Below are 72089 nucleotides of genomic sequence, written 5' to 3'. Positions count from 1 at the left end.
TGTGCTATATAATTTGTTATTTGTTTAAAAGTGATATATATACCTCACTTCTGGGATTAATTAATAAACTGTTTAGATTTAAAATAGTGACATCTTAAGTCAATTTGATAATATGCAATCATTGGGGTTGATCAGGTTATCAACTGTAAAGTAGATCCTGTAGATGGAGCCACAACCTGAGAGTTGAACAAGACATACCAAGATTTATGAACCATATGTCATTCGAACAGTTGGCTCAGTTTGAAGAGCACTTGGACGGAGCCGCACAGGTCGCGAGTTCGAATCCCGTATCATTCATTAATTTCAATTCCAAATTTAATTAGTGTTAAATAAGTTAGTATCTGTTGAATCTAGGCATATTAAATTCAACAATCGGATAAAGACTTCGTTCATAAGGTGCCCGCTTAAGAATGGGTACTGGAGATCCATAGGTACCATCAGTGCCAATGCCTACTCTAGGAGATAGGCGGTATGTAATAGATCAACTGTTAAATTGCATGAGATTTGAACAGTTTAAACAATCTTAAAGAAATCGAGATGATAAAAATTAATTCAACAAAAGTTTGAAACCTTTCAACTTTGCTTCAACTGGCTTGATAAATAAATTTTAACTTTCAGAACTTGTTGACACTTAACTTCAATTTAGTTATTGCTTTTCTATTTAGTTATGTGTGTTTCATGTGTTTTTTTAATGGATGATCTTATAATAATATAATCACTATTTTTCGTCATAAATAACCCATAACCTGATTCCTGCCGCCGAATTCCACCTTCGCACGACACGCCACCAGTTAGGATATCATGCCCACGATTTGGATGTGTGGCGGTCCTCCATTGTGCGGTTTTCAAGGAGCTTTCTTCCACGTACTACAAAGCTTTGGAATGAGCTTCCTAGTGCGGTGTTTCCGGGACGATACGACATGGGTACCTTCAAAAAAAGCACCTTCCGTAAAGGCCGGCAACGCTCCTGTGATTCCTCTGGTGTTGCAAGAGATTGTTGGCGGCAGTGATCACTTAACAACAGGTGACCCGTACGCTCGTATGTCCTCCTATTCCATAAAAAAAAATATCTTCCCAATTATCTATTTTATGTCCCATTAGTTCTTAGTTTTCTACAATGATAGCCACTAATATCGAACCAATTTTAAGTGCACTTATATAAAAGTTTATATAAAATTCCAATTAAAATTATTATCTAAAATTACAACTTAAAATTAATTTCATATTACTGAAGATGTTGGAATGATGTGTATGGGTATCCATCCAGTGTGTTAAAAATTTTTTTCTTAAGAAAAGTGACAAAACGAGCCAGATATTTACCTGATGGTGCTGCTCAGTATTCTTGATTGTATTCAGTGAGACATGAGATGTTGATGGTTGTCTCATTTGCAATGCTTACTGCTAAAAAGGCATTGCTGTTGTATCCACCTAGGCAAAATGTGCAAACCTCTCAATGGTAGAAGTAAAGGGGAATGTTGTATCAAATCTAATATTTTAAAGAAACACACTGTATTTACAGGTCCATTGGTCTGGAATATGAACTCCGATTGGAAAGAGAGCTTAAATTATTGAATATAACATTTTCTGATGAAAACATCTTGCGAAGCAGAGGATATGACAAGACTCCAGATTTCAAACTGGATGTTCCAATAGCAGTGGATGGCTTTGTTGTAAACTGGATTGAGAGCAAAGCCCTCTTTGGTGATATGGAGACCCATTTAGGCTATCTTAAAGATCAATTAATTTGTTATTGGAATAGATTTGGACCAGGCCTGGTAATTTACTGGTTTGGATACTTGGAGACACTTAATAATACACCGGAAGTGAATAACATGTTCATACTTAGAACTAAATTTCCGGAAAAGGCTAACATCACTCAATACAAGATAGAATTATAAATAAAACATATTGTAGTTGTTCTAATGGAAATTTTTATTTTATATTAAGGCATAAAAGGCATTTATTTTCTCAAAATTGATTCCTTTAGAATTCTTTTTGATTTCATTTCATATACTACTACCGCTTCGGATACAAATGGCGCTCTGAGAGAGAAGAAGCGGCGCAAGAAACTCTCCCAGCATTCTTTTTTTGCGCTCTTTTCAATAAAAACATACAATATTGTACAGTAATTTCTATCACTATAAAATAATCACAATCTAGTCCCAGGCTGTCCGATCATTTAGATATTCATTAGTGGAGTAATAGGATTTACAACAGAGCCATTTTTTTATAAAACATTTTAATTTATTCATAGATAATGCCTGAACAGTGGCTGGGACTTTATTATAGAAGTGTATACATTTACCCTTAAAGCTATTATGTATCTTATGAAGCCTGGAATAAGTTACAAGCAATCCCTTATTTCTAGTGTTATAATAATATACTTGTTGAAACCAGTCACATATTGAGTTCAATAAGAAATATATGTAATGGATAGCCCCCATTCTACAGTATTTTCTTAGGTACACAGATGTTGTAGCGCAAAGTTTAGTGTCATACTCCATAGTAGTGCTCTATTGCTGAATTTATTGGATATTCTAAAAGTGAAGGAAATCACCGCGAGGACTGTCGTCGTATAATATTTATTTATTTGGGCAACTAACTAATTACACTCTCTACTTGCTTATACTTAAAATATAATAATATGGATATGAGTTAATTCCATACCACAGCATTCATAATTTTTAATTTGTTTATAAGACAGTAATTTTAACAATTTAAAACTAAAATCTATAAATATTGTAATAGGTATATAATTGAAATATGAAAACAAGGTTTCTAAGTCACGTGTGTAAATTAAGTACAATTATCTTATTATATTAAGCAAACAGAATGAATAAACCAATGTTCTGCAATTTGGCCAGTGAGTTATATGACCTACAGAGCCTAGAAATATTCTCGAAATACCTATTATGGCCATAAATTCTGATACAATTACTAAAAATAATTTTAAGTCTCATAAATAAATAAAATATAATTCTATTCGAAATGATCACATTTAGCTTAACGTAGGCCTTTGATTTAGGCACAGGGAAAATTTGTCACAGCTAATAGTAATCTAGAGTTCCTTCAGCGAGTCGATGTTAGTGTGTCGTTGAGAGCATATCCATTTTCCATCCAGTTTAGTCCATGTCCATATTATATCCATATAAAAAAGCGTATTGCTAAGAAGTTTCACAACACGATATAAGACTGTCTTGATACACTTTGCCTGAAGTCTTCACTTCTTTTCACAAAACTATGTTTTGCGACACAACACCCCTCACCAAACCATGACTGACGCAAGATGACTACCAAGTCGCATTTTTCCGACCACTTGTGATGCTTGGAGCTGTGAGCGTATCAGCGTACACATTTGGTAGGTACATATCAAGTACACATTGTCACTCGTAATTAGAGGTGGTCTAAACTGTTAAAATTTTTCAATGAATTATACTGTTGTGTTATATTTTTCTAACTGTTGCTGTAAACTGTTATAATATATATTAGATGTTATAAATTTTAATCGAAATTATTTACGCTGATAGTTGTTGTTGTGGTTTGAAGTAATTTAGTGTTATAATATAACATATTTGAAGAGAAATAATTACTTTAACACTAAGTACTAGGTAGATGGTATTTTTTTTGTTGTGCTTTTTAGAAAGCTTTTTGTTCTGTGTAGGTACACAGACCTACACAGAACAATCTAATCGACTAATGAGTTAAAGAAATTATTAACTAAACGTATATTTACACTATTCACAAAACTTTTATTTTTACACTAACACTTGTCTATTTACATAAAAAAATAAAAATAACTCAAGACGTATTATATATTACACATATCCACTTAATTTACTATTCATACCATAGTTTTCACAAACATTTTACTTCAAAATGATAATAATACTTTTCAAAACACAACTAGCAGTTTGTCAATTTAAAAACTCGCAAATGATGATTCTCATTGAAAATATAATGAATGAAAGTGTTGTTTTATCCAAAATATTCTTTATCTTCGTCTCATCGCAAGTAGAAATAGCTCTTATGTTTATAGCAAGAGTGTTTACAATACTTTTCAATCTAAAACAACAGTGTTATAATTTTATATTTGTTTGTCGCAAGTAAAAATAGCTTTTATTGTGATATGGCAAGTGTTCATATTACTTTAAATACTAAGCAATTACTAAAGCGAATTAGAAAAAGGGCCATCTGTTGAAAAACATTAAATTTACAAAACTTTTTATAAAACAAACGCACTACTTTCCGCTCGTGTATATAGATGGCGCTGTAATTAAATTTCAAACGAATTTTAATAGTATGGAAATAATTTATATAATTTTAATATTGTAACAGTCTAGTGACAAATTTTATAATGTGTTATACTGTTGTAAAAATATATTGTAATATATAATGTGTTGTGTGTTATAACGCCCACCTCTACTCGTAATGCTCTTAAATTGTAAAAAAAAATATCAGTGTAAAGGATACTTTATATTTCGCTATGTACTTTTTTTTTTAATTTCACTCCTTTTTGGAGACTGGTTCGCACATTCCATGCATCCGCCAGCTTCAAGTTTTCTTTCATCGATTCACATTGCAAATTTTCTTGTATGTTCTACTTCAAAGTGTTTTTAATTATTTTAAGGTAGGGAAACGAATCACGTTACAAAAATGTACAACACGAGAAATTTGATATTTGATATGGTTAAGGTAAATAAATATATACAAAAAAATAGATGAATACATTATTTACAATTTACTATTATTGCTATAAATATATCTAGAAAGTATACTATACTATATAGGATCAACAGAACTTAGAAGGGTTTTTATAGAAGTGGGGAAAGGGACACGGATGGATATCAAACTATCTAAAAAGGAAGTTCGGTCATATTTAGGACAGGAAAAGAATAAGTGATCCAGATCCCCAAAGACATGTCCGCATTCACATTGTGGACTATCTATAATAAGAAAACCTTGCAAGGTGGGCCGGACAAGTGGTGTGTCCAAGGCGCATTCTTGTCAATATGGTGGTAATGATTTTATCAAGTTAAATGACAGAGAACCATGACTTGTTAGGAATTATTTGTTGAATTTCGCAATAATTTTTGCCTTTAAATTGGCCACTTTCTGCCTAGACTTTACCCCAGGAGGCCCTGAGATAAAGACCAGAAAGAACAGCTAAATCCTGAGTATATATTTTAAAGGGGAATATGTCACCACACACCACAGCTTCATTTGCAAGTATGTCGGCTGTTTCGTTGCCTATTATGCCACAGTGGCTAGGTATCCAGACAAAATAGACTGAAAGACCTTTTGTTGAACACTCGTAAAGATTACTTCTAATATCTGCTATAATAGGAAAAAATTATTTTGATTTGAAGGGAAATCGCAAAAGAGCCTGTAAAGCACTCCTTGAATCACATAAAATTAAACTATTATTAAGTTTACAAAGTAAAACATATTCTAATGCTTTGGCGATGCCAAGACATTCAGCAGTAGAAACTGACGTGTTAGATGGGCATTTTATTCTTTGGACAATATTATATTGGGCTTGATAAACTCCTACTCCTACAAAATCTTCTGACTTGTGTTTTGACGCATCGGTATAAATATGATGCCATTCTGGCCAGTTTTCTTTAACAACAGAATTAAAATAATTATTGGCATTATATTTTTCAATATTTGCAAGATAATGAACAGTCGGAATAGTAGTTAAGGCTTCATATTTACATTTAAATAAACCAAGCTTTGGAGATCGATGTATCGGGTAGTGAATCGATTTATACCTCAAATAACTTTTTATCAAACAAGGTAGTGGCTTGTTATTCCAATAGCTTGATGATTCAATGAGATCCGTGAGAGTATTTAATTTGGTTATCAAGGGGCTATTTGAAAAGTGCAAAACACGAAAAAATAGACGATCATACAAAAACTGGCGCATTAAATAAAGCGGTGGTTCGTTACACTCTACTTGTAATGCTTTCAAAGGACTCGATTTCATGGCTCCAGTTAATATTCTCATAGCTTTTGATTGGATAGAATCTAGTTTTCTTAGACTTGCTAAATTACAGGGCTCTAACAAGAAGTTTCCGTAATCAAGGATACTCCGTACTGTAGCATTGTAGAGTAGCTTCAGGGAAAACGGATGTGCACCCCACCAAACACCAGAGAGGCATCTCATTAAATTAAGAAGCTTTTCACATTTAGTAACAACGTATTCACAATGAGCCATTCCTGTCAGTTTTGCATCTAAAACGACTCCCAAAAACTTGACATGGTTATTAGTTGGTATTCGACGATTATCGTAAATTATGGAAATTGGAGGATGTAAACGTTGACGCGTGAAGATTACTACCGAACTTTTAAGAGGTGAAATGCTGAGACCATTTTCATCCATCCAAAGTTTTAAACAATCTAAGGAATTTGATATTCGGCTACATAATGAACTAAATGTGTTACCCATGGCATTTATTACTAAATCATCAGCATATTGAAGCATGTTAATAGAGTTCGGAAGTGAAGATTCCAAGTCATGAGTATATAGGTTAAAAAGTATCGGACTGAGTACAGATCCTTGTGGAAGTCCTTTCCACACAAGTCTACTTTGATCCCGTTGTTGGTCAAGTTTTATTGTTCTACCTGACAGAAGGTTTATGATAAAGTTTGTTAGAATATCCGGAATAGCAAGTTTATTCATTTTATATTGAAGAATATGCAGATTGACATTATCATAAGCTGATTGCAAGTCTAAAAAGACTGCAATAGCTGATTCATTACGTATAAAGCCAATCGTATATCTGTCGTAAAAGTACCCACACTATCCAAAGTGCTCCTACCTTTCCTGAATCCAAACTATGTTTCGGGTAGTATTCCACGATTTTCAATGAACCATTCAAGACGATTTTTTACCAAATTCTCAGCAATTTTTGCGATTACAGGTGATAATGGGCGATATGATGATGCTAGACTCGGTGACTTGTCTGGTTTAAGAATGGGAATAATAATTTGCGATTTCCAAAAAGCAGAACATTGCCCGATAGAATTATTTTATTAATTAAATCCAAGTAATATTGAAGCGAAGCTTGACTAAGGTTTGCTAAAAAAGAACATGGAATACCATCTTCACCTGGGGCAGAGTCTTTAATCGAAGTTAAAGCACTTTGTAGTTCTTGCATAGTGAAGGAAGAATTAATGATACATTGGTTTTGGAAGACGTACGAAGTAATATTACTACAAAAAAGGTTGTGTTCCGGAAGTGAAAGGGGAGCTAGACGATCCAGAAATGTTTCGCTTATATTTGAAGCTAATGATATAATACGATTATCACTGATACCATTTCTAAATCGTATTATATTTTGCCAAACAATAGATGGATTAACATGAGGAGAAATGGATAGGCAAAATTTTTTCCATCCCTGCATTTTTTTTTAGTAGTTTGCGTGCACTTGATATAGCATCAGACACGGCGCTAAAGTTTTCGTCTGACATGTCTCTATTGTACCGTTTCTCAGCCTTTTTTCTTAATTTAACTTGTGGCGATATGTATATTATCAAACTTATAATAATAGTATATGAAAATATTTAGCCTATCTATCTTATTATATTTATGAACATAAAATATATATCAAGAACATTATTATATATTAAACATGTACATATTTACTATAATAATGTATAAGTACAGATTATAATAACACTATATACTATACATACATTATCCACCACATATAATAATTACTTTGCCACATTTGTCGTACCGATTAATTTTAAGGTGACTTGATGCATCGTGTCGTCTGCTGTGAAGGCCTGCGGTAGCATCGAGAACAATGGGACAAAGGAATGCAGTACAGCAACTAGCGACGCGCCGGCAGCCGGCACCCGAAGACAGTGCGCCCCGAACCTTCAACGCACGCGCACGTTACCTTTGCTTTCGCTAACGCTTCTCGTTTACTTACGTTACCCCTAGTTTAACTACTTCTCATTTCTTGTTTAGTGTACCTTCTATTCTATATAGTGTTAACTACATACCTATATCATATTGTGGTGTTAAGTGTTAATTATATATACATAAACTTATCTGAAGCTAATTCGGGCTAATTATTTATATCATCTACTGTGTACCAGGACTAATTCACACACTTCAACTCCACATTGGTGACCCCGATAAGGACTTAATTCAAGTAAGTGAAAAGATAAAGTAGTGAACAAAATGGCGCAACCAGGCAAAGAAACATTTGCGGACGCAACCAGTGGGAACTTTACACCATCCGACATTAATCGGGTCGGAGTTCGGTTACCACCATTTTGGGCGGACGAACCAGCTGTATGGTTTGCTCAAATCGAAGGGAGCTTTGCCCTCTCCGGAATAAAAGACGACGATACAAAGTATTACTATGTGAGTGCCCAACTGGAACATCGATACGCCTCCGAAGTGAAAGATATTCTTGTTAATCCGCCATCGAAAGGGAAATACGAGACACTCAAAACTGAACTCATCAAGAGGCTCTCGGCATCACGAGAAAAAGAGATGACCCAGCTATTAATGCACGAAGAACTTGGAGACAGACGCCCTTCTCAGTTCTTACGACACCTAAAGCATCTAGCAGGACCGAACATACCAGACGATTTTATTAAAACTGTATGGACAAGCCGGCTCCCAACCAACTTGCAAACCGTCGTAGCATGCCAACCAGAGTCATCACTCCAAGCTCTTGCTGAATTAGCTGACAAAGTTCACGAGCTAGTTCCTCCTACACCACAAGTAGCCCCTGTAGACGTCGCTTCTTCCTCAAGACTGGACCAACTTTCAAGAGAAGTTGCCGAGCTGAGTCGACAAGTAAAAGCGCTCTCCACAAGAGACGCACCTCGATCTCGCTCAAGACACCGAGTAAACCAACGCAGCAGAAGCGGCAAGCGATCGCAATCAAACTACAGAAAGTTTCCTGTCTGCATTTATCACCACAAATATGGTGAAAAGGCAAGAAACTGCCAGAAGCCTTGCGATTACCAGCAGGGAAACGCGAGAGGCGGTCATTAATAGCGACGAATGATTGCCCTGGTTCAACTGGTCGCTTATTTATCACGGACAGACGAACAAAAGTGCAGTTTTTGGTCGATACAGGCAGTGACCTCTGCGTTTTTCCTCGATCTGCCATCAAAACAAGCCGACCAAGAACAACATATGAACTGTACGCAGCGAACGGAAGCACAATCGCTACCTATGGATCCACGAATTTGGAGCTAAATCTAGGTCTTCGTCGTGCATTCAAATGGCAGTTCGTAGTAGCAGACGTCAACAAGGCAATAATAGGCGTAGATTTCCTGTCTTTCTACAACTTAATGGTAGATTGCCGAAATCGCCGCCTCGTTGATAACACCACGACACTCACGACAAAAGCAGCACCTGCTCCAATAGCTGATGCTATTTCTTCTGTGAAGACACTCGTCGGTGACACGCAATACCTAAACCTTCTTCGAGAATTCCCGGAGATAACTCGACCGTCAGGCATTAAACAAAAAATCCATCATAAAACGGTACACCACATAAGGATTACACCCGGTCCACCGGTCTACTGCACTCCAAGAAGACTTGCACCTGACAAACTCAAAATCGCAAAACAAGAATTCGCCGAGATGATCGCTAGAGGAATCGCACGACCATCAGAAAGTCCATGGTGCTCACCATTACACCTAACTCCGAAAAAAGATAATGGCTGGAGACCATGTGGAGACTACCGGATGCTAAATGCGAGGACAATTCCAGATCGATACCCCATCCGGCACATCCAAGATTTCACGCACAGCATTTCCGGCAGCAAAATATTCTCAACGATCGACTTAGTCAAAGCATACCACTATATCCCCGTTAATACAGAGGATATACCAAAAACGGCAATCACGACACCCTTCGGAATGTTCGAATTCCCATATATGACTTTTGGTCTACGAAATGCGGGCCAAACATTCCAAAGATTCGTGGATGAAATGACCAGAGATTTCGATTTCACCTTCTCATTCATCGACGATTTCCTGATATTCTCGGAAAATGAGGAGCGGCACCTGGAACATCTGCGTCTGATATTTCAAAGACTATAGGATTACGGTCTAGTAATCAACGTATCAAAATGCGTATTTGGCGCAGCACAAGTAACTTTTCTCGGTTGCACAGTATCAGCAGATGGCGTCAAACCACTAGAGAGTAAAGTCCAAGCAATCAAGGATTTCCCTATACCACAGACTGTAAAAGAACTTAGACGTTTCCTTGGCATGATGAACTATTACCGACGTTTCATCAGAAAAGCAGCGGAAACTCAGGCGCCATTGAACAGCCTACTAACCGATTCAGTCAAGGGTAACCATCCAGTGAACATCTCAGGAGAAACCCTACGTGCCTTCAAAAACTGCAAAGAAAGTCTTTGTCATGCAGCACTACTTGCTCACCCGGATTCAGATGCCAAGTTGGCACTAGTAACGGACGCATCCGACACTGCAATCGGTGGAGTTCTGCAACAGCTGAAACAAGATGAATGGCAGCCAATTGCGTTCTTTAGTCGTAAGTTGAACCCAAAACAGAAAAAATATTCTCCTTACGACAGGGAACTCCTGGCCATATACGAAGCAATCAAACATTTCCGACACTTCGTAGAGGCAAGACATTTCACGGTATTTACCGACCATAAACCGCTTTGTTTTGCCTTCCATGTGCGTAAAGATAAATGTTCTCCACGACAGTTCCGCCATCTAGACTTCGTGTCACAATTTACCACGGATATAAAGCACATCTCAGGAAAAAATAACATTGTGGCCGATACCCTTTCAAGGATCGAGGAGATAGTTCAGCCTGTAGACCTTGTCAAACTCGCGAGGTTGCAAATGACTGATCCTGAATTACAAAGTTTACTTAACAGCGAAACATCCCTCAAACTCCAGAAAGTTACCATACCTGGAACACGAACCGAACTCTATTGTGACCACAGTACGCAGCTACCACGACCATATGTGCCAAAGGAAGTTAGACACCAGGTGTTCAGTAGTATCCATTCACTAAGCCATCCAGGCGCAAACTCGACCGCCAAATTAGTGACAGAACGCTATGTGTGGCCAAGCGTCAATAAGGATTGCCGTGAATGGGCCAAATGTTGTCACTTATGTCAACGTACAAAAGTCACACGACACATATCTCCAGCACTCGGTACATTCAAATTACCTCGAGCTAGATTCCAGCATGTGCATATCGATTTGATTGGACCTATGCCTATCTCTGGAGGATATCGCTACTGTCTCACCGCCGTAGACAGGTTCTCACGGTGGCCAGAGGCAACACCTCTTCAGGACATTTCAGCGGAAACTGTGGCAAAGGCACTTATATCAAACTGGATAGCTCGCTATGGTTGCCCGTTAGAAGTAATCACAGACAGAGGAAAACAATTTGAATCGGCACTTCTAAAACAACTCGGGGAACTTGCAGGATTTCGACGTATCAGAACTACGGCATACCATCCAGCCAGCAACGGGATGGTAGAAAGGCTACACCGACAGCTAAAAACAGCTATTATGTGCCACGAAAGTCAGAACTGGACCGAAAGTCTTCCATTTGTACTCCTCGGCATCAGAAACACGTATAAAGAAGACATCCATGCCACACCATCTGAAATGTTATACGGAGAAACACTTAGACTACCCGGAGACTTTCTTGAATCTGCTAGCTGGAACACAACAACGGACATTACAGACTATGCAGCACGTTTACGCATGATGATGGGTAAAATCCGTCCTCAACCAGCGTCAAGGCACTGCAAAAGAAATATATTCGTCTTCAAAGACTTACCTCACGCAAGCCGTGTTTACGTCAGAGACGACACCGTGAGAGGATCACTACAGCCAGCATATACGGGACCGTATGAAGTTCTAGAAAGAAGTGATAAAGTCTACAAATTAAGAATAAATGATAAAACACAGACAGTTTCCATAGAAAGGTTAAAACCCGCTTACATACTTACCCCTGACGGCGACACGAAACGAATAGGATCTGAAGCCGAAATGAAAGAAAACAGCGTTATCAAAACACGCTCGGGAAGACAAGTTAAATTTCCAAACTATTATCGCCCGTCCTAGGACGGTCTCTGGGGGGGAGTATTGTGGCGATATGTATATTATCAAACTTATAATAATAGTATATGAAAATATTTAGCCTATCTATCTTATTATATTTATGAACATAAAATATATATCAAGAACATTATTATATATTAAACATGTACATATTTACTATAATAATGTATAAGTACAGATTATAATAACACTATATACTATACATACATTATCCACCACATATAATAATTACTTTGCCACATTTGTCGTACCGATTAATTTTAAGGTGACTTGATGCATCGTGTCGTCTGCTGTGAAGGCCTGCGGTAGCATCGAGAACAATGGGACAAAGGAATGCAGTACAGCAACTAGCGACGCGCCGGCAGCCGGCACCCGAAGACAGTGCGCCCCGAACCTTCAACGCACGCGCACGTTACCTTTGCTTTCGCTAACGCTTCTCGTTTACTTACGTTACCCCTAGTTTAACTACTTCTCATTTCTTGTTTAGTGTACCTTCTATTCTATATAGTGTTAACTACATACCTATATCATATTGTGGTGTTAAGTGTTAATTATATATACATAAACTTATCTGAAGCTAATTCGGGCTAATTATTTATATCATCTACTGTGTACCAGGACTAATTCACACACTTCAACTCCACAAACTATTTCAGTACATTTCTTATCCCACCAAGGTGGAGAAGGGATATGGCGACTAGGTGACTTTTTCAAAGGGAATGTTTCATCTGCAGCTTGTGCACTTGTAAATGCATTGGTACAATTATTAACTCCATGCGATAAATTGGGTAAATTCGAAATATTAAGGCCTACGGCTCTTTTAAATTTATACCATAATTTTTCATTTTGAATTTAAATTTCAAACGTGGCTTTCTGTAAGAATTCTGTAAGTAACGCGAATCATTAGTCGGAAATGAAACAACAATTGGGAAATGATCACTTCCATGTGAGCTTGATAACGTATGCCATGTCATACATGAAGCTTAACTTGGCGAAGAAAGAGAAAGATCTATTGCACTAATATTTTCGTTTGGTCCTGTGCGTCTGGTAGGAGCACCAGAATTAAGTATACAAATATTATGAGAATCAAGTATGTCTAACAACATTTCACCACAATATGTAGAGATAGAACATCCCCAAGAAATATGATGGGAGTTGAAATCTCCTAAATTATAAAAGGACGAGGAAGACGTGTGATAAGACTGTTAAAGTAGTGAAGAGCTGAAGAAGAAGCAGAAGGAATAAAACTACACAAATATTATTAATCTGTGCTGCTACCACGGAAAAATTACTATAGGTAGGAAGTGAGAGAGGATAGAAAGAGATAGTGTTCTGATAAGTAAAGCGGCACCACCATACCCATCAGACCTATCATCTCTTAAGGAACAAAATCCGTGGATTTTAAAAGGGGAGCCTAGCTTAAGCCAAGTCTCAGAGAGTGCAAATAAACAAGCCTTATACTTGTTTATTAAGTATATTATTTCAGATTTTTGAGAAACTGCACTTCTACAGTTCCATTGTAGAATTTTTTGAAGTACTGCAATTTTTAAGGGTTTCTGGATTATTGAACATATCGATTATAGATGCAACGTTGTACGGTATTTTAATATTAGACTGGGTTAATGTCTGAATGAGAATTTGAATGATATCTGATGTAGTCAATTTGGAAGTATTTTCCAATGCACAGCCATCTTGGACTGCAGGAGTCTGAAATTCTTTGATTATATTTTGATAAGCCTCTTGATCATAACCATTATTTGATTTAGGGGGTGTACGACGATTTCTAAAGATTGTTTTCCTATATGAACTATTTGGTTGTGACTGATGAGATGAATGAGGGCGAGTAGACAGATGGACAGGAGTATTATAAGAAACTGATGTTCTTCCTGCTATATAAGCATAGGATTTATTAATAGGAGGAATCAATTTTGCTGCTTCCCCATATGAGATGCATTTTTGTGCCATAGAAATTTTAATTTGTTTTTGACGGTCATACTCTGGACAAGATCTACTAATAGCAAAATGATTACCTGAGCAATAGCAACAAGTAACATTCTCCGCATTTACATTACAAGAGTCACCAGTGTGTTCAGAGCCGCATTTGTAACATTTACATTTTGATCGGCATTGCAATTTCGTATGTCCAAATCGACAACAATTGAAACATTGTATAGTTGGGTATGTGTATAGCTCTACTGTTAAGGAATTAAAACAAACGAATATACGTTCCGGCAGGACCTGGCCATCGAATGTCAGAACAACATTTTGAGTAGGTTTCCAGACAGGAGAACCCTCTACTATGGTCTTATAATTTATTCGTCTAACCTTGAGAGCCTTACCACAACCACTAGGCACTGACACATTTTCAATAACATCCTCAATTGACCAGTCCGACGGCACTCCTCGTACAAAGTCCATGCGCATTATTTGGAATGATGGAATAAATGCTTTCAAGTTCATCTTTTCTAAGTTGGAATTATCAATGAATTTGTTAGCGTCAGTAAAACTTGAAAAAGATAAAGACATTCTGTTCCTACCTATTTTATTCAATGAACCATTAATAATATTTTGAATATTATTTTTTTTAAGGAACCTGCCAAATGAAACAGGGTGTAGAGTGGTACTGCCATTCGGTGAATTTATTTGTATGTGCACAATAAATGGAGCTATGTCATTTTCGTTGTACTTTATCCTTCCAATAGAAGTGTAAACTTTGGGATCTGAACCAATAGAGGGTATTGTTGGAACTATTGAATTATTTTTACTAGTGATATTAGATGTTTCTATACTATATATAGATTTTTTGTTAGGTTCAACAAGCAGCTTAATGAGTCAGACAAGATTAAACCCTTGTTGATCTTATGTGATTCAACATATGACACCGCCTCTGACAGGGCAATTGATTCGCCAGTAAAGATAGAATTCTTCGGGGGACTTTTGTAATTTAAAATTATACGGAACTTGGGGATCCAAACTGCAGACCCGACCCAGCTATTGTTGGATAAAGGATAATTCTGTACCCGCGTAACGTAAGAGCAAGTGTTTGAGGGGGAACTCAATTTTTGATTTGTTGTTTGTGACTCCTTTGGGTGCGATTAAGACCCACGTTATAAGGTCAGATTTCAAACTTTGTAGATTTATCGAGGACCGTTGACAAACAAGTGACTGAGCGACTTTGCTGGTTAAACAACTGCTTACGATTCTTGATTAATATGAGGAATATAATTTCAATTCAGGTAGTTACACTATATTTATATAAAATCCCTTAAACTGGTTAGCCAATTATAATTCTTATTATCTTAAAAGTTATTTACAAACAAAGAAACTATACACCAATACCAAAGCTTAGGTACATTTTGAATTTATTTTTATTATATTTAGAATCAATAACATGTCTCGTTACCAGGCCATAAAATCCAAAAAAAAATGTCAATAACATTCTGTGTTACGTATCATTCACTGTCTGAAAGCGGAACGGCAAGTGTGTGATAAAAAAAAAGTGCTCAAATTATTCGTTAACAACGCAAATAAAAGATTATTTGAATAAGATGGGCTGGAAAAAAGCGTAAATAATTTAATAAAACGAATATTTTTTTCTTTAAATATGGTATAATTATTCACATCCTTTTCTCTCCCGCTTGTCAGAATGAGAAAGATGAAAGGACGCCACCAGCACACAAAGAAATGAAAACTATAGACACGCTCGTTTAATAATCATGGTATTTAGAGTAACGATGAGGTGTGCCAGCTAATCCTAAAAATGTTGAGGAAAAAATGTTAAATTTACTCCAATAAGTATGGTAATAAATAGAATTTTATGTAAAAAGGGATTTAAAATTAAACAAGGCCCAGTGAAGAAAGATTCGCAATATTGTATTTTGTGTACGGAAAGACAAGACGGGTAACAAGAATGTGAACAATTAAAAAGTAGTGCCATTTACACGGTATCACAAACGTATCGTTACCTAGTAATAATTGATACCTACTTATTTATACCGCATATCAAGCGCTTATCTTTTTGGTACACGAGTGATGAAAAATAATTGGCGCCAGTTAGTAACAAGAAAGATTAGTGAAGAATTTTACAAACCAAATAAGTCGAGTGTTATTTGCTCGAATCATTCCTTGAGGCTTGAGGCACCACTAAAGGACTTAAGCGTTTAAAAATTCATGCTCAAAAGTTATGATAAGACTTTTTTAACATTAAAATTATTGAAATCTATTTCGAAAGTTAATATATTTAGTCAAATTGACGTACACACAAAATTCCAATTTAGCCACATTTATAGATTGACAAAAGCTATTATACAGAGATATGTTTATGTCCGCGTACATTACATATGCCAAAAAGATACCCTGGAAAAGATGTCTAAGTCTACACGACTTTTATCGAATTAAATGAATTTCAGAGAACTTAACGTTTTAATAACCAGTTTACCGAAATATTGTAAATAAAAATATTATATTTGAGTTTGTGTTTCTCTCATTGTATGTTACCTTAACTTATTAGATCCAAATCTATTTAGTAATTAGTTAGAGCTTTAAGAAGTAACAAATATACACACAAACTGATAAATAATTATACAAACTTTCGCCTTTATAATATGAGTGTGATTTTTGATATAAAAATCGTAAAAACCCTCCGACTGAACAGATTTTGATCAGTAAATAGGCACAGACTGACAAACGTAAAACTTTTAGCAACACTCTTTTTCGTAGGGGTTTAAAAAAATACTCAACTTCTACTCCACTGATGTTCAAATCGGGTTCTAAATTCAAAATAAAAACTTCAAGCTTAAACTGAAAAAATGTTTACATTGCTGCTATAAACCATTGATTATTTTTAACAACTGGAGTAAAAGCAGAAATGTATAGATATGGCAATTGGCAGTCGAAGCTTATTATGGTGGCATGTGCCATATTTCGCCTTTGTTTTTGTATGACTTGACTTGTATTTATGCACCTACAAAATTTTTAACCGTGTTATGTACACAGAGTACCAGTACCTTTGTTTTTACTATTATGAACTTACTTCGGAAATGTAATTCGAGATCAAAAATGTAAACAATGGTGCTGCCATCTAAAAATAATAACCATTTCCATTGTGCATGTTTAAATATACTAAAATATCATTTTAAAATTATAAGTGTATAAATACATAAAGATAAATATTGCACAACGTTTTCTCTTTGTAATATAGCATAAAATACATGCAAAAATAAAAATGTAAATTTATTGTGCAAACTTTGCTTTGACACTGGTAATTTGATAGAAGCTCTGAACATTTGGCTCGCCTACACAAGAAAAACGTAAATTGTTACACAAAACTTGGCCGTAGTGACAGGTATAACTGGTCGCCATATTGTTTTGTTCAATTGGTTTCTGACGTCCATCGTGATTGAAGGTGCTCTTCTTGCTTTCCCGTTGTAGTTGCTAGGTTTTTGGTTGTTATTAAGTTTTGTTTATCAATTTTGTTTAACTTCGTTGTTGTCTTATCAAAACGGATCATGGATCCAGGATCGTCGACCAAACATGACATGCTGTCACTGCCGAAAAAGAGACAATGCACTCCCATTTTTCTGTGTCTGAACAGGTTATGACAATGAATGCCTGTAAGCATATCTCCGAAATCTGGCCTAAGCATCAGAATTGGTCTTAAGGTGCTTGAAGACCGCAGAGATTTTGGATATTTATGCGCTGACAGAGAGCAAAATATTAATTGAAAATAAAACCACTGAAGTATTTAAACCTCCTCGTAAAACTCGCCCTAAAAAGTATATTCCCGACAAAGCTTAAGAATTTACTGTTTCAGCAATAAGACGAAAAGTGCATGCTTTCTTTTACAGAAGTACAACCTACAGCATTTTTAAGGTTAGTATGTTAACAATACAGATTTTATGTAAAACTTAATAGCTCAAGAAAGTAAGCCCCTCAGTTTTTTTTTAATTACATCGTTAGTTCGCCATTTGTTCTTGATTGTTCTCTATAAACATTTGTTTGTTCTCGTTTTTTTTTTAAATTTGCAATTCATTAAAATTGGTTAGGTTAGGTTATGTTAGAACAGTTAAAACAACGAGCTGAGCGTAGCGAGCCGCGGCAGCGGCCGGCGAGTGCCAGAACCAAATAGTAGGCGTTTCCCCCCATTTTTTATTAATTGTTTTTAAATAAACAATAAAAGGACAAACAATTATTTATAGCGAACAATTAAGAACAAACTACGAACTAATGATATGCGATATAGAAAATTCAAAAATAGAAAAAAAAAAATTTTTTGGGGGGCTAAGTTTGATGAGCCAAACTTAATCTGTTTAGATTTAAAAGAGTGATATATGAAGTCTACTCTTTGTTTTATTAAATATAATAAACAAATTGCTTAGATTTGAAAAAGCGACATCTCAAGCCAATTTCCTAATATGGAAATATTGGGGTTGAGCGGGTTTTCAACTGTAAAGTAGATCCTGTAGATGAAGACACAACCTGTGAGTTGAACAAAACCATAAAAATTTATGAACTTTATGCCACTCGAACGGTTGGCTCAATGGAAGAGCGCTCGCACGGAACTCGAGTCTTATAATATCTCATATAGGCAGCGAGGATGGTTTTGTAGATGGAGCATTATTAATAAAAAAAAATTAAATATGTACTATGAATTAATCAAAAATTTTTTTTTTGCGCCATTTATTGGCCTGCACGGTTTGTGCGTCAGCCATACAAAAAGGTGAGGAAGTGTGTCATTGGATTGAGAATTGGAACGGAATTTGGAAAAGGATCAGGTAAATTTAGTATATAAGTACATAAATGGTTATAATTTTATATCGTTAAGAAAAATAAAACTAGCTAAAATTCTATATACATCAATATTTATATTAGATAAAAGGACAGAAATTGAAGTAGGAAAAGATCGTCAGATTTGAAAACCACGGTTTAGGAGGTATATCCACCTGGATCGTGCTGTAATATCGACCTTTAGTATGACTTGAAGAACGCCACATATGTGTCCAAGAGTTCAATAACTGGGATTTAGGAAGGAGGGTCAAATCACAACAAAAGTTTTGGTAAGGAACCAGATCTCCGTCATTGACCACAGCTTTGGCAAGGCTATCAGCCTTGGTATTGCCAAAGATTCCTGAGTGCCCCGGAATCCAAGCAAAGGAAACTGTAATTTTTGATACAACATTGATACAATAAATCACGACATGCAATAATGACTGGATGATTGTTACTGCTATAAGGAAATCTGTCCAAGGCTTGTAGGGCACTTTTAGCGTCGGTAAAAATTATTGTGTTTTTTAATTTTATGATTAAAATGTATTCCAGAGACTTCAGCAGACCAAAACATTCTCCAGTAAATACTGAAGTCTCTGGAGGCAATTTTATTTTCTGTACAATGCCAAACTGTTGATGAAAAATGCCAACTCTCACACACTTCTCAGGACCGGGTTTGGAAGAATCACTAAAAACTAAATGGCAATGTTTCTATCGGCTGTCACTGTCAATAATATCCATAAATTTGGCATTGGCAGAAGGATCTTGTTTACAAACACCAAAGTCAAACAAAATAGATGGATTTAAAGTTAATGCATCATAGTTAACACAAAATATAGGAAGAAATTGTGATCTATGTGTTGGAGCTTGAAGACCTAAGTATTTTTGGAGACTAACAATAAGGCATGGGCGATTTATGAGCCCAGTACGAATAATCCATACATTCCAACAGAGACCGTAACTTATAGTAAAGAGGATGAGTATAAACTTGAAATGCTCTAAACAGGAACCTGTCACAAAGAAATTGACGTCTGAGGTGCAGGGGGGCTTCAGAACATTCCACCTGCAAAGCGTTAATAGGGCTCGACCGCATAGCTCCCGCAATTATTCTCAGAGCCTTAGACTGGATAATGTCTAACTTATGGAGAGCTACTGCATTACAGGGTTCAAGTATAAATGTTCCATTGTCTAAAATGCTTCTTATTTGAGCAGCTTTAGAGAGAAAGGATGGGCTCCCCACCAAACTCCAGAGACAACGCAGTATGTTTATAATCTTCTCACATTTGGCACTTATATAGCAATGAGGGCTTCCTGTAAGTCTTGAGTCTAAAATTACCCCAAGAAATGTTGCTTCACTTTTAGTGGAAACTCTAATGTTATTATAAAATACAGATACTGCTGGAGGAAGTCTCATATGTGAGAATAAGACTATAATACTTTTAGGAACCGAAAGGCTTAAAGTGTTATTGTCAAGCCAGACTTTTAGTAACTTAAGGGAATGTGTCATAGTATCAGACATATTGTCTACAGAATCACCAGACACATAGAGGAGTAAATCATCTGCATATTGGAGTGTGTTAACTTTACCCTTAAGGGAGGCTTCCAGATCATGAGAATATATATTGTAAAGTAAAGGACTTAAAACTGAGCCCTGAGGTAAACCTCTCCAGGCAATACGGGATTGGTAGGAGTCTCCTGATATTACTTTAAGCATTCTACCAGAGAGAAGATTGATTGTGAAGCTTATAAAAAATTGTGGGATATCTAAATTAGTCATTTTTTGTTTCAGAATTGAAAGGTTGACATTATCATAGGCTGCCAACACATCTAAGAATGCCGCTAACACTGACTTATTGTAAGAAAATGCCAATCTTAAGTCTGTCATAAAAATACTGAGACTATCCATTGTACTCCTGCCTTTCCTAAATCCAAACTGGTTTGGCGATAGTAACCCCTTACTCTCAATAAACCATTCTAGTCTAGTTTTAATTAAATGTTCAGAAATTTTGGAAATAACTGGAGCTAATGCAATTGGTCTGTATGATGATGGATCATTAATCGGTTTGTTGGGCTTGTGTATTGGGATAACTTCATGGATTTTCCATGATGGAGGATAATTACCTGATGTTAAGATTGAATTAATTAAACTGAGAAAATAAGAAAATCAGGAAACATTCAGGTATTGAAAAAAGGAATATGGAATTCCATCACAACCAGGGGCTGAGTCCCTTAGTTTTGAAAGAACCCCTTTGAGTTCTGAAAGGCTAAAGGAAATGAATGAATTGCTACTATCATGCTGGGGGAGGAGAGAAAGCTGTGAGTTAGAAGACATATTATCTATAGATGGGACAAATGGTGGAGCTAATCTGTCAAGAAACAAATCAACTGTACTGCTATCCATAAGAGGAGACCTTGGAGGTTTAAAAGAGGATCTGAATCTACGAATATTTTGCCAAACTTCAGATGGAGAAATGTCTGGTGAAATTGAGGCACAAAAAGATTTCCAACCATTGAATCTTTTTTGTTTTAATAGTTAACGTGTTTTAGTTATAATATTACAAAGAACATTAAAATTTTGTGATGTAGAATTTTCTCTGTAATTTTTTTCAGATATCTTTCTCTCAGCTATCGCAGCAGAACACTCACTGTCCCACCAAGGAGGTGATGGAATATACCCATTGCCATTATTATTTTTAATAGGAAAAACTTCCTCAGCAGCCTGTAGTAGGGCCTGTGTAAAAGCTTCATTACAAAGATGATTATTGCTATCATTTAGTGGAGGTATGGTTGATAAATTTTGTTGAACTTTATCTCCATATAATGACCAGTTAGCATCCTTAACTTTATATTTTAACCGGGAAGGAGACTTTGACATCTTTTCGCTAATTTTTTGAGGAAATGATACAATTAGTGGAAAGTGATCACTTCCATATGAAGACGATAGAGGCCACCAGTTTAATGTAGGGGCAAGGGAGGGACTACACAGGGTTAGGTCTGGTGCACTAATACCCTCATGGGGCTGTGACCTTCTAGTAGAACAGCCAGAGTTTAGAAGGCATAAATTATTATCATCTAAGATGTCTAAGATTCTAGCCCCATAATGATCAAACTTAGAACTTCCCCACATAAAATGTTGTGCATTGAAATCTCCCATGACCAAAATAGGGCGCGGGAGTGAAGATAGAATGCTACAAATATCATCAAAGACTTCAGTGGAAGGGTGAGGTATATACATATTTACAAAACAAATATTATTTACACTAGCAGCAATAATGGAAAATTTATCACTGTGATTAGGGATGGGTATGTGGACAAAGGGCACACCTCCTCTAAGAATTAGTGCAACTCCACCATACCCATCTGTTCTGTCTTCTCTAAGACAGATATGTCCTGGAATTCTAAAATTGAATCCGGGACGAAACCAAGTCTCTTGAAGAGAGACTGCAAATGGTTTGTAACTATTCAATAAATAAATTAGGTCACTTTTTTTACTATTAATACTCCGGCAATTCCACTGAATCACTAGAGACTGGTTTTGTGGATGGTCCTGACTAGCCATGATTTAAAAAAATTTTCAAAGTAGCAGCATCGTTGGACGGTATTTTAATTATATTAGATTGTGAAAGGTACTGAATGATAGAAATGATGAGATCCTTTGTTATTATTTCTGACAAATCATTGTAATTTTTGAGACAACCTGTAGAAAAGGAAGAAATGTTGCTGTAATCTTGGATAAGCTCTGCATGCGCTTTTTGATCATATCCCTTACTAGCATTTCTGGGACGAACTTTGGGTTTCAAGAATACTGTTTTCCTATATGACTATGTGGGACTCTTAGAAAGGTTTGATAAATTATTGGGGTTGGAATAAGTAATAGTTGGACCAGTAGGGGCCGATGAAGCAGAAGCAAGAACGTCAGCATAAGATTTCGAAACTGGTGGATGGACTTTACTGGCTTCTGAATAAGATATAGAGTTTCTAGCCATTGTTTCTTTAATAGCTTTTTGTCTAGCATACTCCGGGCACTTTTTGTCTGTTGCGAAATGGGAACCAGAACATAAGATACAGACAGCATCATTCCTTTCAGTCTCACAGCTTATACCTGAATGGATGTCACCACATTTGTAACACCTTGGAGTGCCTCTGCATTGCATTTTGGTGTGACTAAAACGGCAGAAATTAAAACATTGCAGCGTGGGGAAAATATAAAGCTCTACAGATAAGGAGTTGAAACATATAAAGACCCTGGGAGGTAACACCTTCCCGTCAAAGGTTAAAACTACGGTCTCAGTTGGAATGAACTTGGGTGTCTCTTGGGTGTGTCCATCATATACATTTCGGTTTAATCTCCGAACTTTCAAAATGCTTCCACAGTTCTGCGGAAGCTCAATATTTTCTATAATATCTTTCTCATCCCAGTCACATGGCACACCTCTCACAATTCCCATGCGGGTGATAGTGAAGGCCGGAATAAATGCTTTGTATTTATTAACATCAAGAGATTTGTGATCTAGAAATGTGTTAGCATCCTGAAATGTTTTAAATTGTAAAGACAACCTATTACTTCCAATCTTTTTGATGCTTCCCTCTACAATGTTTTTTATCAAACTTTTTTTAAGGAAAAATCCAAATTGTACTGGGTGAATAGATCCGGTTTGATTTGGTTGTAAGATTTTTTGAACATGGACAACATAAGGCGCAGGGTCTGACTCGGGTTGGACACCTGCACGGGCACCTGGAGGGATGCCCCTCCAGGGTCTTCGGGCTCCAACATGGACGCCAAGAGAAAAATTCTATTTACATATAATACAATAAAATGACTTACCAGGCGAAGAAAAAAAAAAACTAAAACTATAAATAATAAACACTAACTACTTATATATACACTTTACAACTTAACTGATCCTATAATATCAAATTAATTTAACTTTCAAAAGTTTTGCCAAAAAAGGACGTCCGCCTACTTCTAAACTTCCCGCCTTTTCTCCCAAAATAAATTTTTAATTAGAATACCTAGAAAAATATTGATATCTGAAATGTCATTTTGACAGTGACATTTCTTTGTTTACTTGATTCGGTTTATTGCTAGAAAATAATATTTTTCCACTAATGGAAGTTCACTGAAAACTAACTAATATCAGAAATTAAGTCTTGTAGTTAATATAATAACAAACAAACGTAATTTTGTGGATGTAAATTAGGTAGTTACTCATTTGTAGGTTAAATTAATAAATAAAATTACTGTGCTAAATTTATGTTTAGTTTATATTTTATTGCTATGAAGTGAAAATGAGTGACGAAAATATAATATTATCTCAAAAAACATGGGAAAGAACAGCTGACTCTATATACAAGGTTAAAATCAACTACATTTTTTACTAAATTCCGATATTTTATCTGTTTGCCTCAATATTTTTACTGTTCATTTTAGACTAATTACTCTGATGGGGTTGTGGATGGTCAAAACAGTACATTTCAAACAAGCTTCGATATTGGATATGAAGAAGGATTTAAGTATGGATTTTCATTAGGTCTATCAGACGCAATGTGAGTTTAGTTTCCTCTTTGTCTTCAGATCCAGTTTAATTTTCAAGTCAATTATTTACAAAAACTTTGCTATTTAATATAATTCAAATAAATATTAGTTTCACTTTTTAATCTTCTCTAATTGTTGGTTACTAATTTTATTTCTAATTATCTGAATTGATGTAGAAGCAGTCACAACTCTCATTTGTTGTAACCCTGAAATGTTTTTTTTCTAAATTCAATATATTGTATACTACAATCAGAAAATAGTGTTTAATGAAATATTTCAATGATAATCTTTAATCTAAAGTAACAAACTTTATAAGATCTCTTCTGTTTCAGGTTGCAAAATGGGGAAGTTAGAGAATATAGTTTACAGGACCCTGACAAGATAAACTGCTTATTATGTATTGAACCTAACAAAATTGAGGATAATGTTGTAAACTTGATTAATCTACAAAAAGAAAGAAATCAACAAAGCTAACCTCTTTCTGTTAATTCTCTAGGTCACAAAATATTCAACTGCATTGATATATAATAAGAAATCTTTATTATTGAGCTATTAATAAAACAAATTCAAAAGTTAATGGTATATTTAAATTACATATTCCTAGGCTTTTTCTCTGGAGGTGGTTTCATATTCTCCTGCTTTATTTCCTGTTTAATCTCTAAATGTCCTGCTATATTACCATTTGTTAATTCAGACTGCTCTATAGGTTCTTGCTTTATAGTTATATTATTTAAATTGGTTCCCTCAGCTGATTTATCTTTTTCATTTTCCGATTTAACTTTTACACCATTTTCCTAAAATAATACAAGTTATTAATATTATTATAAAGTAATCAAACTTGTCTTCCAGTAGATAGTAATTCTAAAGGAATCAATTTTGAGAAAACTATTGTCTTTTTATGCCTTTTATTCTATCATGGCCCTGATATATTACACTTCGTATATATACATTGAATCATTCATACTAGTTCTCTTATGGTATAGCAAGGTTCCTGTTTCTACAATTAGACCCTCTAATTTCTGTCTGTTGGTTGGCCACTCTCTACAATCTCTCTTGTTCTTCTTACTCTGGGTTAACCAGCCCTTTTAAGTGCATCTCATATTTGAGTAGTTAATCTACTTTAATCCATCCTTTATTCATAAATCTTCTCAACAAAACCTCTTTCAACTTCAACACTATATATATAGAACACTTACCTGACTAGATGCTGCAGGTATGATTGGTAGTGGGAACTGCCTCACTAATTCGGCAAGCAACATATCTACTCTCTGCCGTTGAAACAGAGTAGAAGGTTCTTCTTTTGGTGTACTTGAAGTTTCTTTTGGTGCTGATTGTCCAATGTTAAAGGGGCTCATTCCTGTGGTTTAAAATTCAGTTGTTCATTTCAAGTGAATATTACTTGATGTATATAAAATACTCTATGCCTCACAACTGCCCACCAAAATGCCTATATAAATTTCTAATGCACAACAATATGGGTGTAGTACTTTTATATTAATAACATTAACATTGATCATAATAATATGTGTAAGCAATACTGGGTGAACTCCTCTGTTTTGTGGCTAAAGTCATGAAAAATAATTTAGTCAAATAACTTGCTATAAAATGTTGGTGCAAAGCTGTACAGGTAGTAAAAATAATATTAAACATCATAACGTAATTGTGGCATGACATCTAAATATGAGAACCAAATTAGTAAAATAGAATCAAACAGAACAGGGATACTGCGTAATATCATTGCTTTGTCAAGTGACCGAGTTGACTCACTGTAAGAAAATTTATTGAATTACGTGTTACTTTGCGGAAATCCATAATTATACAAATGATTTAAGTTTTCTTTAGTGTTAATTCCGCCAATATTTGTTTTTAAAACAATTCGACACATGTTTCGCCTCTACACGAGGCAAGTTAAAGCATAATTTGCTTTTTTGGTTTTGTTGTATTTTGGTAAATTTTATTTGAGTTATCTATTTTTTATTATTATTATGCAGATTGAAACTTCCAATAAAAAGAAATCTTGGAGAGGTGTATGATTAGAGGTATAGGTCCCAAATCATATTATCAGTAATTCTGTAATGCCGTTGTTAATGACCTGGTAAATTGATAGAACATGTCAAGAGGAAAATAATGGGTATTTAATGTTAGCGCCATAATATATTATCAAGAATTCTAAACACTAAAATAAATCGCAGTTGTCTTAATGGAAATCAATAAATCAAATACAAAAAGCAAGCTAACATTATTACCTGGTTTATTTGCTTTAAAGTCCCACCAATAACCTTTGCTGGGATGATATTTTGAAAATGACATCGTTTCTTCAAAAGAACATTGTAAATGATGAACTGCAGATAGCTAAAACAACAGTAGACAATATTTAAAAAATTCTTGCATACCTTGAACTCTGATATACCTTCTCCAAGTGATATATAAGGTATATATCACTTGGAGAAGGTATTAAGGCTCTTACATTCCATTTATACAAAAAACATGAAAGTTTTTTACTATAGAAGAACTACAAGGGTGTAGTTCTTAAGTAATTTTTTACCAGGTTTTGGTTGGGTGTGACTTGACTATTTAAAATTTAAAAACTCAAGATCCAACATGACTTTTGATTGTGATGTGATTTATCCACTATAAAATTGCACCCAATATTAACTTTATAATTTATTAATTAATAAATTAATTGCACACAAAAAATTGGTACTTACCAATCTTGAATTCAATACACTGGCTAAGTCAGGGGCCTGATATACTATTCCAGCTATAATATAATAGTCTGCCAGAGGAACTGTTTGCATAGGACCATGTCTGTGTTGCTTACGAATTACATACAAAATAGGCTCTTGAACATGTAGTAAAATGTATTCCAAGCCCGTCATATTCCTGAAATACGTTGCAATGAAACACATGCATGACTTACTCAATATGCCTATTTTCATATAATTTTAATTTAATAACATACTGTAACTGATCCATGCTAAGACGCTGCATCTTAACAACTTCATTGTTGCATGTGCGATCAAAAAATGGATTTGATCTCTCAGAAAAGTAATCCATTATATTTGAAGGATTCAATGAAGGAATCCATGCTGAATCGTGCCACGACAGTCCTAAGGGATTCTCAGCTGCAATGGGTAGATGTCCAACTCTATTGGGCATCATTTTAAATAGGTATTCCTTATAGCTCTTTGATTATTTTTTTCAATATAACAATATTGTTTTGATATTAAATATTTATAATAAACAATACAGTAATAAACATCAAACCAAATGTCACAACAAACAGCAATGTCACAAAAAATTTATAATAATATATTTATCTACAAATTAAAACACATAGCTCGTTTATCGTTAGATTATCTTTATAAATATTTCTTTGTTTTTATTTTATAAATTTAGTTTTTTTTTATTCGCCCAGGCCAAAGAACCAAAGAGAATTTAAACACTACGTTCACACAGAACACTATTACTCTATTAAGGGCAGGCTTTAGTCTATTGACCACACCGCCTAGTCTTTCGTACATAAAGTGTACTGTATAATGTATTTTACATTTTAATATTTTTTTAATTTATATTCTAATTAAATTCAAAAGTAACTTTTTTTATTCAACTTAGTCCGTTCGGGCCAGGCAAAAGTTATATATATCAGCTTATCTTCCACCATAAGCAGGCTTAAGTCTGCATTCTCTTAGGTTTCAAGAAAGTACACAAACTTTTATCTTTTGTAAAATAAGAATACTACTTTTTGAATGGAAAGTATTTGAGAGGATTGAGTGAAGACAGCTTTTGGACTCTGAAAGTATAACAGAAATGTTCAGGCCATGGGTCGTAATAAATAAAATAGCTTGAACACATAAAATTAAAATCAATTTATTCATCTAGGTCACAGAAATGACACTTATGAATATCAAAAGTTTACTTTTCTTTTACATTTACCCCACTTCGTAAAAGACCCTTAATAAGATGAAGGGGCAAGAAATTAATTTTTCATTGCCACTCCTTAAATCAACATATACATCTTCATCGTTTTACAAGTCATTTCAATATGTAAAACGATGCAACAAAAATACTCAAACATCAAATAGTCTATGCTTGAGTGATTAAGTCGAAAAACTAAATTACATGAGTTATTGGGTACATTAGATGCATCATCCACAAACACCGTAAATAAAAAAGGTATTTTGCGAGTATTTTATTAACGATTATAAAAAATATACTAACCTTAATTTTAAAATATGAAGTAGAGTTTCTGATAACAGGATCATCCTGCCACCACAAGTAGCGCCCGTTCATGAGCAAAATTTGTGGCGATAGATTACCCTGTAAATATGATAGCTACAAATTTATACTATTCAATAATTCGATCCATAATGCAACACCAATCGGACTCATGGATGTTTCAGAAGCTTCAGTAAAAATTTTATACCAATTTTGGAAATTTGCATGCATCACATGAAAGAAAGATGTTGTTTATGAGATAATAAGGGTAATTTTGAATATTGGAAAAAAGGTTAGGGAGGTTAAAAAAGTAATAGGTAACTACGGGCAAGACATAATCTTGTGAGATGTGGTTACTATTGTACAAAGCAACGAATTGACCTAATTTCTGGACTAAGGGTTGATCATGTAATTCCGCTAATTTAGAAAAAAACAGTTTATTAGCAAGGAATTGTCAACGGATCGAAAGGGGAAGTTCTATAAATTTAACTTGCATTGAGTCAATAGGGCTAGATTTCATAGCTTCTAATATAATGCGCAAGCTATTTGCCTGTGTTGGGTCTTATTGATCTTAACCTGAAATATTACTTGGCATCAAAAGTAACGTGTCATAGTCTATTTGACTAAGAATAATGGCATTGTATAGCAATCACACCATATACCAGACAATGAGCGGAAGATATTGATTTTTCACATTTTTGGGAGATGTGGTTAAAATGCTTTACACCTATATATTTTAAATCTAACCATTCATCCAAAAACTTAACTCAAAGATGAATCCTATATAGTCTTGTCAGAAATATATAGAATTATGTTGACTTCATATGTGGCAAAAGGAAGCAACACTACAAAAAAATATTAGTATTTTGACATGCGTGATAAGCGTATGACATTACATTTCTCAAGCCTAAAAAATGTTATTATTATTTACTCGCAGGTCTCAGGTTGACACTTGACATTTGAAATTATATTTGTCATGTAGGTATGCGTAAATTAAAAAAATTGTAGTATGTACCTATGTGTAATGTTTTGTGTAATTTGGACGATTCAAATGGAAAGTAGGAGAATGCAAAACTTTGTACGTGGGTATTATTTATAATTCTATAAATATATTTATTTATAATGTTTCATAAAAAAAGGAAAATGAATAGCACTAGAAGAATGAAAACGCATAGCTAAACCTCTGCATTAATGGTTGTTAAAACTACTAATAATGAACGAATCAAGCAGTTTTGTTTCACAAGGTTCTGTACTTATGTCTGTTAGTTCAAGTAATGCATCTCAAGGCACCTCGACATTGTCCCCAGCGTCTACATCGAAGGAAAACGTACGCGATAGCACGGATGAATTTTACGATCTTAAAGGAAAAGTGGAATCGAAATTGTTGTCTATGTGGAACAATGTTAAATTTGGTTGGACTGTAAAACTTAAAACCAACTTTTCGAAAGAGTCACCAGTTTGGCTTTTAGGCCGATGTTATCACCGTAAACTTAGTCCCTCAGGCTCTCTAGAATCCTCCACTGAAGTTGGTACAGAAGCCACAGCAAATGAAGGAGTAGAACACATTTACGGAGAGGGGATTGAAGGGTTTAAATCAGATTTTATCAGTAGATTATGGATGACCTATAGGAGAGAATTTCCTACTATGTCAGGCTCGACATATACAACAGATTGTGGTTGGGGATGCATGCTACGAAGTGGACAAATGATGTTAGCCCAGGCCCTAGTGTCTCACTTTCTAGGTCGCTCTTGGAGATGGACTCCTGACAAACCAATTCAAAATGCTAGGGAGTTCCAAGAAGAATGTATTCATCGCATGCTTATCAAATGGTTTGGAGATAAATATTCTGTTAATAGTCCATTTTCAATACATCAAATGGTAAAGCTAGGTGAAGCTTTAGGTAAGAAACCTGGTGACTGGTATGGACCTGCATCTGTAGCTCACTGCCTTAAATTAATTATGACTGCAGCATCTCAAGAAAATTATGAATTTGATAAACTAGAAGTGTATGTTGCTCAAGATTCAACTGTTTATATTAAAGATATTTATTCACTTTGTAAATCAGGAGGTAATTCCTGGAAATCATTAATTCTATTAGTACCTGTGAAACTTGGATCTGAGAGGTTAAATCCAATTTATGGTCCATGTTTAACATCTCTTCTTACACTCGAGTTTTGCATCGGAATAATTGGTGGCCGACCTAAACATTCCCTATACTTTGTTGGCTACCAAGATGACAGATTAATTCATTTAGATCCACATTATTGTCAAGAAATGGTTGATGTATGGCAAGCAAATTTTTCCCTACAGAGTTTTCACTGTAGATCTCCAAGAAAAATGCCTATCAATAAAATGGATCCATCATGTTGCATTGGATTTTATCTATCCACAATGAATGATTTCGAAACCTTTATAAATGTGATAAGCACATTCTTAATACCACAAGGAGTATCTTCTAATAATGAATACCCAATTTTTACACTTCATAGTGGATCTCATTCTGATATTATGGACCCACCTAATGTAAGGCATTCAATCTTTGAATGTGAAAAAAATTGGGTGGTCCCAATACAAGATTGTGATACTGACATTGAATCAGAAGAATTTGTTTTAATCTAATTATAATTTGTAAATAAGTCTATTATGTGTGCTACAAAAACTCAGTAGAAACGCCTAAACATGAGAAAATTATTAACTTATTCAAATGTTATTCTTAAAATTATTTAATGTTAGTTATATAAGTCATTAAATTATTATTATCTGTATATAATTGCTTACTGTATCATAAAAACTATTAAAAATATGTAATTTATTTGAATTCATGTGTTTTAAGATATTACATAATATTTAATCAACCTTTAACCTTAATATTTATGATCAGTCAGTTGCAGTCCAAAACCTTAAAGACATCTTCAACCGCAGCTATGAATAGTTTATTACATAGCCTTGTCTGACTCCCTACAGTTATTTAGGCTTTGAGATCTGATCCTGAAGTCAGTCTTGATGTGGTGGCGATATAGTGAAAATCAATGTGGCACAAATGGAGAGACTGAAGCACTGAGGTTTGGGATAACCCTAAAAAAACAGATTATATGTGATATGGGTATAAACTCCTTCAAAAGGGTTTTACCACCTTTTTTGGAGAACAGTACTACTATAACTCTGTGCCTTGCTTGCGGTGCTTTGACCTTAAGGATGACGGAGTTGAATAGTTTCTGGAGGAGCTCACAGAGGCTCGACTGTAACTCCATCATCACCCGATCCCTAACATTTGTTGTTTTTTGTATATTCAAAAATATTAACATACAAAACACAGTTTAAAGGTTTTTGAACTGTTTTAATGCCATATAATGTCGTAAAGTAGACGTCTGGGATATCTTACGGTATATGAGTGGTAGTGCCATGTTGGGTCTTAACAGACACAACCCTGAAGCCGGCCTTGCTTTTTTTGACCAAGACACAGATATCCTCTCTGGCTGATATATCTCACCTTTCATACCCAGGGTATAATCTGGAAATCTCCTTTATACCACGGGCTGGCATGTGCGTTCACGTCAGGGAGGATGTCTCTTCTCGACTTTTCTTGAAGGACACGACCTATCCATCATCTGGCTGCGCGTAGACTGCGACGACCATCCGCGAATCTATACTTGCCTTTAAGTATAGGTTCCATAGCGGTGACGCAGAGACTGACTGGCTCCTCGAGCACATCCAAATGGCTACAGATTCCGTGTTGGAGCAGATCCCCACTGCCAATCAAATCGTGTTCTTAGCGATTTTAACGCCCACCACGCCGAATGGCTAGGCTCACGTATCACCGATCATGCAGGGAGATCTGTTAACGACTTCGCCTTAGCATATGGTCTGACACAACTGGTTATTGCGACAACGCGAATCCAGATGTGGTACATCATACACCTTCACTGTTGGACCTTCTGTTGACCTCACATCTGCACGGTTACCTTGTTTCCGTTGATCTTCCTCTGGGGTCGTGGGTGCCGATCACGCGCCTAACACGGCCCCGCTTTTAAGGTTGCCACCGCGTGTGGCACTAAAGGTCAACAGAGTGGGATGATATGATATTTTTTTACATCCTAACCATCGTGCCCGTGGAGGCAGATCTGTTTTTCGTGGGTGATCCAGATGTCGCTGCTGACGCTGTTGCATATGTGGTACTGCAAGGTATGGAACTCTTCATTCCACCCTCCTCGGTGTCTATCGATGGAAGGTCACACACAAGGTTTGACCGCTCCTCCAAAATGGCCTCTCGCCGAAAGTAGGACTGCTATCAGGCTTGGTTGAATGCGGCGGCATCTAAGAATATGAATTCCATTTGACCGCATACAACGAAGAGCGGCTCGTCAAGTCAAGTCATCCCCGATCTGCTTGACCCACATCTACCGTAATTATCACGGGGCACTCTCTGCGGAGCTGTTCCGGTTGATTACAGCGGCCGGATCCCACCACCGGACTTACGTTTTTCTAGAAATTTCTTGCCAGACACAGTGACTTAGTGGAATCAATTATCTTAGGATACGACTTAGGGACCTTCAAGATAATACCTATACATCTCAGCTTAAAGGCCGGCAACGCATCTCCGACACCTGTTGTTGCGGATGTCCATTCCCATCCCGTGAGCCTCTTGCCCGTTTGCCTCCTCTTATATATATAAAAAAAAAGTGTCGGGTTAATTTGGCTCTTTAGTCTTCTTCAGCCTTGTTGATAAGGCTTTTAAGGTCGTGTATCGCTGTCCGCAGAACTTTTCGACTTCCTTCAAAAGTTCGGGATTAGACGAAACGACCTTGACGTCACCGGTTTTCAGCTTCGTTAGTTGGCTCTTCCTAATTGGCCGTCTCGTGCGAATACTTTAGATCCCTTGTTAGGCTCTAGGCCCGCCTTTACAAAATCTGAATTATACACAGCCATATAGTATGAATATATCTGCATATTATAGGTAAAAGTCAAATAAACTTTATTCGATTAGGCTTAACTAAGCACTTTTGAATCGTCCATATAGCTATTTATTTTAAATTACTCAATCAACTAGTCTACCATATATTCGGAAAAAGTAGAGCTCATAAGAAGAACATACAAGAACCTGAACGGCCACTCTTTTCAATCTAATAGAGTATTTACAATGGCTGTAAATATAACAATTTAGTTTGCAAGGTGCTACATCCAATATATGAATTGTGTTTAAATTCTTAATATAAATTATTTCATAAAAAGTAATAAAAGATAAATTGTATAAATATAAATTATCTTTTAATGGCATCAACCTTTAGAGCTTGAAATCCTTGTTTGTGTAAGGATGCTTCGTGAACATGATGGTCACGACTACTGTCATAATTAGTAATTGCATTCAACAAATACAATGATTTATTAACTATAAAAGGTCGACCTGGCACCACAAGCAGCACCTGTTCACGAGTTGACGCATGGACAAGCCATCGTTCCCTTCGCACAAAGTCGTAACTAAGTAAAAACTGTATATTGAATATTATTTTAAAAAGTACTTGCTGTGTGTTGTATAAACAATACCGAATCCAAAAAAGTACTTTTTAAATTTTTAACTGTTTCTATGCCCGGGAAAAACGCAAAGCCTGCTGAATAAATTTAATTCAAATATTTTAGGTATAATACATAAAAGAGGTCGGGAGGACGTAAAGGCTACACGTTGTCATGCCAGATATGCAGGCATAGTAGTTTTGCTACTTAACAGCGCTCACGCGGATGACGTCGCGGGCATCAGCTACGTCGTCAGAGGTACGTCTGTACATCTCGAAACTCAAAATCGTCCGCTGGTAGAATGCGGACCCCCTTGCCAAAAGGTCGGGTATTCGAGGGCCGAGGGCATCTCATCGACTCCCAGCGGTGGGAATCTTTCCCCTGCGGGGGTTTGTGTCTTCTCTGCGGCCGATCGTGGTCGTGGTTGCGGATATCTATGCGGCGAACGAAGTACGCAACTACGGCTATAAAAGGGTCGGCATCTATTTTAGCGGCGGCACTTTAAAGTGCACGATGGTCGCTCAACGGACGGCTTCATTCTTCTTTGCCTCTTCAGAGCTGGCACGAAGGCCACTGCTCAAGGCTAGCAGCACATCCCTCCCTAGTAGCACCGTTCTCTGGGGGATCCCGCTGGTGGGATACTATGCACGTAGCCTGGAGATCAATTACGTAGCTGGAACTCAAGAGGGGCGGTCGCCGCGGTCCAACAAGGTTTTTTTTTTAAATAAAACTCCCCAACCAGCTCTGACCCTTTTGCAAGTACCTCCACGACGATCCAGCTGATCGTCATTTAGGTACTTGCAAAAGTATCTGACGCGGCGAAGACGTAACGAGTTGATTACGAGTGGATAGCTATACAGTTGCCAATCCAAGTACCTAAGGTAGTATTCACTATAGATTTCAACCTTTCTTTTTCATAGTGTAGTAAATTAATCTCGCGTAAGGTTGCTTAAACAACAAGGGTTCTAAAAGGTTGCAATAATTGTTATCCTGGCAATTTAAATATTCAATTGGATTATTTCAATCCAAATCTTAAGTACTTTAGCACATCTGCTTTTCTTAAATTTAAGGATGATGATTTATGAGGGATGAAACACCAAAATGGACTAGAGCAATAACTAAATGGTACCCCAGAGGAGATAAGAGGAATAGAGGAAGACAGTTCATACGATGGGAGAATGAACTGAAACAGATAGGAGGACCACTATAGACTAGAATAACAAGAAACCGGAAATAATGGAAGACCTTGGAGGAGGCCTTTGTCGAAGGACAAAAAGTTAACGGAAAGAGGACACAGACTGTTTAAAAGTTACTGCAAATAATTAGGTTAATAATATAGTTATGTAAGATAAGTTAATTAATTAAAATGTTTTATGGTACATGTATTAGCTAGTAAGAAAATTTTTGTTTTGTTAACTGTAATATAGGCTTTATTATTATATCTAATTCATCTATTTAGACTTTAGAAGAAGAATAGATACTTCAATAGATATAAATCTTATATCTTTAAATGAGCAATTCTTGTATATATATATATATATATATTCTGAATCTCGGAAACGGCTCCAACGATTTTAATAAAATTTAGTATACAGGTAGTTTCGGGGGCGAGAATTGTACCTAGCTAGGTTTCAATATTAAAAAATGTAATTTATCCGTGTTTTATATATATATTTATTATATACACAAGATGGATGGGAGATGGGACATTGGGTGATCTGGAAAGCAGAAGACCCTGGTTCGAATTCAGATGTCCTATAGTATTTTTTTTTCAAGTTTTGTACATTCTTAAAAATCCGAGCAAGGCTCGGTCGTCCAGATATTGATTATTATAAAATAAACAATTATATTGTATAATGAAAAATCTATATTAATGTTTAAATAGGAACAAAATGAAATATGGAAATAACATATCTATTATAAAAATTTATCATTTTAATTTAAATCATGTACAAAACCTACAATAGTAATGAGTGCCACAAAAAAAAAACCAACAGCAATACCTATAAGCACAATGTGGATAAATTTATAAATGCAAATCTACCAATGATTCAGATTATGAATAATTTAATTGTATAATATTAATTGTACTGGTTAATGTTCTCTAATAATAAATTACTAATTATCTTGAGTCATATTGAAAATCCCTTACAATTTCTAATGATTGAAATTACAAATTATTCATTTTTAATTTATATCTATATTTGGTATGGGTTGTCTAAGGAAATATTCAATTGCATTGTAAGCCATATGTGGTGCAATATTGTGAAGAGGATGGACTTTGTTTATTTGGTTACTTTGAGTTCCAATGACAAACACATCACCCATTCCTGTACCGTGCTGTGCAACAGATAGTCCACTGAGTGTATAACAGGTGTGATAAATGTCACGAAATCTGAAACAATTTAGAGTTCATTAATCAGAATAAATGTTCATAACTTCAGTTTTGATGTTTGTAATCAGATTGATAGTAGAATATTAAAATATCAACGCATAAGCAATTTATTTTCTCAAAATATGATTCCTTTAAAATTATTTTTGAACTCACTTCTACACACTTCGGAAACAAATGGTGCTCTAAGAGAAGTGGTGCAAGAAACTCTCCAGCATTCTTTTTTTGTTCTCTTTTTAATAAAATATATAATACTGTACTGTCATTGTTATTGCTATAAAATAATCATAATCTAGTCCCAGGCTGTCCGATCACTTAGATATTCAGCTGTGGAGTAGTAGTATTTATGACAGAGCCATTTTTTAATAAAACATTTAAATTTATTTACAGATAATGTCTGAACCGTGGCTGGGACTTTATTATAAAAGTGAATACATTTACCCTTAAAGCTATTGTGTATGTTATATTAATTTATATTATATTAAGTACTTACTTTCCAGGCTTATCAATAAGGCCACCATCAGGTGCTTGACAGCAAACTATAATGTATTCCTGTAAGGCACCCCTGTCAAATAAAACATCTTCTAATAATTCCTGTTTGCCTAAAAATGTTCAAATATGAATTTTATTTGTACAATTCATTAAATAAAAACATTAAAATAAATTTCAAATAATTTACCTTGAGACAATATAGCGCTTACTATTGGAAATACAGCACCTTGCCAAAATGAATAGCAACCATCTACTAATTTATTTGTTCTGCCTTGAAAACCTCCTTCCAACCTCATTTGGCGATTAACACACCATCTTAATAAAGCGTCAATGTCACATAACTTTGTCTTATTCAGTAATGCTAATGATGAAATGCCGCAAAAGGCATAGCCACCATGAGCCTCCATTCCTGGACATCCACTAAAACCACCTTCATATGTCTGGCAGCTGACTATCCATTCAGTTGTTTTGTCAAAAAGTAAGTCAGTGTAAATGTTTGTCAACTTTGCCACACTAATAGCACAATATGCTCCCCTAATGTCCTGCTCACCTCCCTTATGCAGTGAAAATGAACCATCACTTTCTTTTACAGATAATAAAAACTTCTGCAAGGTAGACCTATTTATTGAATCATATGCCTCTTTGGTTCCAATGATGCATAGCGCATTAACTGCTGCATAAGTTGTGCCTAAATGAGAATATTGTGTAGGTCCTCCACCATAGCCACCATCTTTGTTTTGACAGTGGGCAAGAAAGTTTACAATACTTGATAATATTTCTGAATCAGGCATATCATTCAACAGCCATAAAGCATGGAGTATCCAATATACAAGCCAGGGCCTGCTAGCATCCAAGCATGAGTAATTTACAGGTAATTGCTTCAACCAACTCTTTAAAATTTTGCTGTGGACCTTTTTATTGAGTTTTGGTAGGTTTGGGTCTTGATACACAAGACAGTCAAAGTGTCTATAAATCTTTTTTATTATAGTCTCAACTTCAGCCTGAAAATAATTGTAGAAAAAATTGAAAATAAAATAAACAAACTACAACAACATAACTACTTCAAACATATACATAATAATCTTTAATCAAGATATGAAAAAATTGGGATTCTTTCAAGGAACGGAAATTCAGAGTTTTCATAAAGGAAGAGTTAATACCTGTTCTGAAGAAGAATTAGTGGCAACGCCTTCATCATCAAACATCGCCTTTTGGATGACACTGTATGACCTAATAGGATTTTCCATTTTGCCTATCTCACACTATTAGAACAGTCAAAAGAATATCTACGTATAACCGAGATTTACAGCATTTTGACAAACCCCTATTATTCATACACTCATGTGCAATTGGCATTTTTCAATATTTTCGAATTTCCTAAAAAATAGTTTGTTAGAAATTACAATACATTAATTAGCAAGATGAGTTCCTGTTCGAGAAATTTTATACATACCATTTAAATTCATCTATTCTGTGTCCTTCATTAATAATATTATAATTATATTATTTAAAATTTCAACAAAACTAATGAATTATGTACCTAACCTAAGACCTATGTACATAAACATAACAATAGAGAGAATTTATACACTACGTTCACATACCATAGAATTTTTTGATTATATTCTCTTTGGTACATAAAATATATAAATAAATAAAAATATTTTATTTCGGACAGATTATATCATCCATAGCCAATTTCGCATTAAAAAAGGTATACAACATTACTTAATTAGATAACATTAATTAGTAAAAAGAAAATTTATATAAATTAGAATTAAAAAGTATAAATTAAAATTACAAATAGAAAATTAAAAATAACATTATTATATAAGAAAAAAATTTTGGTATATTACGGTGGTAATGTTTTACCGTTTTCAATATACAATTTTTACGATTATTATATAATCTCGTCAGAAATCCCGCTCTAGCCCTACGCATTACAGCATAAAAATCGTCAACCCTGTGCATCGCAAACATACCCGACGCGCTACACCTTCATGGCAACCCCAGTAGAGACCGAAACGCATTGTTATATTGCACTCTGAGAGCGTCAAAGGTGGCTTTGGTGTAATTGTATCAGAGCTGAGAGGTGTAGAGTGCCTGGGAGTAGGCTTTGAACAGGGTGACCTTTACTTGTCGGGAACAGCGGGCAAAACGCCTAGCCAGCATATTGCTTTTTGCTGCCAGTGACCGTCTCTGTCTCTCTAGGTCCTCATTATCTTTCATCGTCTCAGTACATGTCCTAGATATTTAAACTTAGTCACACATTGCAGTTCGGAGCCACATATTTTTATAGCCAGTACATTTTCTGGACCTTTTTTGAATTTAAATATCATAACTTTAGTTTTAGACACATTATACAATAATCCATGTTTTTCCGCATATTTTTCACAAATGACAATAAGGCTACGCAAGCCGCAGACCGAGGGACTGAGCAGAGCCATGTCATCAGCGTAGCTCAGATTGTTAACGCTGACGCCTCCAATCTGGCAGCCTGCCCTAGCACTGCTCAGTTCCCCGATCAGTTCATTTACATAGATGTTAAATAGAATCGGTGACGTCAGACCACCCTGCCTAACGCCGCAATTTAACCGATAGGTATCGGAAAAATCATTTTGCCATTTTACTTGGTTAATTTGGTTTGTATACCAAAACTGTAACAAATCCATATATCTATCCTGCTAGGTACTTTGGTAGCTCGCAGTTTATTCCACAAAATATTGTAATTAATAGTATCGAATGCTTTGCTCAGATCCAGGAAACATCCATATACGGATGTTTCCCGAGTGAGATAATAGTTAACAGTACTTTTTAAGGCAAAAATGGCAAAGTCTGTTGATAAACCGCTACGAAAACCAAACTGACCGCAGTGTAATTTGATATTGAAATTTAAGTGGGATATTAACAATCTCTCAAAAATTTTTGAAAATATTGTTGTGAGAGAAATAGGGCGGTAGTTTTTAGGGTCGGAGACGTCACCAGCTCTGTTTTTAACGATCGGTATTACATTCGTTTTCATCATATTTACAGGGAGATAGCTATGATCGATACATGAATTGTATAATGTAGCCATTATCTCAAAGAGCCTCGGGCCACCGTACAGCACATGCTCCACACTGAGGTGGTCGAGGCCCGGGGACTTGCCATGCTGCATGTCACGCACGCACCGCGCCACCTCGTCAACTGACACGTGTAGCGTGCACGAGTCGCCCGCGCCCACGTCGCCACCGGGGTGTGACTTAGCGGTAGGGCATGCGCCGATTAAGGGGCAGTCTACACGGAATGTATTTACAAATAAGTTTGCTATATCTTTATGGTGGTGTAAACCACCCACCGACACAGGTAGTACTCCTGTGTCGGTGGTTAGGCTTTAATTTATTCGTTTCCTTCCAAAATTTTCCAAAGTCATTATTTCGTCTAAAGGTTGCAATTATGTCCATTTTAATTTTGTCCTGATTGGATTGGCACCATTTTAATTTTTGCTTAAATGTTTTTCTAGAATTAGCCATTTCTTCATAAATATCTCCATGAGAAGGACGTCCATGCCGATTCCAAATCAGAAATGACTGTCTGGCCCTGGCATGGGACTCCCTCACATGTCGATTCCAGCCCACCACTGTCTTTTTCCTGGTTTTTGTTCCTCCTGTGTAGGTGTCAGTGGCAGCCCTAGTCATACATTCAATCATGCTAGCATATAACGAATCTATATACTGGTGGTGATCACGCATGTTACAACAAGTACCATAACACGGTAAGTTATTATATTTATAGTTATCTAGATATTGACCACATAATTCGGTATAATTACACTGCTGGTCTGAGGTCCTATATCCCCATTGAATTTTATTAACATGTATTTTATTTAAAATATCACTTTTTGGTACAATTACGTCAAAATCGAATTCAACAGCTAAAGGAAAATGATCCGACGAATATACATTATTGAGTACACGCACGCCCCTGAGCGCGCGCAGGGCAGCACTCGTTACTACGACATGGTCGATCCAGCTAGTCGTGCCATGCGCGTCGCTGAGGTATGTGTATGTACCTGACGTAACACCTAGTGTACTCACATCCGCACAAGTCCAGTCTTCCTCCTCGCAATAGGCAACTAATTCACGACCAAATAAGATATTTTTATGTGACACATCACCATTAAAATCCCCGAGACATATGACACTTTCTACGTCATCATGTGACGCGATCACTGCACTAATTACTCCTAAGCATTCGGTAAACATAGGTAGGTTGTCCGCGGCCTCTGTGGGCATGTACACTGAGACCACTATGATACTGCGACGCGCGAGTTCTAAGCGGACTGCTGCCACACGTGGGTTACCACAGTCGATATGGTTGACTGTAGGGAAAATATCATTCTCCCTTTTCGACCCTTGAGAACACCACTCGTCGTATCGACCGCGGACACACCATACGCTCCAAACTTGTCATCAATAGTGTTCAGGAAGTCAAGATCATCAGGTAGGAGCCAGTGCTCCTGTATCGCGATAACCTGATATTCACTACATAAATCACGAATATGCTGGCAGGAACGTTTGACCGATCGGCAATTGAATGAGATCATTTTTACACTAGTCATTTTTGTTTACGGCTGTATTCTCAACGCCTATCAGTGGAGAGGGCTGATTAGCGGAACAAACGATCGAGTGGTAATAGCGTTTAGGTCTAAATTGGAATAGCCTGAACTCTATACCTACTGGCCAAATATCAGCTGACAATAAGGTATTTTCTTCCGACTTATTTACTGTGATTTTGAACGATGAGAAGTCAGACTTTTTGAATTGAATCAACTTTTTAAATCTTACAGGCTCAACGTTGTTTTCTAGTAGAAAATCAGTAATATTATTGTCGGTGGTTTGGGAATCGAACCTGGACGCGTAGATGTATGACAGTCGTGGCGCCACCTTAATATTGCTCGATGCTAAAACTGCTGTCCCAACTCTTTTTATAGATCCCTGCGATATAGTAAGTGTCTTGTTCTTAGGTTTATTTTTCCTGTGTCTTTTCTTTTTAATAACGGTCTTGAAACCGCCTTCTGTGTCAAAAAAGCTCGCAAGGCTTTCGGAGTTGGGGCTACTAGTAATAAGAGTAACTTGCCTTTTATCCTTTTGTTTACCACCCTTGTGTAGCGTAGCAGAGGCGGCGGCCGTGGAGTTTTGGCGGACACGCCCTTCGCGAGCGCTATGATGTGGCGGTGACGGCGGTGACAGCGGGGCGGGGTAGCAGCTTGACGGAGGGGCGGGGCAGCGGGCGTTGTAACTCCGACCGGTTTCGATATCTCCGGCGGCGGCCTCGTAGATAATTTTTCGTCTACCCTCAACTTCTGGTTTTCGTTTAGATTATACGATTGAAATTGGGTTTTTAAATAACATAAAAGCACTACTTTTTTAATACAAAAAAACCATGTAAGTAAACCAAAGGAGCATGAATAAATCACGAAAGGTATTTTATTTTATTTGTAAGTGTAAATTTTACAGACTATAATTAATATATTCTTTGGCGTTTGGCCGTGACTACTGACAGGTACTGACTGAACATAGTGGTTAATTTCTCTTCGGTACTGACTACTGAGTAATGTATTTTTAATCTTTATTTCAATCTTCATTACCTAGTACCTACAAGAACATGCTGTTATTTGTTTTAGTTATTTAATTTTGAATATTCAACTTGTTGTAAAAGCACTCTAGTACATAAATGGTTATTTAAATTGAAGAAATAAGTTATTTGAGCTGAGAACATGAAATCCACCAGTAAAAGGAGAAAGGGAGCGTTCAAAAGTAATTTCAAAAAACGAAAACCAAAAGAAATTGAAAAAGTAAACAAAAAGGCTCTGTTTAATAGGTATAAGGATAAACAAAAAGTTCAAGAATTATCCTCAAAAAGAAAGCAATTAGACGAAAAGTTAAAACTTCAACAAGAAACATATTCTGAAAGTGAACAAGAAGAAGACACATTTGAACAGTTGATTTCGTGTTTTGCAAACAAAAAAAATAATGTAGCATCAGACAGTGATGAAGATGAGTCACCAACCGCTAGTGATCTGGAGGGTGATGTACCAATGAAGTCTCCAGTTTGCAAAAATAATTTAATAAATTACAGTACCGACCAAGAGAGTGATGATGAAGTTGAGGTGTCAGAGAACATGCAGGTACCTATTTTATTGCAATCTAATTGTAATCTCATAAATGTTTTTAAGTAAAATATCATGTCTGCAAATAATATATAATAATGGATATATTGGAAACAAAGTTTCATAAATTTTTCTTGAAAACATTTTTAAAATAGTTTTAACATTCTGAAGAAATTGAAATTGTATCTACCTATCAAGTAACTAGTGAGTAAGACACTACAAGATTATGTTTTCTTTGAGGTTTTTATTTTATGGGAGTCAGCTACAGAATGAGTGGTTAACTTATTTTGAGCAGCATTATCTGCTCAAAGTAGGCTCACATATATTAATATTTAATAATAATCGACCCCTGTTCCAAAACATGGGAGATATTATGTATAGATAATATATAAATATTATTATTGTTATTATAGGTCATCGCAAATGATAAGGAGAGTGAGGATGATCCTTTTACTAAACACCTTCAATATGATATATCTGATGAATTGCTGGTATCTCTTACAAATACACCGACAACCGAAGAGCAAATAAGTAAAGTATGGCCTGTACTTGGCAAATATACTGTCACTATACCACAACCTCTGGCCACGATACGTACGAAGACTAAACCAAAAGTGTCAATAGTTGAAGACACTATCACAGCACCTATTGGTAATGCGCCCCAAATGTGTAGCCAAGTCAATTTTGATAAGCTTTTCATTAAATCACAGATAAGTGGTAACATTGTCTCAGCAAACAAAACCAATTTAATAAAGAGAGACTTAGAACTGAGTGAAGTATTGACCCCGTTGCAGAGGGAACTATTTGCTATAATGAATAACTATCAGGACTTGTACTACCCATGCAGATCATTCACAAATGCGGATGAAATTCGTTTTACATATTGCTTACATGTTGCAAATCATATGTTAAAGACGAGGATTAAAATATTACACCATAACGCCAAGCTGACAAAGAAGTCTGACGTCCCTGATGAATACAGAGATCAAGGTTTAGTAAGACCCAAGGTAATACTACTACTAACCTAGAAGTTTATTATTTTTCTTGTATATTAATAGCTTAGATCAGAGGTTCTCAACCTTTTAGTAACCACATACCACTTGAAATTTTCAGAGATTTGATACCTTATATTTATATATATTTTTATTAATTTATTTATATATAATATATAGTTATATATAATTTAAATTTGGTCAGGTTTAGGAAAATAAAAATGCACTCTACAACTGTATGTATGTATTTACAAAATAAAATGTATCATACATTAAAAACAATCTTGAATTAGTTAATTGAACACAGTCATTTAAATATAAACAGATCCTAATGAGCTTGTTGTTGTTTGTTCTTGATCAAATTTTCAATATCTGGGTCGATTGAACTTAACTTTATTCTCAAGTCCTCTTCAACACTAATGCGGTTTCGGTATTTATTTTTGATGAACAGCAGCTCTGAAAAGCCCGATTCACATAAGTACAAGGTTACGAATGGAATTAAAAAGATTATCGCTTGTTCGAACACTGATGGATATTCAGTTTTTGTCCCCATCCAAAATTCTATTAAAGATTTTTCTTTAAATGCATCTTTCATTGAGCTGTCACTTATAAGGTCGATGAAACACTCTTTTGAGTGACTAGGACCACTAGGAAATTTCCCTGAAAATGGATTTCTAATCCACTCATATTTAGAAAAATCTTGATTAAAATATTTATCAAAACTCGTTTGAAGGGCTTCCATATGACTAGTGATATCATCAGTCACTTCTTGCTTCAGAGAAATATCATTTTTCTTCCAAAAATGCAGCAAGAGTAGGGAATGCAGAGAAATTCTTGTCCTGTGCTTGAGAGCGAAACAGAACCAACTTTTTCTTGAAGGATGATATTTTATCGTTGGTAGTGAACACTGTTGTACTTGGCCCTTGAAGGTTAATTTAATTTATTTCCCATGTTCAAGGTATTAAGCCTATCAAAAATATCAGCCAAATACGCCAATCGTGATAGCCATTCTTCATCATTGAATAAGTGTTTCATGTCATGATTTTGTTCACTTAAAAACCTAAAGACTTCTGACCTCAGTTCAAATAGACGAGTTAGGGTCTTGCCTCGTGACAACCATCTTACCTCGGTATGTAGGAGGAGATTTTGATATTTTGCACCCATATCTTCACACATTAAAGAGAAAAGCCGTGAATTAAGAGCCCTGGCCTTAATAAAATTAATGACCTTTACGCTATCCATTAAAACAGACTTAAGGTTGGCAGGCATAACCTTAGATGCCAAAGCTTCTCGGTGAATAACGCAGTGAGTACTTTGGCATTCTGGAGCAACTTTTTTTATTCTTGCTCCTAATCCACTTAAATGACCCGACATAGCTTTTGCTCCGTCCGTGCACAAACCAACACATTTAGACCATGATATTCTCGCTTTTATAATGTACTCATTTATTTATTTATTTATTTATTTATTTATTTATTGACACACCAACAGCATTACATACAAAACATTAAAAATAATTATGGTCTTATAGGTTTATAATCTGGTATGAATGCCAGTTACTGGTGCATACACCACTCTCATTGTAAGATATTAATTTAAATACAAAATACAGTTCGACCTACAGATTTAACAAGGATTTTAAGCAGATTACTAACAATAATATAAAACGAAGAAATAGTTTGTATGAATATCAACTAACATATTATTATTATTTACAGACAGAAATGTGCGGTTAGTTTTTTTTTCAGAATTGTCACTGTGTCATGAAAAATATCAAAATCTTTTATGGACGCGGAAAATCGATTGTACTCAGAACACATTCTTGATAATGGAGAATGTTTAAGGGCATTTGTCCTACTTACTGGTTCCACAAGTATGTTAGTAATCGGATTTCGTGGATATCTGTGCGGGAATTTGAAAGTTATTTTATCCAACAATTCACTGCACGCTGTCTGTCCTGATAACAGCTTTTTGAGGAATGTTAGATCCAGTATTATGCGGCGATTGTAGAGTGACAACATTTTAAAGTGTTTCAGCCGCTGGTCGTAGGTGGCCTTATGAAAGATGCCGGAACTATGATATGCCAAGTATCTAGTAAAGGATCTTTGTAGTCTCTCTAAACGTTGAGAAGGTGCTGCGTATTGGGGACTCCACACAACTGATGCAAATTCTAATTTGCTGCGAACCAGTGAGTTATAAAGAATTTTTTTGGTTTGAGGAGAAACAAATCCTTTTGTGTTTCTTTTAAGGAAACCTAACATCCTGGCTGCTTGTTTTACTGTCATATCCATGTGTACTTTGAATTTCAATTGTGAGTCCATTGTCACGCCCAAATCTCGAATCTCAGTTACCTCTTGTAACTTTTCGGACTGTAAATTATACGATGATGGAAATTGTATTTTTTTCTTTGTGTACTTAATGTGATAAGATTTCTTTGTGTTAATAACCATACTATTTAATTTACACCACATATTTATTGCATCAAGATCAGCTTGGATGAGCTCCACATCATTATTCGAACTAACAGTTTTAAATATTTTTAAGTCATCGGCAAAAAGTGAGTATTTACAGTGATGTATAGAAGAGGTAATATCATTTATAAACACCAAGAAGAGAACAGGGCCCAGGTGGGATCCTTGTGGTACTCCTGAACACGCAACATACTCATGTGATATATGACCGTTTAGCACCACAAACTGAAGTCTTTTTGCTAGGTATGACTTAAACCATTCTAGCAAGGTCCCGCCCACACCAGACCTTCTCAATTTATCTACAAGAAGCGAGTGACACACCTTATCGAAAGCGTTCGAAAAATCCATGTACACGCAGTCTACTTGCTGACGACTATCTATTTCATTACTGAGATGGGACATAAACGACACCAAGTTCGTTGTGACAGAACGTCCTTTTCGAAACCCATGTTGACAATCTGATATCAGGCTTTACAAGTGGCGCGTGACAATTGGGCAAACAAGGGATTCAAACAGTTTAGGTATACAGGAAAGTATGGATATAGGACGGTAGTTTTTGACGTCTGTATTGTCACCTTTTTTGTACACTGGAACAATCTTAGCTTTTTTCCACAATTCAGGAAATACCCCGTCATGTAAAGACTTGTTGAAAAGGAGGGACAGTGGCAGAGCAAGAGTAGGGCCGCAGCGCTTTACAAATACGGGAGGGATCTCATCTGGGCCGGCACCTTTGAAACCGTCTAGATTTTTAATATAACATTAAATATGTCCTCAGCTTTAGTGTTTGATTCAAGAGGTTTGCAGAATAAAAATTCTTCCTTTACTTCACTTTGATAATCAAAACGTATAAATACAAGAAGCTGCGCCATATTTGTTATGTCTGTGCTCTCGTCTACTTGCAGTGCAAAATATTTACATTCGCGCACTTGAAGTAAAAGCTGTTCTTCAATACTCGAGGACATCTCCACAATTCGCTTCTTTACTGTGTCATTCGACAACGGAATTTTCTCGATCTCCTTTGCTGCGTTTTCGCCTAATACTGTCTCGACCATATCCTTAGCGACCGGAAGTAAAAGTGTCTCGCCAATTGTATGAGGCTTCCCTTCTTTAGCTATTCTATAACTGACAAGGTACGATGCTTTGACTAGTTTTTTGTCTATATTTACAAATTTTGCCATGCACTGATTTTCTCTCTTACACAATTCAGATTTTCTTTGAAAAAATTCAATAGGTTTGTCAACCAAATCGGGATGCTTAGTAGTCTGGTGCCGCTTTAGTAAGGAAGGCTTCATGCTCTGATTTGAAAGTGTTTCTGAGCATACAACACATTGTGGAATAGGATTATCGTTATTTTCTGTGCCAGGTTTTACTATAAATACTAACTGTAAATAAGTTGCATCGTACTTACGATTTGGCTGAGGTTTAATCTTCTTTTGACTGTCCTTAGAGGTGGAGGGGTTAGTCAAATATCGCTTCATTATGTCCACTAAAAACTAATGCTTAATCACCCTTATTACGTGTACAAGATGGTTTATTTGCCTACGCAGTTATGAACGAGTGAATTCCCAAACACATTTCGATCCGTTACGATTCAAGGCCACCAATATTCGACGTCATAGCTTTACGGACAAAGCACTTATGTGTCCACTTGTTCCCGGCCGGCGCAGCGAGCAGTCGTTATCAAGACTTTACACGAAGATCGTTCTTTGTGGAGATTTAAGCTTTATTTTATAATGAACATATACTATTCATTACAAAAACATAAAAGGAAATAAATAAAACAAGTAATTAACAATAATTACAATATTTATTTTAAAATATACCTATTTTTACACTTTTTTTCGAATGAAAAGTCTGTGTGAAATAAAAAAGAAAGACAATATGAATAATTTATACATGGTCTTATAGCTTGTTTCAATAGCTTTCAGTGACAGTCACTCAAATCACCCTAGTTATAAGCATTTTATAACTACACGTAAAATAATATACACGGGGAAAATGCCGCGAAATTGCCGGAAGCTTGCCGATCTACAGTGTACAGCGAGATCCGGAGCGCGCCGATCCGGAAAGGTTAACGAGGAAATGTTGCATCGTAACTGTGAATTAATGTTATTCGCATTCAAGAGTTTTTATTGTTATTATTAATATATGATTGCGTACCACCTGAAATGTCCCCGCGTACCACCGGTGGTACGCGTACCACCGGTTGAGAAACTATGGCTTAGATCATTTATTAGTTTAGATAAACTGTGACAGCTGTGCAACAGCATAAAAATTTAGTAATAATCTGTTATCCTCTATTTCGAACATACTAACACAAAGTCACATACATATCGCAAGTGTAAGATGTAGCTTGTCATGTACACTAAAGTATTAAACCTGGCCTGTTTTTATCAGTTGTTTCTTGTCCAACAGCAAGAGGCTCTACTGAGATGTATAAATTATCTAAGATTAATGTTTTGCTTTATAGAAAGAGCCCTATAAACAAATGCTGGGAGAGTTTCTTGCGCCGCTTCTTCTCTCTCAGAGCGCCATTTGTTTCCGAAGCGGTAGTAGTATCTAGTAAATTAGAAATGACATCAAAAAGAATTCTATAGGAATCAATTTTGAGAAAATAAATGCCTTTTATGCCTTTAATTATTTTAAGTTATAAACACAAACTTTGATATTTTAAGGTGTTAATATTAGTGCCATTCAGAGATGCTGCATATAGAGTTGTAAAAACACTAATAGATATTGTAGTACCTAAGGAGGCCGGCCAAGTTGTAAATAAGAAACGGTTTGAGGATGACTTCACTGGTGGTGAGCTCATAATGCCAAGCAAGAATCCCAAGCCAGAAGATTATGAACTTCTCTTCAGCGGGAACACTGAAGATACATTTAGATTAGGCTTGACAATTACAAAGAAAACACTAAAGGTAACTATTATTTACTTGAATGTTTCAAATTTATGTTTGCTGACAGCATCTGAAGGGGTGTCAAATTACATATGGACCATGGAATGTGCCACGGGGTGATCCACTCACTGTCACACCCTAACAATACTCTATCTTCAAAGACCTTATCAAACACATTGCCTCTTTTATTGGTACCATGTCCATTGATAGCAGTTGTCGCTAATCACACATCAACAAAAAATGTATCACACGGCCGTTTTGCCCCTCAAATAATAATCAACACAAGTTATATTCAATTCTGAAAAATAATGTAAATAAAAAGTGGGTTGTTAATTGCATAGGAATATATTTACTAAAAATTTAGATGTGAATGAATGAATGTGATGAATGAAATGTAGAATTCTATTCAAATTGCAACTACCTTTTGCACAACTTTAATCTGTCTGCAAACAAATCTATGGATTTACGTAGTTTCCATGGGAAATTTTAGTCACTGTTTGTTCTAGATATTTCTAAAGTGCCACGATTTCGCTGTGTCGATAGGCGCAAGCCATGTGTTCTAAAACTGACCATAATTAGTTGTCTAAGTGATTCAGATCTGGGCTAGAACAGGGCCAGTCTTCAGTGCTGACTTTCAGCATGACAGCTTGGGTATTATGTGCTTTGTGATCAATCAATCAATCAACCGATCAATCTTGAAAAACCCAAAAATTCTGAGAGGCACTACAATGGCGGTCGTCACCTTGAGACATAAGATGCTAAGTCTCATTTGCCCAGTTATTTCACTAGCTACGGCGCCCTTCAGATAGAAACAGTAATGTTTACACATTACTGCTTCACGGCAGAAATAGGCACCGTTGTGGTAACCCATAATGTAGCCGTAACAGCCATATTACGATCTAGGGAGACTGTCTCTTGATACAGTTTGGCTTAAGTCTTACTTCTTATTTACTTCAGGCACCATGATAAACACCCTCCACCAAATCATGACTGACCCAGGTCAGGTCACTTGTGAGTTAAAACTTTGCCATTTTGCTTGTTGACAATTCTCTTCAATTGTGTAAATATTTTTACAAATTATAACGACCGACGAATACACACTTCAGGTCTTCTATAAATTAAAAAGTCCATACGCGAACGTTTTTTTTAGCAAAAGAATTTTCATCTCTCATGATAGAAATTTTCTTCATATAGGACTTCAGCGAATTCTGAATTTAACAGCTAAAATTAAAGTAATTGTTAAATAACAGTTATTTTTGTTTGTTGCATACAGTTGTATCCTACTTACTCGCGGTCGCGCGCTACACCTGCACGATGCAACGCTAGTAGGGAAGATGTTCTACTTACTCGCCGCCGCACGCTACCTGTATCTCACTCTCTCTCAATCGGTCTCGCCTCTTCTTGGACAATAATGTCCCACGTTTTCTTTCTTCACTTTATTGCGTTTCATCCTTAAAATTTTTATCCTCATGCGCTCAATTCAAATTCAAATATTTTTATTCAAAATAGGATGTGACATCACTTATTGAAAGTCAAAAACTACCACCCATTCCAACACGATGCCTCAGACCTGAGAAGAATGGGCGCAACAAACTCACCGACGTTTATTTTTCATCGAAAAAATATGTTTACAAAGTAATATTGTACAATTAAACTTATCATTTAATAGCCTGAGGGTGGTCACTCCATTCCCAATCTGTGGTATCATTAAGAAAGTCATTTATGTTATACTAATCTTTACCACACAAATGTTTTTTTACAATTCTTATGAATAACATAATACTTTAGTGATGAAGTTTCACTTCAAAAGTAAACAACAAAAAGTAAAATTTTAATAATCTTTTTACATCAACACACACTATTACACTAAACTCTCCATTTTTGTTCTTTCTTTCAGTTGTACACAGACTTTTATTCATCAGATATATTGATAGCATCACCTCTGGGTCTGAGAATGATTGTTGGCGCAGAGGGAGAAGAAGACAGGGACTATGACTTTTTGGCTTCCATCGAGTTGCTGATACTGGATCAAGCCGATGTATTTCTGATGCAAAATTGGGATCACTTATTGCATATATTGGATCATTTTCATTTGCAACCAAAAAAGACGCATGGCACTGACTTTTCTAGAGTTCGGACATGGGCTGCTAATGGTTGGTCCAAGTACTATAGGTAAGAATTTATTTAGATATAATAATACTCGTAAGTAGTAGGAATTTTGAAAGCCTCCATTTGCCACTGTCCTTTAAGACTATATCTCTGGCTTTTCTACTGGCATCAAACCTTAAATTTGAGCTCTCATATTATATCTCTTATCACCTTGGTCAACCATTCGCAATATTATAAATAGGGAATGTGTATCTTCATCTTTATTAGATAGTTGACATCACTATAATAAAAGAAAAAAAAAAACATTACAAAAATAATAATATGGAAACATGAAACAGTTGCTGTAAGTCGCTCTGGGCGCACATGTACTATGACGTCATAGTTCAAGATATGCTGGCATATTTTTATGACAAATTTTCTGTAACCAAAAGGCTTAAGTTTCCAAAGATTTTAATATATATCTAAATTTAAAAAATAATATTTTTTGCATAATGAATATCAAAAATATTGATGTTAGCAGAATTGTGTCTGTTTACAATATAATATGAAAACAGTTCATATTTAATATTATATAAGTATTATTTAGTTAGTGACGATACAATTTAGTAATATATGTCAAATTCAAATATTTTTATTCAAAATAGGATGTGGCATCACTTATTGAAAGTCAAAAACTACAACCCATTCCAAAATGAATGCCTCAGACCTGAGAAGAATGGGCGCAATAAACTCAGCGGGTTTTTTTTTCATCGAAAAAATATTTTTACATAGTAATATTCTACAATTAAACTTATAATTTAATAGCCTGAATAGGGTGATCACTCTATTCACAATCTGTCGTTTAATTAAGAAAGTAATTTATGTTATAGTAACCTTTACCACACAAGCGTTTTTTAACAATTCTTTTGTATAACGTAATACTTTTGTTTTGAACATTTTCTGGGATCTTGTTGTAAAAGCATATACATCGCCCCATAAAAGACTTACTAACTTGACTTAGATGAGTAGTAGGCATTTTAAGTTTATATCTGTACTTTAGACAATTGTTTTATAATGAATGTATTATTTTTTCAGACAGACTCTATTGTTCTCCTCAATTTCATTGCCTGAAATAAGATTTATAATTAATAAGAAATGTCAAAATTATGCGGGAAAAGTGATAGTTGATAATCATTGTGAAACTGGGAGTATACAACAAGTTATATTGCAAGTGCCACAGTTATTTCACAGGTAATATATTATAACAGATTATTTGTGTGTAAGTCATATATTTTTGTAGCACATAAGATATTGAGTCCAAAAACTAATGTAGTAATATGCTCTTAGATTATTTATACGTCTAGATAGACGGAGGGCTGTGATAACGTCGAACAAAATTGAGGTTGACATACAAATCGCGAGTGTAAGATTTTCGATTTTTTTTTTAGAATTTCATCCTATTGGTAAGTCTTCTTTTCTTCACTTTTCTATGATATGATGGACCCCCCGTATGATTCTGGGGGGACAGCCCCTGATATAGGTCATGTAGTGACAATTTCTCATAATGACGAAGGTAGCACGATGGATACAGATGGTTCTGTGTCTCAGACATCTAGTGGCCGTAAAAGAGTGTCAGCTCGACCCAGAATATGCAGACACTGTAATAAAAGACGACGAAAACACCGTGGTGATAAGAAAGATATTAAGGAAAGTGATTGCAAATGTGTAGACATTAGTGATAAACAAATTCTTTCCAAAGTTGATTCCTGCAATAATTCTTCTATAGTAGTAGAGAACATACAAAAAAATAACACAGACACTCCACAACAGCCACAGCCCCCTGTTGCAAGGCTGTTATATAACTCATTAGATGCTGCTCCTTTTGTTGTACACATTCAGAAACAGTATTCATCTCCCGATGATAATGTTACTTTACATCCAGTTACATTTGGTCGTTTTCTCAAAATAAATTCTATTAAAAATATTGTGAATGGAAGTTTAAAAAGGATAGGCCGGAATAGGTTATCTATTTCTTTTTCTAAGTACCAAGATGCAAATGACTTTGTTGAAAACAAAAATTTAGAAAATGAAAAATATAAGGCTTTTATTCCATCATTTTCTGTGAGTAGAATAGGAATAGTCAGAGGAGTACCAGCTGAGTGGTCTGAAGAGGAAATAAAAGATAATGTTTCTGTTCCTATTGGCTGTGGCCCAATCATAAAAATTAGGAGAATAAAACGAAAGATGATGATTGATGGACAAAACCATCTTAAATGTACTGAGTCTGTGGTATTTACTTTTGATGGACAGTTTTTGCCTAAACGAGTATATATGTGCTACACTTCTCTTACTGTAGACTTGTATATATATCCTACTATTCAATGCTACAATTGTTGTCGGTTTGGTCATGTGAAATCTCAATGCAGATCTAAACCAAGATGTTTTAGATGTGGTCAAGGACATAGTGGTGATAACTGCTCTGTTCAAGATGATTTTATATCTTGTTGTTTATGTAAAGGTTCCCATATTGCAACTGATAAAAAAATTTTTAGAATATGAAAGACAAAGAGCTATAAAGGAATCAATGGCTAAAAACTGTATTTCCTATTCAGAAGCTTCAAAGATACATCCAACTGTCTCTCGAATTTCATATGCAGATACATTACTCTCATCACCTAACATCACTCCTAATACTTTTCCAACCCAGCATCAACATTCAACACATAAAGCTATAAACAATACTTCATATAAAAAAACTGTTTTTGTTAAACCAAAGCCTCCACCTACACTTAGCAAAGGATATGACAAATCTGCTCACCAAGAAATTTTAAGGGATTTTAATATTCCCCAACCCTCTAATGGATGTGCATTAATTAACAAAGTAAATGAAAATCCTTTGGAATCCTCAGTAATTGATTTAATTATTTCTCTTATAAAATCTCTTAGTCAATCGAATGAATTTTCACCGTCCAACGCTGCCTTATTAGTTTCTGCAATTACTCAAATTTATAAACCAAATAATGGACAAAGTTCTTCAATGGAATTGTCAAAGCATCACTCCTAAAAAAAGTGATCTTATTTATTTATTAAATAAATATAAACCTTATATCTGTGCTCTTCAAGAGACATGGTTGAAACCAGGATCTTTATTTAAGATTCGAGGTTATTCATGTCTCAGAGAAGATCGTGTGGATGGGCATGGCGGAGTAGCCATGCTTGTGAAACACCCTCTTTCCTTTTCTCTCTTCTCTATTCCTTCTCACAGTAATGATTTTTCTATTATTGCTGCTTTAGTTGAAAATATCTGTTATGTATCTATTTATATACCTCATCCTTCTTCTGCAATCTTAAATGAAATTAAAGATATTATTTCCATTCTTCCGAAGCCTTTTATGATCCTTGGTGATTTTAACTGTCGCCATGAATCCTGGGGTTACTTATCTTCTAATAGTTATGGTAACACATTAATAGATATATTTGATTCAGTGAATTTGTGTATATTAAATGATGGTCGTCCTACACGACGTTCTCATCCTGACGAGGGCCCAAGTGCTCCAGATTTAACAGTCACTACACCTAATCTTGCTTCTTCTTTGTCCTGGGATCCATTACGATCTACTTTTGGTAGTGATCACTTCCCACTATTATTATCATTTCCAACCTGCAATAATAACAATAAAGTATTACATAAAACTTATTCTCGTTTAAAATATAAGCTTAATGATGTTGATTGGGATTTATATAAAGATCTAATAAAAAACAAAATTATTACACTTCCAAAAATTAATCCAGGTACAGAATCTCAGTGTGCAGATTCTTTAGCAAGAATCTTTATTGAGGTTGCCAATGAGATATTTCCAAGTAAAAATAGCTCTTTGGGTTTTATTCCTTCTCCTCCTTGGTGGGATAACGAATGTACTGAGGCAGTAAAGAGAAGAAAATATGCTGAAATTACATACTGATGAGAATTTTGAAATTCTTACAAAGAGTATGTCAGAAACTTCAAAATTTCTAAAGAAAAATAAATTTGATGGCTGGAAAAATGTCTGCTATTCAATATCACCTGATGTCAAACCATCTCTTGTATGGCAAAATATAAGAAGGTTTAGATCTGCATACAAAGATTCATCTCCAAAATCAATCCCTTTTCATTTAGTTAATAGCTTTTTAGATAAATTGGCTCCACCTTTCGTTCCTGAAGACTTAATAATTGGTTACCCTGTAATAAATATAAATAATGATAACTGTTTTGGTTTAAACTCAAAGTATATTTTCTCTCACTGAACTAAAAGGTGTATTGTCTCATGTTAAGGATTCTGCTCCTGGACTGGACGGTATTCCGTATTCCTTTATCTCTCATTTAGATGATGATGCTTTATTTTATTATTTATCTCTTATAAATTCCATAGTGACATCTGGTAACATCCCCTCCACGTGGAAACGTCAAGAAATAATTCCCGTACTGAAACCTAATAGGTGTTCTGCAGACCATTCTGCCTATCGCCCAATCGCACTTTCTTCTGTTTTGATGAAAATTACAGAACATCTTATAAAAAATCGTTTAGAATGGTTTGTTGAGCATAACGGTCTATTATTTGAATCCCAATTCGGTTTCAGACGTGGGAAAAGTACTATTGATAGCTTAAGTATATTCATTTCTGATATTCAATTATCATTTTCAAATAATAAATCAGTAATAGCTGCGTTCTTAGATATAAATTGTGCCTATGATAATGTCGTAATAAGTATTTTAAAGAGTAAGCTTTTACAACTTAATATACCTCTGCTATTAACAAATTTTATCATAAACATGCTTTCCGAAAGATACATAATCCTGAAACTAGATGACAGGAAGTCAATTACTCGACTTGTTTCAAAGGGCCTCCCCCAGGGATCAGTACTTAGCCCAATATTGTATAATATTTATACACACGATTTAAAATCATCACTTAATTGTGTAAATGTTCTTCAGTATGCTGATGATCTATTAATTTACTGTCGTGATATTTCTATTGAAAAAGCTAGTTCTTCTATAACACAACCGCTGATAAATTTAAAAACTTGGTTGGACTTAAATGGCCTTGATCTATCACCTGAAAAAAGTACAATAGTTTTATTCACGAGATCAAGAACTCCTCCTCCTATTTCTATATTTTATGAGGGTTATCAGATTCCAGTTAAAGATAATGTTAAGTTTTTGGGAATTGTCTTAGATTCGAAACTAACTGGTATCCCACATTGTGATTACCTAAATGCTAAATGTGAGCGTACTCTTAATATTTTAAGATGTCTGTCAGGTGTTTGGTGGGGTGCGCACCCTTTTTGCATGAAATTGTTATATAATGCTCTTATAAGAAGTATATTAGATTATGGTACATTCTTGCTGGAGCCTGGTAGTGTTAAGGCATTTAAAAAACTAGATCTCATACAGTCCAAAGCTTTACGAGTAGTTTCTGGTGCTATGCGGTCAAGTCCTATCAATGCTCTTCAAGTAGAATGTGGTGATCCTCCACTACATCTACGTCGTCAATATTTAGCAGACAAATTTATATTCCGATCTTTTCAGTTTCTTAACCACTCTCTTTATAACAAACTTCAGAAACTTTCTCATTATATAGATTCATCTGCATATTGGTCAAATAAAAAACCACCTTGTCTAATCAATAGTTTTAAGAAATTTATCAACATAAAAGCTCCTATTCATCGATCCATTAATTATCCTCTTTTCAGTACTAGCTTTGAAGCATTAATGTTGCTTCCAGAAATTAATTTTAACTCAGATTTAAATAAGCACGATATTAGTACAAATTTTTCGTTTAATCTTCTTAAAAATACTGTTTGGGTTGATTACCATCATATTTACACAGACGCGTCTAAACATTCCTCCTCGGATACCGTTGGTGTAGGTGTCTATCACGCTCAATTTAAAATATCACAGAAAATTAAACTACCTCCGGAAACATCGGTGTTTACTGGGGAATGTTATGGTATTTTTAAGGCTATTGAATATATTATTCTATTTAAACTTCCAAAAACAATAATTTTCTCTGATTCAAAAAGTGCCTTACAGTCTCTCAATAGGTTCCCATTTAAATCAAAAAACATTTCTTCTGTTGTCATAGAATTAAGAAATCTATTAAATAAATGCAATCACTTTGGTCTTTCTGTGTTGTTTGTATGGATCCCCAGCCATAGCGACATTCCTGGTAATATAAAAGCAGACCAACTAGTTAATGAAGCCGTGGTTGATGGCGACATTTTCCCTTATAAAGTTTTTTGCCAGGATCTAGGTGCTCTTCCTATAGTTCACCTTCAGGATTGTTGGAATAGGCTTTGGACTGAAACTGGTCAATCAAAAGGCAGGAAATATTTTAACCTTCAGCCACTTATTTCATTTAAACCATGGTTTTTCCGTGCCAAATGCAATAAGTTAGTATGTTCTTCTATCATAAGAATGCGTTTGGGTCATGTTTGCACTCCTGTTCATCTTAACAGATTAGGCATTGTATCTACTGACATGTGTGAATGTGAATCCGATAAATGTGATCTAGATCACATTTTCTTTTCATGTTCTCTATACGACCGCTCCTCATTCCTGAATGATCTAATATCTCTTAATGTTCCTTTTCCTACCTGTATATCCTGTCTAATTATGTATCCATGTAAATTTTATAAAATATTGTCATCTTTCATTCTTCAGAATCATATTAAAGTTTAAATATTTGTAATGTTGTGTAAGTAGCAAGTATATATGTATATTTATGAAATTTTTAATATCCGTTTCAATCCTCTTTCTACTTATCTGATCCTTTCCCGTGTTCCGTATCCTTTTTTAACTTAGTTTCCCAATCTTTTAATTTACGTTATTGGCAAAAAGTAAACGCTATTGCCAAAAGAAGAAAAAAAAAAAAAAAAAAAAAAAAACTTGGCCTGTTTTCATCCGTTGTCAGTTGCAGTTCATAATGATTAACGGCCGTTCCCAATATTCAGTCTATCTCCGGCTGTGGCCTACTTGAGATAAAAATCGTAACTATCGTTGACTTTTCTGTCCCAATAAACGTATCGACGGTAACTCACCTTATCCGTACACGCTGTCTGTCAATGGGAAGACATATAGCTTACCAGCGATAGAAGTATGTATGTAAATTGCAATTTGCAATTCATGCGTCCCAATTTAAGGCGATAAGATTGACTTATCGGGTATATTGGGACAGCTTCAGATTATTGACAGCTGAAGTACTGACAGTAGAAGGTAGTAATTTATCTCTATCTGTAGATATTATATTGGGAACAGCCGTTATTTGGTAGATACATTATAATATTATGTATTTACATTTTTTTTTATGTGTGTGTTATGACCATTTGCTTTGAAGCAGAAAGATTTAAAGGCTATTTTTGTGTAATTCGACGGCTATTGTGCGTGACTGGAAGAACCTTCTAAAGCCTTCCCATTAAGAGGCATTTATTTTGTCAAAATTGATGCCTTTAGAATTCTTTTTGATGTCATTTCTAATATGCTAGATACTACTACCGCTTTGGAATCAAATGGCGCTCTGAAAGAGAAGAAGCGGCGCAAGAAACTCTCCCAGCATTTTTTTTGCGCTCTTTTTAATGAAGTTATAAGGTTGATTGGGCTTCGGTCGTCCATGCTAATCCAGCACGTGTTTTTTTTCTATGGCAAAAGAAGGACAATCGAGCTTTCGGGTCACCTGGTGTTAACTTGTTGGTGATCACACCGCCGCCGACAGTCTCTTGCAACACCAGAGGAATCACAGGAGCGTTGCCGGCCTTTAGTGTGTGTGCTTTTCTAACGATAGCTTCTATATAGTTATATATTATTTGTTGGAAATTCGAAAAGTAGTCAGTAAAAAGAGAGCACCCGCCAAAAGTATTCTTATCCAAGCATATAATAAATTTGTTTGAATGTCTTTGTCACTAAAATTAAAATTACATGCTTTCAAATATAAATAATATTCTAACCAATTTGTTAAAAGCCATTTTATTACCATTGTATGACTAGGATATTTATACGAGGACGGCACTGAAAATTTCGGGAATCAAGGAAGTGACACAACATTACTATTTAAAAATGTATTTATTGCTTTTCGAAGTATTTTCCGCGAAATTTGACACATTTTTCCATACGATGGAACCAATCATTGAAGCAACCATTCCATTCGGAAGTTGGGGTCTCCAAAATGGCCGTTTTGTAGGCGCCCACAGCTTCTCAGGTGATGAAAATCTCGGACCACGCAATTTATTCTTTATTTTAGGCAAGATTATTTGTATTTGACTCATGCCAATGTCTAAAGTTGCCTGAATTTCGCGGTATGTCACATGTCGATCATCCTCAATCAGCTTACGCACAGCATCAACGTTTTCTTTCCTGACTGCAGTTTTTGGACGACCTTGACGGGGATCATCACTGAGCTTGACACGTCCACGTTGAAATTCAGCAAACCAGCGATAAATTGTGGTTTTGGATGGGGCTTCATCACCAAATGCAGAAATCCTCCGGTCAAAACACTGTTTTGTGTTAAGCCACTTCGAAAGTCATAATAAATCATCACTCTAGAATTTTCTCGAGTCAATTCCATTTTCTCAACGACTAAACAAGTTTGAAAAGACCATGTGACAAGACCGAAAATCTTTTTTTAAATAAATAAATGGTGTTCGATTTTTAAAACCAAGGAGTTTTCAATTAAAAAGATTTTAATATGACAGGAACAGTGGAAATATTCCATTCCAGATACTTTTAGTGCAGCCCTCGTATACAAAGGATGAACGGAATTGGTCAAACCAAGTTTGTCTAGCATCATAATAATATGATCTTTTATTTTCTTAGATTCACTGCAACCAGCCCTTTATCATCCGTAGATGCAAGATTTGAATATTTTATCAAAGAAATCTTATCCAAACAGCGAGATCCACTGATGAACCACACTTTGATATATGTACCCAGCTATTTTGACTTTGTGCGCCTGAGGAATTATTTTAAGAAAGAAGATATAAGCTTTGTACAAATATGTGAATATTCGAAGGTAATTTAGGTATTTATATATAGTTTCCTTTTTTTATGGAATGGGTCACCTAATTTTAAGTGATCACTGCTGCACACATTCACCTGTACCATTAATAAGGAATTACGGGAGTGTTGCCTGTATTTTAAAATATTAAATGAATTTGTTGTTAATGTACAAAGCGCAGGTCCGACCACACATGGAGTATTGCTGTCATCTCTGGTCTGGCGCACTGCAGTATCAGCTCGATCCATTTGACCGCGTGCAACGCAGAGCAGCTCGAATTGTCGGGGACCTAGTACTCTGTGAACGGCTGGATCACTTGGCGTTGCGTAGAGAAGTCGCTTCATTGTGTGTCTTCTACCGCATTTGTCACGGGGAGTGTTCCGAAGAGCTGTTTAACCTGATTCCTGCCGCCGAATTCCACCTTCGCACGACACGCCACCAGTTAGGATATCATCCCCACCATCTGGATGTGTGGCGGTCCTCCACAGTGCGGCTTACAAGGAGCTTTCTTCCACGTACTACAAAGCTATGGAATGAACTTCCTTGTGCGGTGTTTCCGGGACGATATGACATGGGTACCTTCGAAAAAAGCGCGTACACCTTCCTTAAAGGCCGGCAACGCTCCTGTGATTCCTCTGGTGTTAGAAGAGAATGTGGGCGGCGGTGATCACTTAACAACAGGTGACCCGTACCCTCGTTTGTCCTCCTATTCCATAAAAAAATATATATTTTTAAAAATTTTGCTCAATTTCAAATTTTTTTAAACTTTGAAATTAATGTTTGAACTTCTATGGAGAACTAGCTGACCTGGCAAACGTTGTTTTGCCATATAAATTATATATGTAAACCTTCCTTGAACTACAACGAATCTATTTCAGAAGATTTCATTGAGATTGGTCGAATAGTTTAGGAGTTATTAGGGAACATACAAACATACATTCTCTTTTATGTGTATATAGATTGTACTGTTACAAATAATAAATTAAAAATATAATTCTCGTCATTGATTTTTAAAGTCGTTACTGGAAGGAAATTTTCACCTTCAGACTTGCATAATGGTGACTTATGGGTGATCACTTGTCTGCATAATTGATAACTTTCACAAGCTAGGTTATGCTAAGTGATAAAGACAGTGTTCTGAGGGGCTGTTTATCTGTGTGGCCTGATGCCGAATCGCCTGCTGCCGAAGTCAACCACCACACAAAACAAACTTTTTTTTTATGGAAAAGGAGGACAAATCATCGTACGGGTCACCTGGTGTTAAGTGATCACCGCCGCCCACATTCTCTTGCAACACCAGAGGAATCACAGCAGCGTTGACGGCCTTTAAGGAAGGTGTACGCGCTTTTTTTGAATGTCGTATCGTCCCGGAAAAACCGGAAGTTCATTCCACAGCTTTGTAGTACGTGGAAAAAAGCTCCTTGAAAACTGCACTGTGGAAGACCGCCACACATCCAAATGGTGGGGATAATATCCTAACTTGTGGCGTGTCGTGCGAATGTGGAATCCGGTGGCAGGAATCAGGTGAAACAGCTCTTTGGAACACTCCCCGTGATAAATACGATAGAAGACACACAATGAAGCGCTGTCTCTACGCAACGCCAAGTGATCCAGCGGTTCACAGACAGCTGCACAGAGCACTGGGTCCCCGACGATTCGAGCTGCGCTGCGTTGCACGCGGTCAAATGGATCGAGCTGATACTGGGGTGCGCTAGACTAGAGATGACTGAAAAATTGCTCTCACTATCTGATTATGAGGCGTTCCTCCCCTATTCGGTTTTCAAAAGAAATTTTCTTCAACATACAAACTGCGCAAAAAGGTTCATTGAGCTCTGTTATCAGTTCAATATAACACCTTCAAAAAAATCAATAACACCAATTTAGGTCCCGGCCACCTGTAATTCCTGAGTGGGCGGCGGTGATCACTAACATACGCTCAATCTATACATATAAATAAAATTGAAGTGTCTGTTTGTAATATTGAAATAACCGTTTTTTACTACATGTATATGAATACATATACGGTACATACACCGAATAACATTTTTTACAATTTTTATCTATCTGTCTGTTTGTTCCGGCTAATCTCTGAAATGGCTGGACCGATTTTCACGGGACTTTTATTGGCAGGTAGCTGATGTAATAAGGAGTAACTTAGGCTACGTTTATTTTAGAAAAATTCTTTTATTATAGAAAAATAAAGTAATGTTGCAATGTCCAAGAAACGGTTGTCTAACTCTAAAAATAATTTATATGGCAAAACAACGTTTGCCGGGTCAGCTAGTTACAAATATTTTTATTCAATATAGGAGATGAAATTAATTATTGAACTTCAAGAACCCATCCGAAAATGTATGCCTCAGATCCGAGAAGAACAGACGTAAGAAAATCAGCGGTCTACGTTTTATATTATCGGATGACCCATATAGCCGTATGGTTAGTGACCCTGACTACTAAGCTAGAGTTCCCGGGTTCGAATCCCGGTAGGTGCAATCATTTATATGATGAATATAAATGTTTATTTCCGAGTCATGGATGTTTATATGTATTTATGTATGTTTAAGTAAGTATATTGTATTAAATATATCGTTGTCTTGTACCCATAGTACAGGCTATGCCTAGTTTGGGGCAGGATGATTTGTGTAAGAGTGTGTCAATATTATTATTATAAAAATTTCTTTACAATTTAATTTATAAATAACCTGACGGCAGTTGCTCGAGTCCCAATCTGTGTAATCATTAAGAAAGTCACTTATACATTCATTACATATACAGTAGCCTTTATTTACCACATAAATGTCTTTCAAATCAAACCAATCAAATCAAAATCACTATATTCATGTGGGTCACGGAAATGACACTTATGAATGTCAAAATTTTTTCTTTTTGGTTGCGCCATGCGGTTGGAATTTTAAGTGGACTGTAATTATAAAGGCACTCAGGTGAACAGAACAGGAATCATTGGAATAAAGGGAATATCCGGTACTCAACTCTTCTGCAAGATCCTGGGTTCTTCTATCCTCGCCTGAGTGTGCTGGCAAACCACAATATATATTTCGCGGGACACTTACGAAGAAGTCACTACGATCTCACGGTGGCAAATCAACAGGAATACTAGAATTTCCTGGATTTATAATTAAATGTTGCGGTGCTCAACCTTCGCGTGCGGTTACTTGACGGAATGTGTGTTACGCCATACGACCATAGATGTCGCGGCTCGCGGTTAATTCTTAACTTGTACCAGCTAAGTTGCTAGGATAAAGGTGTTAAGGGGTTAGGGAATGGGTTGTGTATTAATAAGGGAACTTTCCACTTTTCTTTTTACATTTATCTAATTTATTTATTTTACACACATACTTGTCAGCGAGACAGCGTTTTATCGATGGCCCGATGATAGAAACAATAGCCGCTAGATGTCGTTATTTAAAGGGCGTCAAATGCTGTTTCCTTTTTTTGAGTGAGGTCTGTGTTCAGTGCTCCACGATAAGGCATTTGACGTTTCATTCACGATAAGGCATTTGACGTTTCATTTGAGTTTCTTGCTTCTTCTTCTCATTAGCTCAACCCTTTACGAAGTAGCGGTAGATTCAATAAGATTGTTTTTTTGACATTCATAAGTGTCATTTTCGTGACCTACTTGAATAAACTGATTTTGATTTGATTTGACAGTGACAGGGTGAAGACGTCTATAAAACACGACGTCTATAAACTGTTGACGAGTTAGTACATTACTCTGCCCGATTTCTGTTCAATATTAGTCGTTGTGTTATTTGAAATTTATTCTTAGGAGCTTTGCAAATTGATCTATGTCATTTAAGAGTTAATTATTTAGATGCTATAGATAGATAGCTCGCGCGAATGACCCCGCCTCTACATACTTTTAAACCTTGTCCCAACCCCAAAGAGAAACCTTGCGCGTACAATGACACCGCTGCCGTTGGTATACATTCCTATATTTATATATTATATCCGAATATTTATTACTAATTCTCAATATATTTTTTTTTGTTTACAGGACGGTAAGATAGCCCGAGCGAGGGACATGTTCTTTCACACTGAAGCACATTTCCTCTTGTACTCAGAAAGAGTCCACTTCTTCCGCCGCTTTCGTATCAAGGGTATAAGACACTTGATATTCTATCAGCCGCCTACGTATCCTCATTTCTATTCTGAAATGTGTAATCTGATGCAGGTTTGTACGACACTCTATATTTTTAAATCACTTTCTTTATTACCTTTTATTACCTATTATAATTAATGACAATATACCAGCTTATATAGACAAGAAAGCAATACAGCGAGATAGAAGAAAATTTTCTGTGAGTAACAATGTTTTTTTAATGACAATAAGGGACGAGACGAGCAGGACGTTCAGCTAATGGTAATTGATACGCCTTACCCATTACAATGCAGTGCCGCTCAGGATTCTTGAATCATAAGATGTCAAGTCTCATTTGCCCAATAATTTAACTAGCAACAGTATTGTTACACATTATTGCTTGGTGCCCAAAAATCTAGTCGGCATCCTGTGCAAAAGAGCCTCCCACTGGCATGTCGAACCCATAAGATTTTCCCCTAATAAAAGTGCCCAACGCGGCTGAAGGAGTTTTTGAAGATTTGGGGTGGTGGTGCTTGTAAAGGATGTCAGTTGCTTGACAGATGTTATTTGTTGACAGGAGAGCAACCAGAACAAGTATGGCGGCAGCTCGTGCAACATGAGTGTATCGACGTTGTACAGTAAATACGACTTGCAGCGGACTAGCGCGGTACTGGGCGCAGAAAGACTTGCACGCGTCGCCGCGTCTGACAAGGCCGTACATATGTTCGTGACTGGAGACAAATAAATATACCTTTTTATGTCAATGCTTTATCGTTTCATTTATGTTAAGGGATTCTAGTCCTCAGGGTATTTGCCCCCAATCGTTGCACTAAAACTCAAATTGGTCTTACATAAATAACTAATAAGTATACTTACGTACTTTAAATTAATAACTTCCACGATCCAAATTATTGAAGCTCTGGCTTAAAGAGGAAAAAGTAGGTAGTAGTATCCACTGCTACCTTATTTCATAAAAAAAAATGGGAATTAGTGAGTTAACGAGCAGTTATATTATGATCTCAGCCGAGACGACTCACATAACGATCTATAACAAGCAGTGACTTACTAAGTTAGGTAAGGGCTGCCATACATACTACGGTCCATCGGAAAGGTCCACCTGCGCAGGTAGACCGGAATGTGTGTTGACCTGTGCAGTTTTTTGATCCTGCGCAGGCGACCGGTGCAAGATTGAAAATCAATTCTTATAAATGCCACTGGACAGGCTGTTCCATATGTTTGATAGCAGATTTTTTGTGCCTATTTGAAGCGTCACTCGCGAGCGTCCAGGGAACTAATTTTGACGCTTATTACAAATGGCTGCGCGAAGGAACGTACAATATTCTGAAGTATTTTTCCGTGTTATTTATACTTCAAGAATCAACGTAATAAAGTACACAGTTTTTTATAAATAGTTTCCCACCATCTATCGATGTTTGCTAGCTTAAACTATGACAAGAGGTTGTCATCACTAGTTTTAGTACCGCTGACTCTCGCTACATGGCCAACAGCGCCAAAATGGCGAATATCAAAAAGCACTTTGGATAGCCGCCAGTCCAGTGGTATTTAGTGGAGGTCAATGTTTCGTACGGTGTACCTGTGCGTGTGTGTGTGTACTCCGGTCGCCTGCGCAGGTCGCGTCAGTTATTTTCTGATGTTTCTACGGTTGACTCGTCGCTCGCATAGTATTGCCACGAATGCCACGTAATACAGCAATTGAAAATTAAAAAATTGGCAAGGGGTTGGAACTATCAAAAGTGTCTGGCTAGTCAGGAAACATCATCTACTTATGACCTAAGTATTATATGTAAAAATCAGCTTTTATACCATAGTAAAAATACGTCATAACGTAAGTAAAATTATAATTTCGTGACCATTACGGGTGTCTGGCAACAGGTTGCCTCGTTGTTAAGTGTCTGGCAATGAATAACGTGATTTTTACTTATATTCTTAAGGTAATACCGAAAAATCGCACTTTATTATTTGATGTATTTAGATCGGTATTTTATACACCTTTAGTACCGTTTACCTGCCAAAGCCATGCAACCCAAACTCCATAATGGACCATCGTTCTTACCTATGTTGGGAGCATGCGCTGACAAACTCTCAGCTTTTATAAAATGACGTAGGTCTGCGGTCCACGAGCTCTTGCTCTAGAATCTGCATCCAACTTAGTGATGACGAAAATAGTTGTGAGGTAAGTAAAATATTTCATACTTCGTAATATATTTTTTTTATTAAGTTGAATACATAGAACACATAATTATTTTCTATTTACCGTCATTCTAAATTTCACCAAAGCTTATAATATAACTATTAGTGATGTTCCGGATAACCGTATCATCTAAAATAAAGATCCGTATCCGCGGATATACATTTTAACGATCCGGTACATCACTAATAAGTTAATAACTATGGGTATGTTCCGATATGTACTGCGAGCACTGCACAGTGCTATCGTTGTAGAAAAATTCGTTCCGTTAATGACTGCCAGTATACTGCCGCAGTACCCTAGGGAAATATATGACGTCATAAATCGCCGCCATATTCTACTCTGAGCACTGGCGTTTTCAAGGTAAGGTACTCGCAGTACTCGAGTGCCTAACGTTTTATAAACAATACCTACAGTTTAATCCCAAAGTTATAAGGTTCTGTTATTATTAGTTTGGGTTAATAAATAAAAGAATGGAATTATTGCAAAAATTAACCTATTAATTATTATTAACTAAGTATTAAAAATGTTCAAAACGAGCTGAAAGTTGCGCAGGATTTTTTTTACAATTAATATTAATTAAAATATTTTTAATTTGACAGTACTCCATCAACAGTTTTTTTTAATTAACTAGAAAACTTTAATACACTCATTTGAATGCTGCGTCAAAAAATAAATCGCCGCCATATTCTACTGTGAGCACAGGCGTTTTCAAGGTAAGGTACTCGCACTTCGCAGTACTTTGATCACGTGATCAGTCAAAAGCACTCGAGCACAGACTCGAGTGCCTAACTCTTACGCCTAATATTTTTAGTTTGACAGTACTCCAAAAACAGTTTTTTTAATTCGTGCTCGATTGCCACGACGACCGCAAGTATTTAGTTGTACTCCGTATTTTTTTAAACCGGTTCAACACAAATAGGGTTGGACTAAGGTGCTATCGACATTTTGTCGATTGATTACACCTTAGTCCAACATGGACAAATTTTTACAGAAATCAACATCTAACCCAAACTTGGCCAGCAAGCGGCCAAGAGAAGATGAAATATCTCCAAATAAATGGCGAACCTCGAAGAAGTTCGTTACTAAAGTTCCGCCCAACTCCGAGAACAAGGAAACGCCTACCCACAACCAGTTCAAGGGACTTCCTGTTGACGCTGTTGATGCAAGTTCAAACCTATTTCAACAAGCCAGTAAGATGAAGAAAAACAACAATATTCCTCCAATCACGATAGAACTAGTCGGCGTTTGGACTGCAATCGTACACCACGCTGTGTCAAGCACAGAATCCCCCACCTGGGGATGCACCAAGAAAGACAGACAAGAACCTGCTCGCTGCTGCAACTGCCAACAAGACCACCCAGCAAACTATGTCCAGTGTAGTGAGAGAGTAAAATATATATCCCGTATCGAGACCAGACGCGAAACACTACGTAAGGCTATAGCTACTGAAGCATCCCGAACAAAGGCGACATCAAATTCCTTGGCCCAAATTGCAAGATCTAGTACTAAAAATAAGAAAATGTCCGACTTCCAAATTGAGGATATTACTCCAGCTAACCATAGCCCAGCTGATAAAATAGGCAATTCACTACAACCAACTGAACACCCTCTCACGAAGCCTCAAGTTTTTCCGACTCAGTACTGTACAGGTGCTAACACTGAAAAGATCCCTCAATACCAAGAAATGATTGAAATGCTTGAAATCCTTTCAACTATTCAATCACTAAAGAAAGATTTTGTCAAGTAAAACACATTCATGGAGAAAGTGATACTCATAATAACTAAGCTCGGTCATTATGTTTAATCACCACGAACTACACATACCCTACTGGAACGCCGATAGTATTCACAGAAAGCAACAAGAACTCGCAGACCTTGCGGTGAGTAAATTAAAAGTCGATATCATAGCACTTTGTGAAACAAGACTTACAAATCAATTAAAACTCAATATTCCTGGCTATATTTCTTACCGACAAGACAAGCATCGCAATGGTTTTGGCCAGGTTGTAGCGTTAATGATTCGTTCTGATCTATTCACAATCTCATCCAGACTCCAAACACGGAAAACCTAGAAACCATTGGTATCTCTCTAAATATCTCCAACGAGACGATCACAATATTTTCAATTTATCTTTCCCCAAACCTTCCACTTATCACTAAAGATATAGATAATATTATGTCAGCTGGTACCAAGGTAATTGCCATGAGTGACTTGAATTCCAAACATCCTTTATGGTCACCTGGTCCTAGCAATAACCACGGCAGAAAACTATACACTCACATACTTGGTAACGAATATACCCTCCACGCCCCTCAGGTCCCAACTCTAGTGCATTATTGTGCAGATTACAGACCATCCATTCCAGATATACTTTTAAGCAAAAACTTTCCACCATGTCGCTAACATTGAAACCAAGTCCGCTCTATCATCTAACCATTTCCCCGTCCTTGTCAAATTTGATAGTAATCCCTCTCGTGATTTTAAGCAAAAATTTAACCATGCAAAAGCCGATTGGACGAAATATCAGAGTTTCCTTAACGACAATATCACACTTTCTTCCAAAGTCTACGAATCTATAAACGATATTGACTCTTCTATTATAGACTTGCAACGTTCAATGCTAGAGGCAAGAGACATTAGTGTGCCAATTTCAACTCTTAAGCCTTGGAACAGTTGTCATTTACCTAGATGTATTAAAAGGATGATTAATCAAAAAAACTATTAACGTAGAAATGTATTCAAAGAACCAAACTATTATCTTCGCAGACTCTTACTCAGCAAAATTAACCACTTAAAAGTACGGATCAATGACGCTATCAGTCGACACAATGACAAAGTATGGAATAATAAACTTAATAAAGTTGACAACCCTGGTTTGGCGTCTTGTAAAAAATTTAAACCCCAAGCAATCCACTATTCCTCCTCTCAAGGCGGGTGTTTTGTCCCATACCACTAACCCACAAATTAAATGACAACAGTGTAATGTCTTAGCTAATGCATTCTTAAACAACATGCTATTGACCCATGATTGGGATAGCGTTGAAAAACAAGCAGTCGAGCGATCTGTATCGCTACTGACTAATAACCATACCAGTTCCGATAGCAACTTCATACTAGTTCACCCGAAGGAAGTGAAAATTTTTATTTCAACCTTAAAAATTCGAAAGTCTCCAGGATCGGACGATCAAATTTACTAATCAAAAATCTCCCCCGAAAATGTATCGTTTTATTGGTAAAAATTTTTAATGCATGCCTTACTGTTTGTTATTTTTCATTGCCGTGGAAAACAGTGAAAGTAATAGCTATACCTAAGCCCGGCAAAGATCTATCAGACCCATATTCATAACGCCCCATTAGTCTTCTCCCATGCATTGGGAAACTTTTCGAAAAAATTATATACAAGCGCTTAACGAGAGCCTCCTGATTGACGAACAATTTGGATTCTGTCAGGCCCATTCTACAGTGCAACAGCTTGTTCGAGTTGCAGAAACCGTGTCTTACAATCTTAATCTGAAGCAGTCTACAGGAATGTTCCTACTCGATATTGAAAAAGCTTTTGACACGGTCTGGCACCAAGGCCTTCTACATAAGCTGGTTTCAATGGGAATCTGTACTCAATTAACACGAATTATCAAATCCTACTTAAGTTGTCGAAACTTCAGTGTTTGTATTAATAAATATTCATCCTCCCCTAAACCAATCGCTGCAGGTGTCCCTCAGGGATCAATCCTTGCCTCAATCCTATTTTAAAATTATTTAAATGATATAGGTACCTATCCAACCGCGTACTAATATTGCTTGTTTTGCGGATGACACGGCATCATTAACCTCATCCTCTGACAGCGATCTCATTATTAGTCGGTTACAGTTATCGATTGATCTATTACTTGACTACTTTAATAAATGGAAGTTAAAAATAAATGCATCCAAAACAGAGGCTATCCTGTTTTCCAGAAAACGAAATCCTCCTAAAAGAACCTTGAAAATAGATAATCTCAATATACCTTGGAGTTGTACAGTAAAATATCTGGGCACAATCCTCGACACAAAACTCAACTGGTCTGAAAATACTTCCAAGCTCTGCATCAAAGGAGTGAAGGCACTCAACGCACTCAATCCAATCTTAAACAGGCGTTCTCGTCTCAGTAGCCACACCAAACTGCGAATATACTGCACCTTGGTCCGACCCTGCATAACTTATGCTTGTCCGGTTTGGAGCAGTACATGCCAAACCAATTTAAACAAATTACAAATAATACAAAACAAAGCACTAAAATTCGCATTCAGTACTCCATTTCGGACAAACTTACATAAACTGCTAACAACATAGGCCTTCCTAAAATCGATGCTTTCATTTATAAATAAGCAACAAAATTTTACTTATATAAGAATCCTAAAAGCACCTAAAACACACTTTTTATTTTTTTACATTAGAAATCTATGCAAAACCCGCAGTAAAAATCTTACATTTATCGATAAGTATCATCGATATCGGTTACCGCATCACCATTTCCTTGAATTCGAATAGGCCGCGTTTGTTTCTATGAACTGCATTCGTGACTCTTTCACGGCTACCGCGCTGGAGCGAGCGGTTGCATCTCGTTAGAGTAACAGTGTTCTGCGGGTTGTATGCTGTGAACTACACGCGACATAATACGTGACGATTTCTTGTTGCTAGCTGGAAACGCATTCATATGTTATCATACCAAGTGCTGTAACTTTCCTATCCTCTAATAAAATGCCATTGCTTTTATTACGAAGTTCCAACTACAAAAAATTGTCAGTGATATAAAATGTTATGCTGTGTCTAAGGCTTACATAGACTAAAAAAACCTTGCTGAATTGCTAATTATTATACTTAACAATGTTTGTTTACCATGTAATGAACTTATTGTATACGTTTTATATGTTTTATTAGGCCTAAGTACCCACAAAACAATACCTAAAACCACGATACTGTACTACTAGGATCTACCTACCTACACTGGTTTTGTACATAACTTAATTTACTTGATAATAAAGTTATTTTGAAATTGAATTAAATTGAGTTTTTTTAATGAACTAGAAAACTTTAATACACTCATTTTAATGCTGCGTCAAAAATGCGGCGATACAGTATACGGGATTGCGTTCCGTTTTAAATA

At 36.0% G+C, this 72089-nt stretch overlaps 5 protein-coding genes and 2 long non-coding RNA genes across 7 annotated transcripts in view; 4 read left to right on the top strand and 3 right to left on the bottom strand.

The window, feature by feature from the left end:
* Window positions 1-1923, top strand: part of LOC126972584 (CDAN1-interacting nuclease 1) — a 4890-nt gene extending 2967 nt beyond the window's left edge. Inside the window, exon 5 of the mRNA XM_050819439.1 lies at window positions 1520-1923. Within this exon, the coding sequence (XP_050675396.1) occupies window positions 1520-1898 (379 nt within the window). The 3' untranslated portion in view covers window positions 1899-1923. The remainder of the gene's footprint in view (window positions 1-1519) is intronic.
* A 17684-nt stretch (window positions 1924-19607) lies between these two features.
* On the top strand, window positions 19608-21449 carry LOC126972377 (uncharacterized). Its single transcript, XR_007731128.1, has 2 exons — window positions 19608-20517; window positions 20651-21449. It is a non-coding gene; the product is annotated as an uncharacterized LOC126972377 (long non-coding RNA).
* Window positions 21450-24962: 3513 nt separating this feature from the next.
* Window positions 24963-27781, bottom strand: LOC126972321 (mediator of RNA polymerase II transcription subunit 6). Its single transcript, XM_050818991.1, has 5 exons — window positions 27360-27781; window positions 27106-27280; window positions 26644-26749; window positions 25594-25754; window positions 24963-25191 (listed from the first exon to the last, which is right to left on the bottom strand). The coding sequence occupies exons 1-5, from the start codon at window positions 27557-27559 to the stop codon at window positions 24988-24990; spliced, it is 846 nt and encodes a 281-aa protein (XP_050674948.1). The 5' UTR covers window positions 27560-27781; the 3' UTR covers window positions 24963-24987.
* A 1823-nt stretch (window positions 27782-29604) lies between these two features.
* On the top strand, window positions 29605-31434 carry LOC126972419 (cysteine protease ATG4D). Its single transcript, XM_050819136.1, has one exon. The coding sequence runs from the start codon at window positions 29829-29831 to the stop codon at window positions 31233-31235; it is 1407 nt and encodes a 468-aa protein (XP_050675093.1). The 5' UTR covers window positions 29605-29828; the 3' UTR covers window positions 31236-31434.
* A 4534-nt stretch (window positions 31435-35968) lies between these two features.
* LOC126972420 (protein farnesyltransferase subunit beta) lies at window positions 35969-38579 on the bottom strand. The gene is made up of 5 exons (XM_050819138.1): window positions 38462-38579; window positions 38169-38385; window positions 37196-38009; window positions 37010-37118; window positions 35969-36519 (listed from the first exon to the last, which is right to left on the bottom strand). Exons 2-5 carry the CDS (start codon window positions 38253-38255, stop codon window positions 36312-36314), a joined length of 1218 nt encoding a protein of 405 aa, XP_050675095.1. The 5' UTR covers window positions 38256-38385; window positions 38462-38579; the 3' UTR covers window positions 35969-36311.
* Window positions 38580-42623: 4044 nt separating this feature from the next.
* On the top strand, window positions 42624-65496 carry LOC126972417 (U3 small nucleolar RNA-associated protein 25 homolog). The gene is made up of 8 exons (XM_050819135.1): window positions 42624-43177; window positions 43573-44166; window positions 49298-49540; window positions 51417-51691; window positions 52703-52858; window positions 60453-60648; window positions 64649-64825; window positions 65310-65496. Exons 1-8 carry the CDS (start codon window positions 42767-42769, stop codon window positions 65475-65477), a joined length of 2220 nt encoding a protein of 739 aa, XP_050675092.1. The 5' UTR covers window positions 42624-42766; the 3' UTR covers window positions 65478-65496.
* LOC126972418 (uncharacterized) lies at window positions 55312-57494 on the bottom strand. The gene is made up of 3 exons (XR_007731136.1): window positions 56471-57494; window positions 55671-55826; window positions 55312-55552 (listed from the first exon to the last, which is right to left on the bottom strand). It is a non-coding gene; the product is annotated as an uncharacterized LOC126972418 (long non-coding RNA).
* Window positions 65497-72089: the final 6593 nt, after the last annotated feature.

This window comes from Leptidea sinapis, chromosome 26 (genome assembly GCF_905404315.1).
Source record: "Leptidea sinapis chromosome 26, ilLepSina1.1, whole genome shotgun sequence".
NCBI classification, from domain to species: domain Eukaryota; kingdom Metazoa; phylum Arthropoda; class Insecta; order Lepidoptera; family Pieridae; genus Leptidea; species Leptidea sinapis.
The sequence above is the reverse complement of the archived record's forward strand: the minus strand, read 5'-3'. Positions and strand labels throughout refer to the sequence as shown.

Excerpts from the sequence above, each read along its gene's own strand:
- LOC126972321 (XM_050818991.1), bottom strand. The coding sequence starts at position 27,559 with ATGATGCCCAATAGAGTTGGACATCTACCCATTGCAGCTGAGAATCCC. Across the intron at positions 26,750-27,105 it reads GTGTATTGAATTCAAGATTG|CTATCTGCAGTTCATCATTT; the intron begins GTAAGTACCAAT and ends CTGTTGTTTTAG. Across the intron at positions 25,192-25,593 it reads TACCTGCAGCATCTAGTCAG|GAAAATGGTGTAAAAGTTAA; the intron begins GTAAGTGTTCTA and ends GTATTATTTTAG.
- LOC126972419 (XM_050819136.1), top strand. The coding sequence starts at position 29,829 with ATGAACGAATCAAGCAGTTTTGTTTCACAAGGTTCTGTACTTATGTCT.
- LOC126972420 (XM_050819138.1), bottom strand. The coding sequence starts at position 38,255 with ATGGAAAATCCTATTAGGTCATACAGTGTCATCCAAAAGGCGATGTTT. Across the intron at positions 38,010-38,168 it reads CTAATTCTTCTTCAGAACAG|GCTGAAGTTGAGACTATAAT; the intron begins GTATTAACTCTT and ends AATTATTTTCAG. Across the intron at positions 36,520-37,009 it reads CTTATTGATAAGCCTGGAAA|ATTTCGTGACATTTATCACA; the intron begins GTAAGTACTTAA and ends AAATTGTTTCAG.
- LOC126972417 (XM_050819135.1), top strand. The coding sequence starts at position 42,767 with ATGAAATCCACCAGTAAAAGGAGAAAGGGAGCGTTCAAAAGTAATTTC. Across the intron at positions 43,178-43,572 it reads AGGTGTCAGAGAACATGCAG|GTCATCGCAAATGATAAGGA; the intron begins GTACCTATTTTA and ends TTGTTATTATAG. Across the intron at positions 52,859-60,452 it reads GTGCCACAGTTATTTCACAG|ATTCACTGCAACCAGCCCTT; the intron begins GTAATATATTAT and ends TTATTTTCTTAG.